This window comes from Sorex araneus, chromosome 3 (genome assembly GCF_027595985.1).
Source record: "Sorex araneus isolate mSorAra2 chromosome 3, mSorAra2.pri, whole genome shotgun sequence".
Lineage (NCBI taxonomy): Eukaryota > Metazoa > Chordata > Mammalia > Eulipotyphla > Soricidae > Sorex > Sorex araneus.
Window position 1 is genome coordinate 30006050 of NC_073304.1, and position 72089 is coordinate 30078138.

Consider the following 72089-nt stretch of genomic DNA (forward strand, 5'->3'; position numbering starts at 1 on the left):
TCTCTGCTCCCTGCTCTCTCACAGCCTTCATTCCTGGCCTTAGTGGCAGCAGCTAAAAAGAAGCAAATTCTGGGGGGAGTCAGGGGTGGGGTACACCAGGAGCTACAGGGAGCAGGAGGGCACCCATGTTGCACTTCTTTTGGTAGCTTTATCCCTGGGCATTTAATCCTTAACATTTTGAATTTTCTTAACTTTATCTTTGTATAGAATATTTTAAAAGTGATTTTCTACATTGGTTTTCTGGTTCAGAAAATTTTAATTACTGTTTTTCTGCTGTGCCGGGAATTGAACCCAGGTCTTTTCGCATGTGAGGGCTGATCTTTACCACCGAGCCACTTCCGCTGCTCCTTTTCAAAATTTGGCCACTAGAAAATTTCACATTACACATTGTGGACAATGACATAAAACTTTGCCTATGCATTATATAATATAATGTATTATCCATTATTCATTATATAGACTCTAAAACTATATCAAATTTCATCTACTATAGGTGGCTATCCAGTCTAAGCCCAGGTAATGAACAGAGGTGTTCTACAATGAAGAGACTGAGATTAGACAAACAAAGGGACATAAAACAGTGGAGCAGGTCTGGGGTCCAAGCCACAGGACAGCAGGTAGGACACTTGCTTGCCTTGCCTATGGCCCACAGGTTTGACCTCTGGCACCCTATATGGTCCCTGAGTCTGCCAGTAGTGACCCATAAGCACCATCAGATATGGTCCCCCAAAATAAAAACAAAACAGAAGAACAGTAGAGCAGGTCTGGGAGCGTCAGAACTTTTGCCTCTGGAGTACATTCCTGACACTCTATAGAATTTTCTCCAAGTATGAAAATGACAAGTCTCCAAGTTTTATTTTTTTCAATTGTGTTCAGAGAGAATATGTATAGCTCTTGTCCTTGCTCTTCAGAAGGAATTAAATCTCCTCTCCATGGCCTTCTGTGACCTCAGCCATTACCTAAAGGACAGTAAGAGTGACACTTGGGGCTGGGGATGTGACTTGGAGGTGGAGCGCATGCCAAACATGTGCATGTGTGAGGTACTGGGTTTAGTTCCCTCCGACATTCCCACCACACACCACCCACACACATGCACGTGCGCGCATGCACACACACACACACACACACACACACACACACACACACACTCTGAGTCAAAAAGCATGAAAGATCAGGAAAATGCTTAAAAAAAATAAAAGCTCAGGATGACCATCTCAAATCCGTTCATAGTAGACCCAGAAATATGAGTCATAGCTGTTACCCTCCATGCTGCCCAGACGTTGCCTCGTCTGTCATTTCTGACCCAGCTACCAATGGCTCCTCAGGGAACTTCCCTCATCTTCCAGGTTGGCTACAGATGCTCTTCTGTGTGTCCCTTCATGTGTGTGAAATATTTGCGACAGGTTTCACGTTGTCTGTTTCCCCTTCTTCCCTATCTATTGTATTTCTCAGCAGAGACAGTCGCTTGTCAATCCTGGGATCACTTATTATATACTGAATAACTGCAATGACAGAAATGAGTGTGGGGATGAGTGAATACTATGTTTCTTCTTTGTTCAGGGTAATTTGACAGCACTCCGGTGAAAAAGAGAAAAAGATGAAAGACAGCCCTCATCAGCATGTCTTGGTTCAGTGGAAGCTGATCTAAGTTTCATTTCTGGCCTTGTTGCTTCCTTGCTTGTGACCTTGAATAAGTCATTTGGCTTCTCTGGACTTAGATTCTCTGTCCATAAAATGAGAGATTATTCTACGGACCTTTTATAGGCTTCCAGTCCCAACCTTTCAGGAGATCTTGTTTGTAAGCAGGGAAAAATCTAGCTTTAAATTTTTTCCTATGATTTTTGAGACACCATGATTCCCAATCCTGTTAGTGAGACAGTTTCATGCATGCAATGTTCCAACCCCACATCCACCACCAGAGCAATCTAGTCTTTAAATGTAGACTTATTTCCAGACAAGAAATTCAGTGGAGGGCTGGAGTGATAGCACAGCAGGTAGGGCGTTCACCTTGCAAGCGGCCAACCCAGGTTTGATTCCCAGCATCCCATATGGTCCCCTGAGCACCGACAGGAGTAATTACTGAGTGCAGAGCCAGGAATAACCCCTGTGCATTGTCAGATGTTACCCAAAAAGCAAAACAAATAAAAAGGAAAAAGAAATTCAGTGGAACAGCTGAGATCCCCCAGCCTTTTTGACAGGGACCTCTCTGCCTTCTCCCTCTTCTTTATGTCTTAGCAAATATTAATAGCTGAGGGCCTTGCTGAGTGTGGTTTTTAATAGAATCCAATTTCAGTCCATTTAGAGTGGGATTTTTCGTGCTGACATGGTCATTTGAACTGACATGCCTGATGGACTGAACGCAGCTTTTTCTGTGTGCTGCCTCGCCTGGGATCAAGGGGACAGAGAGCAGCATTGGGAGCAGGGAGCGGGGGCTGCGGATGGGCTGCAGTGGCTGCAGGCGGGCTACTACATTGGTCTCTCCTGCCCTGAGGCAGGTGCTGAGAGTGCCCCAACATCAAGAGGAGATGGGGCAGTGACCGCTCCGCCCAATACAGGCACCTCCTGGTGCAGCAGAACTGGTCTGTGAGTAAATAGACAGAAGGAAACCCAGCTGCTCCTTGGATGGGACTAGACTATGTTTGGTTCCGAAACCCTCAATGAAGCCAGTTGGTTGCTGTCTGGGCTTGGCTGAGCATGGGGGAACAAGGCAAAGAGAGCGATGGATTCCTCTGTGTGTGTGTGTGTGTGTGTGTGTGTGTGTGTGTGTGTGTGTGTGTGTTGGTGGTGGTGGTGGGGGAGCACGCTTCCTTGCTCGGTGCAGAGTGGAAATACAGAAGGCGAACATGAAGGGATCAGAAGCTTTAGACTGGAGGGTGGGGGAAGAGCATGCTCTCTGCAGACTCTGTACCAAATGCTGGGCCAAGAGACACCTATTCTCTTGTTTGTTTGTTTGCTTGTTTGTTTTTTAATCCAGTGTTGGCATTCACACACTCAAGGCAAGGGCTCTACCACCAAGTTATCGCAAGTCTCTGCCACTACGATCCCAAGAGGACAAGTATCTCTTGGTTATAGGTTTTTGGTGGGGCTGAGTAGAGGGGGTGAGGCAGATCTGACTCAGTGCTGGGTGGGTCCCTTCTCAGTGCTTCTGGTCACTCTTGGTGGTGTTTGGGGGCTCGTGCAGGGCTAGAGATGGAACCATGACTTTCATTCACTGCAGCCCTTCGAGTCATTTCTCTGGCCTCAAGATATGTATCTCTGTATTCTCTCAAGATTGTTTTAAGAGTTTTGTCATTATTAAAGAAAATGAGAATTCAGGGCCAGAGAAACAGTGCAGGGGTTAAGATGCTTGCAGGTTCTTGCCTTGCTTGCAGGTGATCTGAGTTCAATCCTGACACCATGAGTGGGTCATTCCTGAGCACAGAGTTGGGGTTAGCCACTAAGCACCACTGGGTGTGGTCCAGACCCCAGGGGAAAGAAAATACAGATCCAGGACATCAAACAAGGGGAGATGGCATGTAGACCACCCAAAGGGCTCAAGTGTATGTACTTTGTATATGGAGGCTCCGTGTTTGGTCTTGGCACCCCTGGCCCCCTAAGCATTGCCAGGTAATAGTCCTGGTGGCCCTCAACACCACTGGGCCTGAGCAGTACAGAGGCTCATACCTTGTGCCTGAGTACTGCTTGTGAGACCCTTCTCCCAACATCCACGAAACCTCCCCAGGGTCATGTGAATACCTAAACCCATAAAACTTACCAAAGTCAGAGCTAGTATTCAACAACGTTCCAAAGCTTCATGAATCCACTCCAAAGGTCATGTGGCTTTGCATGGAGCAGTAACTGGTCTACCTCAGCAAATCTCCTTCACTAGGTGGTCATGAGAAATATGTCAGAACTGTATAAAAGCAACAAGTAGACTGCCCTAAGCATCATCCTTGTGATTCTGAGCCAATGGATTTAAGCCAAAACTGAAAATTATTTTTTTGTTGTTTTAAGGCCATACCTAGCAATGCTCAGGGATTACTCCTGGCTCTGCACTCAGGAATCACTCCTGACAGTGCTCTGGAGACTGTATAGAGTGCTGGGGAACCAAACCCAGGCTGGCTGTGTGCAAGGCAAGTGCCTTATTGGCTCTGTTATCACTCCAGCCCCCAATTTTTTTAGTCTGGAAGGCTTTGGGCCACACCCAACCTAGCTCAGAGGTTACTCCTGGCCTCCTGGCTCTCTCCTAAGGCATTTTTTCTGGCAATGACTATATGGGATGCCAGGGATTGAACTTGGGTTAGCCACATGCAAGGCGAAACCCTACCAACTGCACTATTTCTTCAGCTTTGCAAATTCTTTTTTTTTTTTTCTTTTTGGGTCACACCTAGAAATGCACAGGAGTTACCTCCTGGCTTTGAACTCAGGAATTACTCCTGGCAGTGCTTAGGGGACCATATGGGATGCTGGGAATCTAATTTGGGTTGGCCATGTGCAAGGCAAATGCCCTACCCACTGTGCTATTGCTCCAGTCCCTCCCTTTTTTAAAAAAGATTTTTTTATTTTTTGGGTCACACCTGGTGATGCACAGGGGTTACTCCTGGCTCTGCACTCAAAAATTACTCCTGGTGGTGCTCAGGGGACCATATGGGATGCTGGGAGTCAAATCCGGGTTGGCTGCGTGCAAGGCAAACACCCTACCCACTGTGCTATCACTCCAGCCCCCCTCACCCACCTTTTTTTAACTTCAAATGATTCTGGTATTTTTTGGAAAGCACTGCACTGGCATGTAGTTTCTCTTGTAAGTCATATCTTCTAGGATTTCTTCACTTCTAATGAGAACAGATTCAATCTTATTTTTTTAAATGTAGGAGTGCTGTTATCTGTTCAGCCATTGATTAAGCTGATTGAATTGGGCATGAACTCCACATTACATTCTTAATTTTTTTAAATTGAATATCTGTGAGATAGACCATAACAAAGCTGTTCATAATTGGGTTTCAGTCATACAATGATCCAGCACCCATCCCTCCACCAGTGTACATTTCCCACCACCAATGTCCCGTTTCCCTACCACCATCCCACAGCACCTCAACTCCCACTCCCAGCCTCCCTCTATGGGGGGCACTTTCTTTTTTGCTCTCTCTCTCTCTCCTTTTCCTTTTGTGCATTATGGTTTGCAACACAGGTGCTAAGAGGTCATGGTGTTTGTTCAGGGCATTCGGTATTTTTATCAGGACGGTAAGGCTAGAGTAGTTTTTTAATTGGGGGACAGCTTTGGTGGTGTGGATGTGACTGCTGAAACTTCCATAAGTACAGGGAGGTGGCGGGAGGTAGCCCACCCCGACCCCAAGAAAGCCTGGAGATTTCAGTCACAAACAAAAACCCACATGCCAGAATTTTCAGCAGATTATTTCTCAGTGAAATCTGTCCTGAGACGGTGGAGTCAGACCGGGGGTATGGTGGTGATTTTGGACTGTGGGAGCAAGCTGCTGCCAGGGGCTCTGCTTGGGCAGGCACCAGGCTGACCTGTCCCCCCACTCTGATTTACCCCGGTCTGTTCAGCTTTGTGCAGGTCCAATATTAACTGCGACTTCTGATCTCTTTCGAGATTTATGGGTCTCTGAAGCAAGGCTGGTAGTAGAGTTTACATGGTGGCGCTGGAGTTGGTTCGTGGTGGTGGCTGCCAGTGCTTCCAGGACTATTGGGAAGTGGGGACAGGTAGCCCATCCCAACTCTGAGAAAGCCTGGAGATTTCATACCCAAATTATCAGCAGATTACATCTTGGTGAGGTCTGTCCTGAGATGGTGGAGTCAGGCTGGAGGTATGGAAGTGATTTTGGACTGTGGAAGCAAGTAGCTGCCAGGGCCTCTGCTTGGGTGGGCTCCAGGCTGAGCCCCCTTACCCCCTGATTTACCCTGGTCTGTTCAGCCATGAGCGGGTCTGAGATTAATTGTGGCTTTTGACCTTTTGCAAGATTTATTTATGAGTCTCTGAAATAAGGCCAATAAATGAGCTTGTATAGCTGAGCTGGAGGTGGTTTGTGGGTGTGGCACCCATATACCTAACTTTTGGCTGTTTAATTTCTTGGCAAACTTGGTCCCAAGTTGTTTGGTCCGGCCAAAGGCACAATGGCAATTTTGGGGTATTAGGAAGCCTGAAGGCACCATCAGGCCACTGATGCACTTGCCCTGCAGATACAGGTTGACCTGCTGGTGGCATCATGCCCACCACAGATTCGGTCTTGTAACACATTCATTTCAAGTGAAACCATGACTCCATCATTTCAGGTTCATTGTTCAAGTTTCTGAGCACATATATCAAGTGCTAGTCATTTTGCTTGGCATTCTGGCTGCAAAAAAATAAGCAAACCAGAGTGCTTGCCTCAGAGTGCATCCAGGTTGTGGGACAAACACACACAAATAGGAATTTTAAGGCTTTAGAGGGAGCAGGAGTTAGCAAGACATAAAGCAGGCCAATGAGGCAGAGGGAACAGCAATAAAGCATATGAAGATGGAAAGACCCAGAGACTCAGAATGATGGACTCAAGGAATCATAAAAGTTGTGCAACAGTGAATGCTAAGAATCTTAGAAGAAGACCAAGAGGTCGACCTATTAAATCAGCGGGGTAAAGTCATATAAAGACCTTATGTGGATAGTTCAAATATCCACGTAATACTTATGTGGATATAAATATTTATGTGGATAGCTCCAGCACCTGCTTTGCAAGGGAGCCTTGGGTTTATTCCCTGTCACCTGAACACCACCAGGAGTGTCCCCGAAGCATTACTGGATGTGACCCAACAAGGAAAAGGAAAACCCCTCCTGTGTGTTATGCTACAAGCTTGGTCTTGAATGTGATGAGAAGCACTAGAGATGTTAGGCTATGACAAGACATCACTGGTTGTAGAAGAGAAGGGTCACCTGTTAGAAATGGGAGAGAGGATGGACGATGGACAAAGAAAGCTGGCAACAGAGGAACAAATTAATTGCAGAATTAAGAATTTATGTATGTCAAAAAGCACCATCAACAGAAGTTTTGAAAGAAGCAAAGCACTTGAAAGCGTATCTGCAATTTTCTTGACAAAAGGATATCCTTAATAAAATTACATATTGATAATAAAGTAAACATACTAATATCAAATAAGTACAAGTGATCAAAAAGTATATGAGCTGTTATTCACTAGTCAAAGAAGTGCAAGATCAAATAACAGTGACATGCTCTTATCTTCCTATCAAATTGGTAACGATTTGGTAAGTTACCATACCCCCGAGGAGTGTGAGTGCAGAGAATGGGGCACTCTTAGGGCTGCAAATAGGAGAGTGTTTTGGTACAAATATTCTGGAGGGCAGTTGGCAACATATGTCAAACTTCTTAAATCTAGCCAAGCAATTTTCTTGCTGGGTTTTATTCTAAAGAATTAGTGATAGGTGTGTGCAAAATTTAGCCATAGGAATGTCTGTTGCAACATTATTTACAATAAAAATTTGGGAAAATGAAACCACCACTAGGAGATGAGTTATATGAAGATGGGTCTATCTGTGTAACAAAGATGCTGTTCAATATGGGAAAATTTAGGACACGTCAAAAATTATATTCAGGATAGAGGAAGTATAGTCACATGAGATGGAAATCTCATGTCCCATGGGCTACCATTTGTGGGTGACAAAAGAATATACATTCCCATAGATTGGAAAATGCTCAAATGACTTTGAAAAGATATCCTGGTAATTGGAGGGAAATGAGATGCCGGCAGACAACGTGGAGAGGAAAGTGACTTCTTACTGCAGAGCTTTATGAATTTTGCATCCGTGCATCTATTACATATTCTAAAATACCCACATCCTGAAAAGTAACTTATTAGAGTATATACATCTTATCCAGTTTTAGTTTAAAAAAATTGTGCACGTGCATGGGTACATTTATACCAAGAAAAACCAAAAGATATATCCCAAAGGGTAGCAGTGTTTATCCTGGGTGGTAGGGTTTTTAATTGGAGTTTGTCTTCTTTGCCCCCTAAAATTATACACAAGAAGCTTTCATGAGAATGAAAAACTAATATTGACCCCAATAAGTCTACTAACAAAAGTCTCAGGGGGAGATGACAAAAGAAGTCAGAGGCAGGGCCCCTCAGGAACGTGTGCAATGAAACCAAAGTCCCCATTTTGGGGTGGGGGAGGGCTGCGGAGAGGGAGTTGAAGGTGTTCCAGGTGAACAGACCTGATTTTCCTTCACAACTCTCCAAAGTCTCTGTTGAACAAACAAACAAATGCACAGAATATTCTCTCCCAACACCCCAAACATAAACCATTTCTCCCAGACCCTGCTTTTCTTTGGACTACTTGAACTTCTGGGTCGCAGTGAGGGGAGTTCTGGTAAGCGCAGTATCTATGTCACTGTTTGTTCCTTCTCTTGGGGAGGGCAATAGTCTTCCCCCATTTATCCAGCCCTGCTCCCCCTTACCCGCTGAGGCAAGACTTCTCTCTTTTGCTCTGTGTCAGGGAGTGGTACTCGGAGTCCTTTCTCTTGGCATGGAGACCAAAGGAAGATCCTGCCCATTTGAATTGTGCTTTGCAGGCCACCTCTGACCTTATCTCCAACCTTCAGAGCCAAACAAGCAGTTTGCCAACTCCCACATTTTCTGGGCTTGGGGCATGACCTTTTGTACATTCACCTTTGCTACAGGATGGTCTTGAGCTGGGCCTTGGAAAGCAATTTTGCAATAACACGCCAAGAGAAGGCTCTGATGGGGGCAGCTAGAGTATGAGGCAGCTCTACCAGTATTTTCCTTTTCCTCTTTTCTGGATAGTGAGCAACTCTAGGTCTCTGGGTATTTCTACCTTGTAGCCCATTGTAAGCCTCTGAGGAGTTTTGTGAGTCTAGTGCTGTGATTGGGTTCGTTGCAGCGGAGTATCTGATTAAACAAATAACCCATAATTAACTCTGTGCTTCCTTTCCAGCCCTGTCTATAATTGTGACTCTTCACTGACACTGGACATGGGGTGAGTAAGAGTAGGGAGGTTGTTTGGATACATGCGGGCCCCAACAGTAAAAAGACTGAGTAACTAGAAATAACTGCTGGATTTCAGTGGTCTTTTTCTGGTTGTCACTGCTCTGACCATCAGTGTATCCAGTATTAAGAATGTGCTTTGGGCAAAATCCAAGAGGCATCCCATGTGCCACCACTGAAGGAGTCAAGACTATCAACTCAACACACACTGGCCTCCTCTGGAATGGGTGTGACTCCTCGTTATACTAAGCTGAAGAGTCGCAACGACCCCTAGAGTGGCCAGTCCAGTGGACTCTGAAAGTCCGAGAGACCTGGTTCAAATCCTAGCTCTTCCACTGAAGATCATGCAACTTTGGGAGAGTTGGTTGTTCTGCTTTTCCGTGTTCTTACCCTTCAGAAGGACCTCCGAGGGGAACTGTATGTAAGAAATGCGCTTATACATGTAACGATCAGAGTATAGTGCATTTAATAAATGCTAACTATGAACATTATTGCATCCGTATATAATTTGTACAATATCGTCTCTTTCACTAATCACACACAAAAATACATAAAAGTGCCTTGAAAAGTTTAAAGCATCGTATAAATTAAAGGTGTCATTGGTAATAACCTCATACGAGTCTTCCTCGACCCTTCCGTCGCCTCAGAGACCAGGACTACCTCCGTGTCCCACACACCGTCTATTGCACAAGACAAGGCAAAAACATGAGCCCTCGGCAAATGGTTCTTATTTGACAGAAACAATGTGGCATAGCATAAAGAGCGTAGTTATCAGGAGACTAGGCTGGGATAAAATTAGTTTAAGGCAGGAGAGCCAGTCTGCAGTCATAATTTATTCATTTAACAAATACGTGGGGAACACATTCCATCGGTACAAGTTCCCACAACACCAAGTCCCTGGGCAGTCTCCACAATCCCAGCCTACTCTACAAGCACAAAGACAGCAGCCAACATTGTATTTCACTGGACAAATGGCCACTGCTTTTGGGGGTGGGGGGAGCCCACCCTGCCTGGCTGTAAGTGGCTCTGAGTGAGGGTGGAGGGCGGTAGTGAAAGTGAGTGGGTGGGCTGCTGCTTCCAACAGAAACGAGTGGAGTTGCTGCCTGTCGATCTTATTTACACTGCGTGAAGTCCACAGTTCAACCTGCCCATCTACACAATGACCCCTAAATATCCCCTCTCCCTGTCCTTCTATGGTCACAGCTGCCTGCTGGACGGGAGGAGGGATGGGCGGTATGTGTGGTAACCAGAGGGCACTGAGAATGTGCTTCAGTGACATGTGAGTCCTGGCGGGGTCTCAGAACCCTGCCGGGGAGAGAAGAAAGCATAAGCCAACGAGTGAGAGGAGGCCAGGGTCGAGGCTACTGGGGCTGGGGGGAATCCAGTATACCGAGTCATGCTCCACCAACGCTTCTGGTGTCAGCTGTATCCCTGGGTTGCCTTTGCACGGCTGCCTCTAGGTGCTCTGCTCTGTCGGGATGCGGGGGTCCATCCTGTGGGCTCTGGGGCCTGCTGCCTTTCTGTGGGTTCCCTACCCGGCTCTGCCTTGGTTGGGAGCATGGGCCAAGGTCGAAGCCTGGACCATGTTCCGAGCCTGGGAGGGTCCTGCCCAGCTGTCCCTGCAGGAGTGGGGTCCCTCTGGAGGCTGACCTACAGAGGATCTCCCGTGGTTGGGAACACCCAGCAGATTCTAAGGGTGCCTTCTCTCCTTTTCACACGGGCAGTAGACAAAGAGTCGAGGGGCAATAGGACAGGAGGGAAGACGGGGGCAGGGGTCGTGGAAGGAACAGAGTCCAGAGAGCGACTCTCCACCAGGGGTGCACGGATGTCCCGGGGTGGGCGTGGGTGGCGCTTGAGAGAAGTGTTGGTGTTACATGGCTTCTTTTTCTCTCTGGGAGCATCTGCTGAGCTTCATCTCTGTCAGCTGGATATACCGAATCACGTTGGTATCTGTGAGGAGAGAGACACACCTTAGACACACCTAGGGGAGGAGAATGAACTCGGGAATGCTGTGCCCACAGATCATGGATAGATTTTCTTGGCCAAGTATGTTCTGCCCATCTGCGGCGGGTGGACGGGCAAACAGGGTCTCAGCCTGCTACTTCCCTCCCTCCTCTGGGCACCAATGGGATGCTCGTGGTGACTGTGTGGACCACTCAGGCTCCCACGCATGCAGATCATGTGCCCCCAGCCCCTAAACCATCTTCCCTGGGCCTCTGCTCTATTTTCTTCCTGGCACTTACCATGACGCAGCAGTAAGTTACTATCTGCTCATTTGTTTACTGTCTCCCTTGCTCTGTCACATCATAAACTCCTCGAAGCTAGCACTTTCTTTTGTTCGCCACTTCTTACCCAGTACCTGGAAGAATACCTGGTCAATGTACCCACATAAATATCTGTGGAATGCACGAAGGGCTGAGCTAGTGGATAGGAACTTAAGTGGATGGTCCAGATGATACATGCTCTAAGGAATGGGATCCGATTAGAGAAGTCAGAACAGGCGTCCGGCAAGATGCTGGGCTGAGCACCTGAGTTCGCCACCTGTCTGCATCTCCCTCACCAGTGTGACAAGGAGAGAGACCTATCTTCTCATATATGTCCCTCGAGTCCAGCACAAAGCTGAGCACATGGGAAAAAAAAATCAACATATACACAAATCAAGTAAGTGAAGAGAGCTGGGTTCTGGGTAGGAAAACACAAAGATTCTACATTTGAATCTTTGAAGAGAATTTGCCTCTGCCTCGGCACCCCAGAACCCAGACCTCAGGCAAAGGCAGGAACTGAGTGGTCTCCGCACGCATTCTAGGTCAAGAGCACACCTGTCTGACACTCCCCCCCTGCCCAGCCCTGCCAGCCCTTCAAGGCGCCCACCACGATGAGAAGGTGCTGCCAGAGGGAGCTGCTGGAGAGAAAACGCGGTTTCTGCCTTACCTGTGGGCTGTCGGGTCCTGGCTTCTTTCAGGTAATAGAGTGCTTTGTCATAGTCCCCAAGGTGGTAGAAGGCCACACCAGACCGGTACAGGGCCTTGAAGTTTTCCCCTTCCTTCTTCAGGACTTTGAGGCAATACTCTTTGACTCGCTCATAGTTGACGAGCTCAGCTTGGAGCAGGCAGGCTTTGGGAGAGAGAAGGGAAAATGCTATCAAATAGGCTCGGAACATCTCTCATCAGTTCTTTCTCCCAGTCCAGTGGTGGTTTCTGAGCACTGGGGCTTTCCACGTGGCATAACGTGGAGTTGGCGAGCAAATAATCCTGGACTAGAGGCCCCAAGGTCACCACCAATAAGTTGTATGACTTTGAGCAAGTATTTAAACCTTATATTATAGGTCAAACTGAATCTCTACACAAAGATTGTCCAAGTTTTAACCACTGGGCCTCCGGACCATGAGTATATTGAAAAACATGGTCTTTGGGAGGTACTCTAGTCTAAAAGGGGTCATTTGAGGGGGTGGGGAGACAGCTCAAATGGCTGGAGCACAAGCTTTGCATGTGGGAGCCCTGGTTCAAACCCGAGCACGTGTGGTTCGCCTGAAGCACCACGTTGGGAGCAATTCCCGACAGCACTGAATTGGGAGTGATCCCTGCCCAGCACCAAGCTGACAGATCCCACCTGAGCACTGAGCTAGGAGCAGCATGCCAAATGTGGCCCAAAAACAAAAAAGGGGATTCATTAACCCAACATCACTGGTATTTTTATAAGCAGGCTCCTACAAAATGACTGTCTCTGTCCCTACACATTTATATGCTATAACCTAATCCCCAGTGACAGTGTTTGGAGGTGGGCCTTTTAGAGGGGATTACATTGTGGGATTTGTGAAACCCTTGGTGGCATCTGAACCCCTTCCTCCAGGCAAGGACGAGACCCAGGAAGGGGTGTGCCCTTACCAGATACCAACGTGAGAAATTAGTGGTGGCTGTGGGAGGCACCTAGATAGTCACTGTCAGACCAAGTCAAAGGGGAAGGTTGGCCAAGGTAAGGGACTGCAGAGAGAGGAAAGCCGACCTGCAGAGAGACAGGCAGAAGACACCGGAAACCGACAGAGGCATGAACACATTCTCAGAGCTCTCAGGAAAAAGCCTTTGGAGTAGTGCTGAGATCTCAGGATCAAGCAGTCCATACTGTCTATGCCACCAGTCGTGAGAGCACCAATAAGCCACAGGAGGCAATAACAATACTAGCCACCATTACTGTCTACCCAGAGGCCACTATGGTTTGAAAACCCGCCTCCGCTGAGTTGCACAGATGACCTGATATCAACCTCAGGGTACTCTGATGTAGGCCCTATTATTCTTATTTTACTAATAAGGAAACCAAGACCCAGAGAGACTAAGCAATTTCCCAAGGTCACCCCCATATCAAAAAGTCAACTTGAGATCAAAGTTGGCGGGTTAAAGTGCTGAGCACAGGACTGGCCATGGGTAATGGTGTTTGGAGGCCATTCCTGGTGTGATGCTCAGAGGACCCCGCAAGGCTGGGGATGGAACATCCTGCCTGCAAAGCATATGCTCCAGGCCTTCGACCCATCTTCCCAGCCCCTACCCGGGATAGTTCACTCTCGGGCTGGTCCCTCTGCCCTGGCAATTGCCTCTGACTCTTCTGTTTCTCTTTCATTATACACTCATCTCGGCAGTCCTGGGGGCTGGACCACTGGGAACCCCCGTGGGTAGGTGAGGCCTGAGTGTACCAGGCAAGAGGAAGTGAAAATGGGCAGCCACCTCTGGTGGGAGTCCTTCCTATGGCAGAATTGGCAAACTCCAAGCCAATTTCTCTTCTGGAAGGTTCTCCCACCAGCTCTCAGATAAGACCAAAGAGAAGTAGCTGGTACAGCACTGAAGCGTGAGCAATTCGGTGCTGGGGTGCCTCATATGCCTCCACTCAATCCTGGCCCCATGGAACTGCCTCCATGCCAGCCCTCCACTATTCAGCAGCCATGGATTCTGACAAAGAGCAAGAAGGTGGTTTACATCCATGGGAGGGATCGCAAAGTTCAAAACTTGGAAGAAAGACTCCTGTTTTTACTTCTTCTCCGCCAATGAAAACAGAAACTTTGGAGGCAAACAGATGCTTCCCGCCAAGACCTGGCAGGGATGAGGAGAATGCTGGATGCCGCCTCACCCTCTACCCTCCCGGGGGCCTTTCCCACTTAGGAAGAACTGTCCGAGGGACAGAGGTAAATCTCTGAGTTTAACTTCAGGCCTCTAACTCCAGCTGTTTCGAACCCATAAGTAACCTCCCATGGATCAGAATAGCTCGTTAGTCATGTTCTGATATTCACTTAATCATTTTCTAATCTTTAAAAAACTTCTTTCTGGGCTGGAGTGATAGCACAGCGGGTAGGGTGTTTGCCTTGCATGCGGCCGACCCGGGTTCGAATCCCAGCATCCCATATGGTCCCCTGAGCACCGCCAGGGGTGATTCCTGAGTGCATGAGCCAGGAGTGACCCCTGTGTATCGCTGGGTGTGACCCAAAAAGAAAAAAAAAACTTCTTTCTAGCTCTCTGAGTAGAAAAGAAGAGCATTTACTGACAAGAAAACCACCAAGTTGGGAAGTGAGTCTGCTCAGCCTGATTAGCCCACGTTACTGAGGTGACACTGGTTCCTAATATTCCATATGTCGGTGCCGCCACTCACTGCCCCAGCCCAGCACTGCGCGTGCTCCACCCTCAGTCCACCCAGAGTCCACCTGCTTCCTAGCACCGCACAATCGGCTACTGGTCTCACCCGCACCACAATCCCCGCCCCCTCCAGAATCACCAGTCTGTTCTCCAAGAGCTTGTTTTGTACTGTTGATTCACTTCACTTTGCTTCTCCACATCGCCTATACTGAGTGACATCAAATGGCATTGTTTACTTATTTTTTCTTCTCTGAGCTTATTTCATTTACCATAATGCCCTCTAAGTCCAATGGCAAGTTTGCATGTGGTTTATAAATTTACTAACTTAGTGGTTTTCCCCCCTTGGGAGAAGCTCGTGTTCACTCTTAAACACATCTTTACCTCTTTCTCCCCGTTTCTCTATCTTTATTCCATTGTGTGTATGCACACACACGTATGGGTCCCCATCTTTATTTATTCTCTCATCCGTGATGACTTAAGTTGTTTCCACAAGCTTGGCAATTAAGCTGCTCTTTTAGAGAGCAGACCTTGCACTGGGCACTGGTGACAAAAGAACCAACATCCGTTTTGCAGTCTGAGGAGCAGGTTAGCCACACAGTCAGCCTCTCAAACTGAAGGGATAGGAACCAGGAAAACCATCAGCTCTGATCTAGAAACTGGCCCATCAGGTCTCACTGGCTGCAGGGCAGAAAGCCAACCACAGGACACAAGCAACCTGCTGTTCACCCCATGGGTGTGGGGAGCTGTGGTTCACCCACTGAACTAATGCTACGAGCTCCCCTCCTCCGACTTCCTTCTGCTCCTATCCATTACCCACCCCCCATGCTGCTGGAGTCTGGCCTGGTGCTATCACACCAGGTGCTATAACTCTACAGGCCAGAGGGGTTCTGGTCAAGAGACATCTGTGTGTGAACTTCCATGGCTGCTCCCTGTGTGGGACTCAACTCCAACATCTGGTCCCAGGGCAAAAGGACTTCCTGTCCATGGTTCCCACGGTGCCCCCTTTATGTCCTCTCCCTCGGGGCTGGACAGCCCTCTGTTCCCATCTTACCCTCCACCTTCAAACAGAAACTTTGGATGGCTAATCAGAGTAGTCTAAGAAACGGACTCTTACTGAACACAATGGCCACTCAACACCTTTATTGCAAACCACAACACCTAATCAGAGAGAGAGAACAAAAGGGAATACCCTGCCATAGTGGCAGGGTGGGGTGGGGGGAGATGGGACTGGGGAGGGTGGGAGGGATGTTGGGTTTACGGGTGGTGGAGAATGGGCACTGGTGAAGTGATGGGTTATCGAACTTTGTATGGGGGAAACATGAGCACAAAAATGTATAAATCTGTAACTGTACCCTCACGTTGACTCACTAATTAAAAATAAACTATTAATAAAAAAATGTAAGGAAGAAAATGCTAGAAGAATCAAAAAAAAAAAAAGAAACGGACTCTTGTTCCTTTGAGAAACTGTTTCTGGCTATCGAAAAATCCTATGTCAGAGTGGTCGGTTGTGGAGCAGAGAAACCTGGAAGCGGAAAAGTCCCCACACCAATAACAATCTACGAGCGGGACTTGTTTGGAGAAAATGTTTTGAATTCCTGTGCAGATGAGTGGGAAGTGGGATGTGTGGCTGCAGACCAGCAGGACTCAGAGGTGGGCACGAGAGGCCAGGCAGGTGGCAGGCAGGGTGCCGGGCTCATAAGCATTCAGAACAGGCCGCCCCACCATGTGCTGCTCCTGAGGGGTCAGGTTAGTTCAAGCTGAAACCAACTGCAGGCTCATGAAAAAAATTTTACTACTCCTTAAACTGCTTAGCAGAGTGTAAATGGGGGGGGGGGGGCGGGGTCCTCACCCAGAATTAAAGAGTTATTACCAGGAAGGTTGTTTCTATCTGAATGACCTATCTTAATGGCAGGGCAAACATCTAATTACAGGGCATCTGCTCTGCATCATTTGACCCGCCCTCCGAGTTTCATGGGAGTCTCCCCTCCTGTCTTCTGGGAGCCTCAGGGCCCTCCCCCCCAATCCCGAGCTCAGATTCTACACCTCATTTTACCTTTCCCTCCTCAGACAAACTGGGCATCTGGAAATGGAAGGACAAGGAATAAAATGCTTAGAGACACATTTTAGAGTTGAGGAGGCTAAGGAGAGGTTGGTCAGAATCTGTTGATGGTCGTTCCATATCCAGACACCTCATGCCTCTGTGGGTTCCCATAGCATGAAATGAAATAGTTGGGTTTTTTGGTTTTTTCCCCCCCTACTTATCTGCCTCATCTTAATCTGTTTTTTTTCTAGTAGCTTGTGAAGAAGCCAGAGGAGTAGGGGAAGTCTTTCCACCCCCCCCCCCACCCAAACACCCAAAGCTCCTGCTGGCACCCAAGAGAGAGCCCCAGGAGAGGGAGACATGTAGAGTCGGAGCAGGTGCAAATGGTCCATCACCCCCAGAGGCTGGTGAGGCCAGGTATGAAGTCAGGGATCCAAGGAGGAGTCTGTGGGGTAGGTTAGAGATCACCAGGCCGCCCTCATCCTACCCGTAGGTTATTGTTAGGAGACTCTGGAGTTTGGGTTGGAGTTAGATTATTATATTGGAAGCACATCTAGAAAGTCCATGGGATAGATAAAATGCTTATAGATGCATTTTATAGTTGAGGAGGCTAAGGAGAGGTTGGTCAGTAGTCTATTGATGGTCCTTCCATGTCCATATGCCCACTGCCCCTGGATACAAGGGTTAGAGTGACCTTCAGAATAGGCTGTGACAACCCAGTGGCTTTTTTTTCTTTCCAGAATTAAGCTCTTATCCCAGGTCAGAGAAAAGACTCCGTTTCTTACAATACACTACGCATTTTCATCTTGACAGCACCTCTGGAAAACAAGTTCTATTTTAGAACTACCATATGATCCAGCAATACCATATTCTGGCATCTCTCCCCCAAGCAGAAAGACATTAATTTGAAAGGATATATGCACACCTATGTTCATTGCTGCACTTAGACTAGAGCTAAAATGTAGAAACAGCTCAAATGCCCAACTACAGATGAATGCATGAAGGCTGTGGCATATATACATAATGGGATAGTATGCAGCTCTAAGAAAGAACAAACATGCAATTTGTGGCAATATGGATGGAACTAAAGGATAGCATGTTGAATGAAGTCAAAAGGAAAGGGAAGTCACATGTACAACTTAAAGATATACAGCAAGGTAACAACAAAGGTCCAAATGCAACATAATCGGAGAACTAACCACACAATTGAGTATGGGTTGGGCACTTGGAAGGGAGGGGTTCTTGAGATCCTTGGGAGAGGAAGGGAGTACACTAGTGATGGGTATGGTGTTGGAATTATGTGCATGAGAAACTATTATTAATAGCACTTTAAACCACAGTATCCCAACTTAAGAAAAGCATGTTCTATTTTTAGGTTTAATAGATGATGAAATCCAGTCCCAGAGAAATTAAGGAACCTGCTCAAGGTCACTAAGTATAAGACAGTAGAATCATGCTATTTACCCACTTTTACTAAACTCTGGACTATGAGTGCCTATGTGGCTGCATTAAAGTTTTGAGAGTCCCACATAATCCCTGGTAAAATATGGGTCACTTGTAAACCACCTCCCTCTGCAGTCCAGGGTTGATGAGCCAAAAAGCAATACCTGACTGTACTGGGTACATGGCAGGCACTGAGACCAGGTGATGGACCCAATACAGCCCTGCATTCTGGGCAGATGTTGCATCATCTCAAATACCCCCATGGACCAAGGGCTCTGAAGTATAAGGGAAGAGGGAGGAGGTGCCTTCAACTAACATCACTAGAGGGCTTATTGGAAGAAGTAATATTTAAGCCAGGATACAAAGACTGTACATTTCTCAACCTCAGTGATAGATTTTAGTCTGAATAATTTTTTATTTTTAATTCTGGGGCTGGGCTGGAGCGATAGCACAGCGGTAGGGTGTTCGCCTTTCACACAGCCGACCCGTGTTCGATTCCTCAGCCCCTCTCAGAGAGCCTGGCAAGCTACCGAGAGTATCGGGCCCGCACGGCAGAGCCTGGCAAGCTACCCGTTGCGTATTGGATATGCCAAAAACAGTAACTGTAAGTCTCTTAATGAGAGATGTTACTGGTGCCCGCTCGAACAAATTGATGAGCAACGGGATGACAGTGACAGTGACAATTCTGGGGCTGCCCGGAGTTGTAGGATGTTTAGCAACAATGACTTCTATCTACTAGGTGTTCATCGTAACAGCCCCAGAAACCTGTTTCATAATGTCCCCTGCTGCAGGGGAAAAAATCACCCCTTTTTGAGAACCATTGACATAGGTGAGAGACAAGCCCTTTGAGAAAAACATACCTGGCTGGAGCAGGTGATGCGGCTGGGAAAGCAGATAGAACCAGATCACAGACCCTCTTGGTCCATGTGCAGATCTGGGTCTTTAGTCTTAGGGCAAGAATGAATATAGATGATGAAATAACAGTGACCAGGTGGACTCAGATGGTGGCAAATAAGACAGAGAAAGGAATTAAGAGGCACTTGGGAAAGAGAATGGACCCCTGAACTACCTTCCTTTTGCTATTAGACTCGTGGTCCAAGCCCTTCACCTGAGCAACCACAGACTGGCATTCTGGACTCAATGTTGGGCCCACTCATGGTTCAGGAGCATTTTCTTTTCAGAAGCATGAAACCTGGTCTCTAGCTGAAATAGAGTGTGTAATACAACCGTCTCTGGGCTCTATGACACAGCACTGATCCGTTCTGGAAAGCACACTATGCTGCGAATCAGGAGAGTTGGATTCTAGGCCCACTTCTGCCACCAGCTAGCATTGTACAACTCCCTTTCCCATTCTGGGTCACGGAACATGCTCGGTCATCCATGTTGACCCAACGGCCTACTTAATAAAGGACTCAATAGTTTCTGATTGCTCTCCCAGACGAAGGCCCTGCCCTCTGCTAGTGACGGCAAGGTACCCGTGTTGGAAATGACAATCAGAACAGGCCAGGCAGTGATCATGGGCTTCTGGAAGGGCAGCCTCTGCTCTGTGGAGGGACAGAGATTACATTACACTCTGCGGTGGTCATCGTGAGGCAGCGCTCTGGAGCAGCTGGTCACTGAAGGCAGTAAAAACCTTTACTGTCAGTCTCAGCAGTAAAAAACCTTTACTGTCAGTGCTGCCCCGGGGGGGAATGAAAAGGGTCCCAGGCAGAATGAGAAGGAAGCCTGCTCCTGTCTGTGGTCTCTACTCCAAGTTGATATTTGCATTCAAAGATGCAGCTCTTCAGTGGCAGGAGGGCCACAGGGTATAGACTCGGTGACAATGGACATGGAAGATGAGTCTGGTCTCCCAGACAATCATATAAGAAGCCCCTCCCTTTTGTGAGTGGTGTTTGGGCCATACTCAGCAGGGCCACTCAGGACCTGCTCTGGCTCATGATGCTTGAGGGTCACTCCCCAATTTGTTTGGAGGACTGTGCCACTTCCCCAATGTGCTTGGGGACCCAAGGGGGTGCTGAGGACAGAACTCGAGTTCCCTTCATGCAAAGCCTGTGCTCCAACCAGTTCAGTTCTCTCGTGGGTCCAAGAGGCCCTTTTAAGAAAAATGTATTCTGAACCTTTTAGTGGCTGGGTCTTCTCTGGAGGCTGAATAAATGTTGCAGCCGGTCGTCAGTCAGGATGTGAGAAGGAAGACAAGGTCCTATCAGTGCTTGAGAAGAAGTAATAGGAGAGAAACAGCCTCCCCTGAGCTGAAATTAATCTGACTGGGATTGCAGTGAGGACCAGGGCAATATAAAGAGAAAGGATGGTCAAGGAGACAAAAATCGGGGCCGCAAATCCATTTAATCTGTGTAGATTCCACATCCCACCCCACCTCCTCTGGTGGCTGGAATCTGATTTGACGAACAGGTCTGGCAGTCTTTCTCGGTCCACAAAGGGGTCTGTAGTAGGAAAGGCATTGAGAACCAGCTGTTTAGAGAAGCACCCCACGGTATGCTCCCGAAGTGTGACTTTCCTAAAGTAAGCACCCTGAGACCTCAGGCAAAAACACGCCAGGTTCTTCTGGCACTGGCGCTTGTTTTGTTTTTCCTAGGGCAGGCAGGGCACGGTGACTGTCTGGGCAAGATGCCAGCACTGGCCGGAGATGAAAGGAAGCTGGAGGAGTGGAGGAAGAACAAGTTCATGGAGCCTTTTGTTTCCTTCTTAGTGCGCACATGGGAAAGATGTACTGGACCAGAAGGAAGGGAAGACCTGGCTGGGGCCTAAAGAAGGAAGGAAACCACCCTATGAGGCTGCCCAATCATAGGGAGTGACCGCCCCCCCAACCCCCCGGTCAGGAAAAAGATGAGTTCGAGTTCTACTCCCTAGTTCCTCAGCATCTGGTCCTTTTCAGAGAGGGTCTGAAAAGGGAGTGGGATTTATAGCAAAAAAACAGGTCGAGAAGATGGTCCCGAATTCAACAGGACTGTGGTCTGATGGAAAGGAGACATTTCCACACAGACACACACAGAGGATGAGGTATGAAGAGACGAGGAAGAAAGCCGGGAATGGATTCTCCCTCAGAGCTCTCAGAGGAAACCTTGTGTGCACAGTGACCACACCTGGCACCACCTAGCCTCTCGAAAATAACACATTCCTATTGTCAGGGGTCACCCAGTTCAGGGGTCTTGCATTCAGCAGTCTTAGGAAGTAAACCATGCCGGGTCATTCCTTGGGGACATGGGCCCAAGAACCAGCTATTACACTACTGGGGAAAATTGTTCCCCAAAGTTCACTGAATTACTGGGCTGATTTTCAAATGTATTATCAAGGGGCAATTCCTGGGGATGTAGTGAAGAAAAGGGAGCTTGAATGTGGACAGCGGCGACATTCAGAAGAGTTAACAGTGTGTAAACAGGTCACCATCCACCCGCTGAGGTACTGGGGACTGTGCCAGTTTTGGGGGTGCTGGCTGAACAGCAAGGCTGGGTCTAAAGAGCCAGCCCTGAGCTGGAGCCCAAACTCTGCCCCTTACGAGACAGGCCCGGGGCGCACTCCTGGGTACCCGTTCCACCTGCATCTCTGGTGGCAAATGAAGGTAATAATAATTATTTCAATTTTGTGGGAGCCCGTGTGACACTAAAACAAGACCATGACGGTAAGCTCTCTGCCTCACTCATGTTGGGCATCAAAACGGATTCTCCTAAGTGCTAGTTTTTTAGGAAGCCATCTGTCAGATAGGGCTTGCCCAGTGACATGCACAATCGTTGGAGCGCATCCATGCCGCATCCTGAGCACAAGGATGATATACATGCAGAGTGACCCGTTAAGGCAACTTTTCAGGAAGTGGCCAGTTTACTTTGGAGGATCTAGAAGATCTCTCAATAACAAAGCAACAAGAATATAGCATGTGGAGTGAAATGACGCTGAATTTTATGAGGTCCATACCCAAGTCTGCAATTACCCTTTCTAATATCGCCTTTCCATAAGAATAGTGATTTTTTTTCCTTCTGCAAACAGGAATGCTTGCCTCCAGAGTTCTGAAAACAATGCTTTTCTTTGTTTCCTCCTTTTTCTCTCACGGTCTAATATATATACATAAATACTTTCCTTCGTTGGGCATTGTTGGAACACTGTATGACTGAAACCTAATCATAAAATTTGTAAAGGAGTATCTCACAGTAATTCAATTTAAAAAAATTTTTTTAAAACACTCCATCTTCCTGTTGGCTCCAAGGCTTCGAAGCTGGCCTCACATGCTGAAGGAAGGAAGGGGCAGCTCAGATAGAGAACAGAACACCAGGTAAAGTGTGGTTTGAGGACCCGCACGGGATAAAAGATGTGCGCTCAAAATAGACTATAGACCAAACACGAGGGCCACTCAGTGCCTCTATTGCAAACCACAACACCCAAAAGGAGAGAGAGAACAAAAGGGAATGCCCTGCCACAGAGGTGGGGTGGGAGGGTGCAAGGGATACTGGGAACAATGGTGGAGAAGAATGGGCACTGGCGGAGGGATGTAAACAAAATGCAAACATAAGTTTGTAACTGTACCTCAAGGTGATTCACTAATAAAAATTTAAAAAATTAATACTCCCTCTTCTCTCTAAGGGTTGGAGTGATAGCACAGTGAGTAGGGCATTTATCTTGCATGCAGCCAACGCGGGTTTGATTCCTCCGTCTCTCTTGGAGAGCACGGCAAGCTACCGAGAGTCTCTTGCCCGCACAGCAGAGCCTGGCAAGCTCCCTGTGGCGTATTTGATATGCCAAAAACACTAACAACAAGTCTCACAATGGAGACATTACTGGTGCCCGCTCGAGCAAATCGATGAGCAATGGGATAACAGTGATACAGTGATACTTCTCTGTATGCTCTCATACACTCACAGCGCTTGCTCCAAACGCTTCCCAAACCTAGGGTCCACGCTTGCTTTTCCTTGCCAGCGTTTCCTATACCATGTGTGGCTCGGTCTCCTGCAGACAGTGTACCAAAGCAGCTCTGCGGCCTGAAGCGCAGGGCGAGGTTCTCTACGTGTTAAATAGTCTTTGAGTCCACTGCGGATTCTACCTACACCCCTCTGGACCTCCACCCGGCCCCCCACCCCCAAACTGCTCATGCCCCCTCCCTCACCATGACTGGATTCCACAGTTGGGATCCAGCTGTCAGCTTTATGGATGGGGGTGAGGGATAAACCAAAGGTCACAGCTGGGCTCCTCTGGAATTCAGCAGAGCCAGGAGTTCTAGCCGCAGTGGTGGCAGGAAAATGAGTCAGCTGGGTGCCTGATTCTATAGGGCATGTGAGAGTATATGAGAGAAGAGGGAAGTATTTTTAGCAGAGAAGTTTCTGGCCCGTTTTAGTGCCTCTGAGTTGGTTGATTCGAGACAATGCTCCCAGTACTGGTACTCTCTCATGTATCCTTGGGTTAAAACACCACCTCTTGAGATCTCAAGTACTGAAGTGGGTAAAGAGGAAGGTAATTTTGGTTGCTCTCTGCCTTTACTTGAAGGCTTGTGAGATTTTTTTTTTTTAAATCTGTGTTTCCCAACTGCCAGGGTTTGACATTTTATTAGAAACCCCCACACAAGATTTTTTCTGGAGAAAGCATCTGTGGGAGCTAATTTAACATGAAGATTCTGGACCCCATGCCCAGCCAGTGGACAGGTGGAACCCCCTAACCACCACTGTTAGGTTCCACGGGCCTTCCCACCTCCCTAGATGGTGCTTCACACTCTGGTATTTGGGCTTGTTCTCAAAGACCCTACAGTTGGTTCAACAAGCATAGACAGGACCACCTAGGGCTGGGGAGGGAGGAAAGCGGTGCTCCAGGACCACCTGAAGAGTAAAGAGGTCCCGGAGGGCCATGCCTCAGAGCTGAGGAGACTGAACTTGGGGGAACAAACAGTCCTTCTCAGATTTTCTCTTCTTGGTGTCAGACGCTGCCTCTCAGGGCGCACTGTGTGTCAGGGTTAGGAGCAGCGGCGGGGCAGAAGGCTGAGCTGCTGCAGGCTGCGAGCGATGGTTCTAGATCAGTACAGCTAGCAGCACTCACCCTTCCTTCCATTAGGGGCTGCAGGGGGTGGGGGAGTCGGGGGAGCATAGGCCACTTTTATCAAACTTGCTGGGCCAGGCACTGTTCTTGGCATGAGACCCTCTAACCAAGACAGCGATCTCTGTGGTGCCAGCCCCATGCTCTGCTTCCAGCTGAGGAAACCGAGGACCAAAGATATTCGGTTACTGGCCCAAGTTCATAGAACGATTAAGTTCCAGAAACGAGATCTGAAGGTCAGCCACGGACCTCTGAAATGGTTTTTCCTTTGGGGGAGAGGACAGCAAACCCAGTGATACTTGAAGTGTTCCTCCTCTGGTGCCCAGGGCTCCACGGAGTGCCAGGGATGGAATCTTTGCTCCCACGTGCAAAGCATGTGCTCCAGTCTTGCAAGCTATCTCTGAGATTCCCGGGACTGCTCTCGAGTGTTGCTGGATCTTCAGGTTTTGGGTCACACCACGCAGTGCTAGGGGGTTGCTCCCAGTGAAGTACAAGGGACCATGTGGAGTCGGGAGTAGAACCTGGGACTCCTACATGTAGAGCATGTATGCTCGCCCATCAGGCGCTGTCTCCGTCCCTCAGACTGCTCTTAACCATGACACTCATCTCTCTCCAGTGAGGTCCACTGGCCTATAACAAGCCAGTTTAATTCCTTGTCCTGCACCCCTTCCCTTCATTGCTGTTGGTGCTGTTGCAGTTGTGATGGCTAGAGGCTGCCTGGTTGTGATGCACTCACATTCTTAGCTATGGTGTCCGCAGAGGGTCACACTTCAGGTGCTCGCACACCCAACTACAGTGTTCCCCGGGGTTTACGCTTCTCTAGCCACAGTGCTGGCATCTGCACTCAAGGGGCTCCCACTATGTAGAGTCACAAAGGCTATGGCTGTGGTGTTCACCAGAGGATACTGCAGCACTCAGACACATGCCCACCAGGGACTGTAATTCTTTGCCACGGTGGTGCTCATGTATTATTTTGGTTGCGGTGCTCACTGGGGCTTTCTGTGTTTCCCAGCATCACAAGTCATTTCTAGCTGTGCTGCAGTCACGTGTGTGTAAGCACCACACCAAAGCGGTGTGACACCCCTGCCCAAGAGGTGCCGGGACTGTGCTCTGTGTGGGGGGTGATAGGGATTTGAACCTGTGACCGTATGTTTGTAACACAGGTGACCTAAGTCACTGTGCTTTTCCCTCCAGACCCTGCACAGAAGGTTAACAGAGAGCCTCCACGGAGTTGAGGGATGAGGCTCGCTTCTTGTTAGGCCTAATTGTGAGACATGGGTGGGGCCTCACTGTGCCCACACTAAATGCCTACTTGTGTTCATCTGGAAACTTCCTACCTAACCCTCCAGAGCTCTTAACTCTTCCTGTTCCTCAGCACACAGACAGAAAGACAAAACAGAGCAGACGTTCCACTGCAGCTTTTTCAAAAGTTTGCCGCCAGCAGCAGCACCTGGGTTTCCTTGAGAGGATGCTGCCATCCTAGCAGAGCGGGCACATCTCAGACTCCCTCCGAGAATAACGCCTACCTTTGTTGGCGCGTGCAAAACTAAATAACATGTTATTTTATTTCCATTTATTGTTTTGGTTTTTGGGTCACACCAGGTGGTGCTCAGGGCTTAGTCCTGGCTCTCTCCTGGTTGGGCTTGGAGGGCCATGAGGTGCTGGACATCAAACCTGGGTCAGCTCTGTGTAAAGCAAGTGCCCTACCACTTGCTTTGGTTCTGGTTCTGATAAAATACTATTTTTAATGGAATATTTTGATCTCTTGTATCTTTTATCCAAGATCTTCCCCAAGGTAACATATAAAACTATAATGTAAAATATGTATGTGTGTGTGTGTGTGTGTGTGTGTGTCTGTTGTTTTGGGACCACTTCTAGCTCAGGAGACTATCTGGTGCCAGAGATCCAACTCAAGGTCTCCACATGTAAAGCATGCACTATAGTCCTTTAAGCCCTATCCCCGGCTCCCATAATGCAATACATATTTGGGGGTGGACCATACCTTGCAGTGCTTGGGGATACAACTAGCCCTATGCTCAGAGTTGTTAAATCTGGTGGTCCATATGTAGTGGTGGGGGACTGAACAGGGGTCAGCAACATGCAAGACAAGTACCTTACCCCTATACTATCTCTGACTCAGTAATGCAATATATTGACTATAATATTGACAATTATACAATATGCAGCTTATCGCTAATCATTGTGTGGGGGTGGGGAGCATACCCAGTTGTGCTCAGGGCTAACTCCTGGCTCTGTGCTCAGAGATTACTCCTGGAGGGCTTGGAGGACCATATGGGGCACAAGTGGTTTGAACTTGGGTAGGCCACAGGCAAGGCAAGCACATTACCTTCTTTACTCTCTCTAGCCCTGACCCTAGCATTTAGTATTCATTTGTGAATATACAGATGTGTGTGTTTTGCTAAATATTTCATTGTATATGTGGGTTCCTTATTTATGCCACGAATCAGTTACATAACAGCTCCATCACAAAGCCAACTTTTAACAAAAGGAAAAGCTTTTGAAAAACTACACCCATCTCTCTCCTGTATCCACACCTCCTTCTAAACCCCTGACAACTGCTTATCTACCCTCCATTTCTAAAATGTTTTCTTCTAAGTGTACAGAAATGGAATCACAGGAAGTCTCTTGGAATTGGCTCCCCCACCCCATCATAATCCTCCTGAGATGCATTCAAGTCGTTGCATGTATCAATAGTTTAGTCATTTTTATTGCTGAATTGTAACCTCTGGTATGCATGTACCATAATTTGTTTGACTATCATCTGTTGAAGGACATATGGGTTGTTTCCAGTTTTTGAATTCTATGAATAAAGCTGCAATGAACCATTATGTATAACTTTCATTTCCCTGGGATAAGAGTGTCACTCCTGGATTGTGAGGTAAAGCGTTCAGTCTTGTGTCATTAAGTATGAGATTAGCTTTAGTGTTTTGTTGATGCTCCTCACAAGATAATTTCCCTCCAACATGCTGAGAAATAATGATTTTTCCAATACTTGTGGATTATAGCATTCCACCCGCCTAATGCTAATGCCTTCATAGTATATAGTAGGCAGCCTTTTCCAACTAAGTTTGTATCTATGAGTGCAATCATCAAATAGACCCTTTAGGGCTGGGGAGAAGGTACAGAGTTCAAGCCTTTGCACCACATGGCCTCCTGAGCACTGTCTGGTACAGTCCTGGAGGTGCCTTGAGCACCATTGGGGTGGTCCAGGAAAACCCCAGCACTGAGGGGGCCTCAGCAGCACTGCGTCATTGGGTTCCACATGAAACCAAAGGTATTCCCAGCATGGTCCCTGAAGCCCCTAAGCACCCCTTAGCAGGTCCCCCAAACAAGCAAATAAAAATAACCCCAACGGACCCTTTAATTTAGTTAAAAAAAACTGTTTTTCACAGCTACCTACTCAGATCATGCCAATCACTGTCACTCTGGATCAAGTATCTTGAATGCCCTCGCAGAAAGCATCTGGAGAGCATCTCTAAATCCCCACCCTCCACCACAGACTACAAAAGTTTGTTCACTACTGCATGCTATTCATACAGCCTAACGCTGTTTACAGAGTTCTACAGGAAATGTGACCACAGGGACGCATGGGAGTAGACAGTACTAGCCCCATGCTCCCAGAGGCTGAGGGTTGGTACAGGCCAGTCAACGTGAGGGATACAGCCGGGATGCCCACTGCCTGAGGGCCATGCTGGTTCCACTTCTTTCCCTTCAGCCCCTGAAGGGTCTCTGCAAAGTTTAAGACACAGAGAAGCTACGCTCGAGGGAGAGGGCTAAGGAGTGAGTCCCACAAGTGGCGGTGAGCTCTGTTCACGGGGCATCTGACTCGAGGTGCCCACAGGGAATCTGCCTATACTGCTGCCTGTGCCCTCACCCCCCACAATGGCCTGCAGTTACTTGGCTTTATCTGGTGGCCGCAACTTCTCCGCTTCCACTCACATTGATGTCAGGTTCTCTATGTTTCCAATCTGGCCTGTACCTACACTGGATTCAAACCAATCTTGCCAAGTGTGTGTTCTGTATTCCTCGTTGGAGCACTCCTATCTTGGGAGAGCCCTTCTTTTCACCCGTAGCAAGCTGCTCTTTCTTTTCCCACCCCTGGAAATCTCCGCACAGGTGCAGCTTGAATAAGATAGCTGCGCCCGTCTCACCTCATTGCTTAATCCCAGGCAGGTGTTCTTAGGAAACCTGCTCAACGTGGGCTTACCCAACAGGCCTGTGTCTGGGCCTTGGTAAGAAAAAAAAAAAAAAGGAAAACATTCCAAACATACCAAGGTCCAGAGAGGTTAAACTGGGGCTTTAGTTTTGGCCTTGCATGTAGCCGACCCTGGTTCGATCCTCAGAACCACATATATTTCCCCCGAACATGACTAAGAGTGATTCCTGAGCACAGAGCCGGGAGTCGCCCCTGAATAGTGCTGGGTATTCCTCAAAAACCAAAAGGGAAAAAAATGAAACAATGAAAAGCAAGGCTTAGAGAGACTGTAGCAGGGTTAGGGTGCTTGCCTTGCATATGGTAGATCCCTAGCACCACATTGCTCCCCTGAGCACTACCAGGAGTGCTCCCTAAGTACAGAGCCAGGAGCAAGCCCTGAGCAATGCCACCTTTGCCTTCCCACTCCCACCCTCCCCCCAGAAAAATAGGAAAAAAGACAATGATAACTTCAAGGAGTTTCTATCTTCTCATTCATCGTCTGCTCATAAAGCACACGCACCTGTCAAAAGTGGCAGGTAAAGGAGCTAATATGGAAAGTCAGTTAAAATTCTTCTAAACGGAAGGCCTTTGTCGACAGTCCTTTCAGAGACACAGGAATCTGCTCTCAGGAGTCATAACAACAATCCCAGCCTGTGACCCATGTCACTGTTCATGAGGACAGGCACGGGCCTGAGGGCCTCAGACCTACAAACCGTCCTAGCCGCAGCCAGTCCTAACCTCCCTACGGAAAGCCACAGCGTGACGGGCGGGAGAGTGGGCAGGGAGGGCTTCCCCACCCTCCTCTGGGTGGGTAGTGGCACTTGGAGCCAGCTGGGACCTCTGGAATGTAAGAGTGAGTATCGGAAAAACCTATGCCCGCTATTTTCGGTATCTTGTTGATTCTGGCAAAGGACGCCTATCGTTGACCATGGGCAGGAAATCTGAGCCAGAATGAAGGGAAATCTCTAAAGCCAATGTCCCTCCTGTTCTCAATCTGGGCTTAAAAAAATGCTGCCCCTGGTCTGCGTACCTTACACCAGTGCAAGCATCACGTCCCCAAAGGTGTGGGGGAGGAGTGAGTGACCGGGCACACAGGAATGGCATGGCGAGCACCCGGGAGCCTCTCAGGGTAGCCGCATGTTAGAAATGACCAACCGGCAGTTAAATGGCGGGGACAATGAAACACGACACAGACACTCGAATCACAGTGTAGGAAAACCCTGAGCAACACTCAAAAGTTTGCAATGGAGAATATTGGTGGGGAAAAGTGATGACTATAAAAGTTTGTGAATCAATAGGTTCGGGAATTTCTTAGGGGAAACAATTATGTATATGCGTATATGTATATGCACATATTTTCCAGAACATCCTCATCAACCACTTCAGAGAAGAAGAGGAAGCTCAGAGATCAGTAGGAGGCAAATTATAGAGGTGAAAAGAGGGCCAAACTACTCTGTACCAGAAATGACAGGGATTTGACAGCGGGAGAAACTAAGAAGAGGGAGAACTGGGGAGATCTTAGAGTGACTCAGGCATTTGCCTTGCACAAGCTGAGCCCGTTTCAATCCCTGGCACCTCATATGACCACCTGGGCCCGGCCAGGAGTGGTCCCGTAAGTGCAGGGCCAGGAGTTAAGCTCTGAGCATAGCCAGGTGTGGCCCTAAAGAAATTCCTGTGAGTTTTAGGAAAGAGTTTCTAATATTCTGGGGGCCAGCAGGCAGGCTCGAGGGGCTGGAGCACATGCCTTGCACATGGGCGCCCGGGCTCAATCCTCAGTACTGCATGGTCCCCCACCCCCCAGCCCTAAAAATTTCGAAAATTCATTTTTAAATATACACACCTCCTGTATCCTGTAACATTCCATCAAATCTGGTCTGGCTATAATTATAGCCCATTGTGTGAGCCCCAAGGGACGGGAAATGGAAGAAGCTGAGGGTGGGGGGCTGGGGTTGCAATGGTGGGGAGCAGAGAAGCCCAGGAGTGATGCTGGGCAGAGTGAGCTAAGGGGGCAGGAGGGAAGAGAGGAAGCCAGGGGTTCCCGAGACTAGCCCAGCACAAAGGAGACAACCGCTCTCTTCCCTGAGCCAAGTGGAGACAGGCTGACCTTGGTGTGTCTGGAGGGGATTTGTTCTCAGAAGGAGTGTGATCCCCCTCCCCCATCCAGGAGGTCTGGCCCAGGGTACACTTAAGCTCCTTGGCCCTTCTGGCACATGTGCAAGGTGACTAAGGGCTCTACGGTGGGAGATACTGAAGCCAGCCTGGCCAGGAATAACCCTAAGCAGGAAACAGTGAGCATCTGGGGGCCTTGCAGGCACGTGATTTCCACCCATCTTGGCAATTTCCTTTATTTTTCATATCTCTCATAATCATGACACTTTGTAATTCAAAAACTGTTGAAAAATTGCCTTTGTTCATTACCTTGTCAAAGATAGCAGGAAGGGGGCAGCCTGGTCACGTGGCTCAGCCTCGACATGAGGCTGTGAGCCTGATCCCAGCCCTGTGCCACATGTGTAACCTTCGCTCATCACAACACAAAGAGGGAAGGAAGCTCAAAGGGCCGCAGCGCATGCTTTGCATGCAGAGAGCCTGGGTTCCATCCCGAGCACTTCAAGGATCCCCTAAGCACTGCTGGAGTGACACCTGAGCACTGAGCCAGGAGTAGTAGCTCTCAAGTTCTGTCAGGTGTGGCCCACACAAAAATACAATCATAATAATACATAAAAACTAAAAAGCTTCGGGTGCCAGAGCAATAGGACAGCAGGAACGGCATTTGCCTTGCATGTGGTGAACCCAGGTTCGATCCCCGACCTCCCATATGGTCCCTGCGAGCATCACCAGGAGTAATTTCTGAGTGCAGAATAATCCCTGAGTTTTGCCAGGTTGACTCAAAAATGCCAAAATAAACTAAAAAGCTTTATTGTATACGAAAAGACAACCCAATTCAGCTACACTTGAGGCCCTGAGAAAGAGCAAGAATGAGTGAAAGTGTGAGAGAGCGCACGAGAGAGAGAGAGAGAGAGAGAGAGAGAGAGAGAGAGAGAGAGAGAGAGAGAGAGAGAGAGAGAGAGAGAGAGAGAGAAGGTACAAGGTGCAGAAAAGCTTCCCAGGAGCTTCTGGAGCAGAGAGCACTGCCCGCCTTTGGGGGACCCCAAGCTAGGAGAAGACAAAGTACTTGGTGAGGAGCACCTGCAGGAGGAAGCTCAAGGGACACACCTGTGAGAGCTCTCAGTCTCCATCCAGGCAGTCCCTGGTCAGGGACTCTCCTCACCCAACACCGGGTCGGCAGCTCAGTCAACTCGCTGTAGCCTGACGCACGTGCAAGGCTGAGAGCCCACAGAGGCCAGGCCGCCAGCTCCGGGCCTCCCCTCGGCCTGGGCCCACACACGAGCGGGCCTGGCCTTCCTCTGGTTTTCCTCGCCCTGGGAGCTCCCCGGGAACCTGGTTGATCACAGCAGGGATCTTCTCCTCCTGGCAAATCCTCCTCCTCTGCTCCCGGAGTCGGAACCGAACCGCTCTGACCTGTGAGCACCTCCAGGTTCCTTCCTGCCAGTTCAGTTCAAAGGCAGGGTCAGGAGAGGCCCAGGGCAGTGTGTGGCCAAAGCCAGGAAGGCAGCAAGGAAGAAGCACCAAGTAGGCTGGTTCAGCCCTCACTCCTCGCCTCTTTCTCCTCCGCCCCCAAGCCCGCCCCTGCCCTGCAGTTCCTTAGTGTTTGTGTGTGCTCGCTCTAGCTCTCGCTCTTGCTCTCTCTCCTTCCCTCTCTCCCTCCCTCTGTTTCTTCCCAGAGTCCTCCACAACCCCCTCAGCCTCTTTGGCTGGATCCCTTTCCCCGGCCCTTTAGCCTGAGTTCCTGACCCAGCACTTGGCAGAGTGGGAGTCAGACTGGCACGGGACTGTCTCTTACTGAGTACCTGTTCCGTGCCCGGCTGTGTGCACAGCACGGTACTGACATCACTTAATGTCAGTCGCCATCCCTGTCTTGTGGGGTGCCCCTGATTCCCTCACAACTGTAATGGAAACAGAGGCTCACAGAGGTTGGGACCCATCCAAGATTAATGGACGAGTCAACAGGGAAATCAAGATCCTTCGAAGCGAACGTTCTTTTCCATGAGGCTAAAAATGAGAGTTGCTCTTTAGGTTTTTGGGATCTGGCTGCTGACTACTCCTGTTCTCCCTCTCTTCCTGCCCACCTCACAGGTACACACGGGGAAACAGTTCTACCCATAGAGTAATCGGGGAAAGTCCACGCCAGCTCCCAGTGATCTCTGTAACAGGCTGCAGATAATTTTTTTTTGCTTTTTTTGGGTCACATCAGCGATGCTCAGGGGTTACTCCTGGCGGTGCTTGCGGGACTATCTGGGATGCCAGGGATCAAACCCGGGTCGGCCACATGCAAGGCAAACACCTACCCACTCTACTACGGCTCTGGCCCCAGGGTACAGCTCTTTTTGAGGCAGGTACTCGATTCTGAGCGTGGACACCAAGATCAGAATCTCAGCTCTGAATGCTCGTATCTGGCTCTGACTTCCCCAGACTCCACCTTGTGCCCAGGCAGCAACTCTCCCAGATGTTCTCTGAGCCAGCAATTGTTCCTAAAATTCTCAGTGCTGTGTTTCTTTAACAGAGATTTTTTTTTTCTCTGTTGCCAGGACTTCTTGGCCTAAAATAGCTGGTATGGTAGCAGTATTGTTTATGGCAGGGAGTAGCCGCCTGCTCCAAACAGAATTTTGGAAAAATCTTGGAAGACTGAGCAGCAATAGGTAATATTTGGTGCCATCAATTTAGATTCCAGGACCAAGACAGTTCCCCTAGCCTCCCTCATTTCTCCTGGAGACTCCCTATCTATATCCTTGGGAGGCGACAGGTTCCCATATTTCAATTTAGCCCCAAGTTTGCAAGAGCTGCTTGTCTGTTCCTACAGAGAAGGGAAGCAGGGTGCAAGGGGGCTAGGGAGTCTTCAAACATGAGGCAGTTCAAGACTTCCGACTGTCGGAATTGTTAGACCTCTGACTCATAGTGGGGAAGCTGAGGCTCCAAGTGCCGTGACTTGTCCTATATCACAAAGCTAATAAAGCAGAATTTGGGCCAGGACCCAGGTTCCCACTATGCAGGCCACATGTTTAGGAGAACAGAAAGGAATTCATGTCCAGTAAGATTAAAAGAAGGGGACCTGGGGCTGGAGCGATAGCACAGCGGGTAGGATGTTTGCCTTGCACGCGGCCAACCCGGGTTTGAATCCCAGCATCCCATATGGTCCCCTGAGCACCACCAGGAGTAATTCCTGAGTGTAGAACCAGGAGTAACCCCTGTGCATCGCCGGGTGTGACCCAAAAAGCAAAAAAAAAGAATAACAATAAAAATTATCTAAGCTGCCTTTAAAAAAAAAAAAAAAAAGAAGAAGGGGACCTGAAAAATAGAAAAGAAAAAAAAAAAAGACAGTTGACTAGCATGCAGCTATGGTCCGGTTCAAATTCCCCACACAGCATTTGGTGCCCTGAGCACTGCCAGGTGTGGCCCTCCAACAAAACAAAACAAAACAAAACAAAAAGATATTTCCTTCTAGGTGTCCAGGTTCCAAGCCTGAGCTGTCAGTGGCAGGATTTCCAAGACTCGGGGGCCAACAGGAATAATGAGTACCCAGAAAGCCCCTTCCTTCCTCTATGGCAGGGGCTATCGCTGACATTCATGTATTTCAGGCTCTGACCCAACTCTCTTCCCAGCCGCACCAGCTGATGCAAACTGCCCTTCATGTGCTAATACAGAGGTCTCCCTTCTGTTTGGCACCACAGTGCCGGGATCGAGGCCTGAGCACACACTGGGATGATGGGCGATGCAGCAAGTGGGAGCACCACGAAGGAGAGTACAAGAATGTCCAGGGAGTGAATGTTACTGGACATCTTTGACTAAAGGTATCTGAGAAGGACAGAAAAGACAGAGGTAATATCCAGGTTGGCATTAAAAATAATGTTTATAAGGTGGTGAGAGTTACCATTTTTTAAAAAAAAAAGTAAAAATTTTTTTTTAATTTAAAAAGTAATTTTTAAAAAAAAATTTTAAATTAAAAAAAATTAAAAAGAAAACATTATGTTTTCTGGGACTCAAAGGGCTAGAACACATACTTTGCACGTGGAAGGCCCACATTCAACCCTTGGCACTGCATAGCCCCCGGGACACCAGGGAGAGTGACCCCAGCACTATATATAATCCCTGAGCACTGCCAGGTGTGGCCAAAAAGAAAAATCATTTTTTCCCCCATGAAAATATAAAAAAGAAAAACCTTATTTTCCTCTCTCCTTTTTCCCTTTGTCTCTTTCTTTGTTCACATCCAGCAGTGCTAAGGCCTTACTCACGGCTCTGCACCCTGGAATCACTCCTAGGGTGGATCAGGAGACAGTATGCAGTGCCAAGGATCAAACCCAGGTCAACTGCGTGCAAGGCAAGTGCCCTACTGGCTATACTACTCCAGTTCTACCACCCTAAAATTTAAAGAAAGTGTAAATACTTTCTTTACACTGCTTCTAACACAATGAAAGATTTTAAAAGAAAAAGAGAGGAGAGAGAGAGAGAGAGAGAGAGACAAGAGAGAGAGAGACAAAAAAGAGAGAGAGAGGAGAGAGAGAGAGAGAGAGGAGAGAGACACACAAGGGAATCTTAAAAGCATTTTACTGGGTAAAAGAAGCCAATCTGAAAAAGCTATATCTGTACGATTCCAAGTACATGACATACTGGAAAAAGTGAAACTATAGTCCTAGTAAAAAGAGAAACGGTTGCCAGGTTTGGAAGTGAAGGAAAAGAAATGAATAGGGAGAGCAGAGAGGACTTTTAGGGGACTTTTGTGCATGGCACCATAATTAGACAGCAGCCTAAGCCCACAGAACGTTCACACAAGGGTGGACTCTAATGTAAACTGAATTCGTGGGTGGTCATGATGAGTCACTGTCAGTCATCAGGTGCCACAAATGTCCCACTCTAGAAGGGGAGGGAGGTTGTTCCTGGGTTGGAGGCGGGGTAGAGGTGAACAGAATTCTCTGTATGTGTCCTTCCATTCTGCTGTGGAAAATGGCTCTAACATACTAAGCATTACAAATATCTGGATGGGGGGGCTGGAGCAATAGCACAGCGGATAGGGCATTTGCCTTGCATGTGGCCAACCCGGGTTCGAGTCTCAGCATCCCATATGGTCCCCTGAGCACCACCAGGAGTAATTCCTGAGTGCAAAGTCAGGAGTAACCCCTGTGCATCGCCAGGTGTGACCCAAAAAGCAAAAAAACAAAAAACAAAAACCAAATATCTGGATGGGGGAGAGTGGAAAGATAGCACAGTGGGTACAGAGCTTGCCTTGCACAAGGCCCATCTGGGCCCAGTTCCCAAGCCCTGCCAGAAGTGATCCCTTATTGCAGAGCCAGAAGTAAGCCCTGAGCACTCAGGTGTGACCCCAAAACCACTTTCTAAAAAAGTTTCAAAAAGCAAAATAGTAATAGTCATGATATTAATAGTTCAAATATCTTCCTACTCCTGTCTTTTTCAAGTTTAACAACTTGATTTGTCTTCAGATAATCAGATCCAAGTGTAGTACTAGTATATGTATTTATGCTATAGTTTGTCTTAGTTCTAAGGGAATCAATAAACTCTCCTACATTCTCCCTTTTCATGTAAAACAGATTCTGGACACAGGTCTTTATCAGACACACAGAACTACCCACTCAGTATAATGTCACACGTGTCAGAAAGGAAGACAAAGAATTAGGAAAGGACCTTAGAGATCTAGGAAACCAACTCTGGGTTTTTATAAATTAGAAAACTGTTGTCCAAGAGGTAAAATTCTTGGCACAAGGTACCTGGCAAGTTAGAAACAGGACTTGCCATCCAAGTACCTTTCACCAAGTCCTGCTTCAGCTGTGTTCTCAAACATGGAGATGCCTAAGTTGAGTGGGGAAATTTTAGCCTTTGAAGAACATCCGTTGCATTATCCTCACCAGATGCATTTAAAATATATATAGCTATAGCTATATATATATATACATATACATACATATGTGTGCATATATATGTATATACATATGTAAATATATATAAAACATTTGGTCAGTAGACCCATGAAAAAATATATTTATCATCATTAATTTGAGGAGAAATACAAATGAACAATCAGCTATTTCCTACCAGTGAGAAAGGCATGTATCAAAAAGACAAGGCAACCAGTGTGGGTAGGGACATGATGAAAAAGGAACCCTCATTCACTGTTGGTGGGAACATCTACTGGTTCGGCCTCTATGGAAAACAGCATGGAGATTTCTCAACAAACCAGTTGTAGAGATTTCTCAATGAGGAATAAATTCCAGGGATTCTATTTTTTTGTTATCTACCCCAACACACAAACAGCAATCGAAAAGATCTATACAAGCCTATGTTCATTTCAGTGCTTAGTAAAATAGAATATGGAAACAATCTAAATACTAGTGATGGATAGTTAAAAAAAAACTTGTGGAGTTTATACACAATGGAATACTACTCAGTATAAGAAAAGAAATTTTGCAGTTTGCTGCAACATGAATGGAACTGGAGAGTATTAAGTGAACTGAGAGGGAGAAGGACAAATATAAGATGACTTCACTCATCTATGGCATATAGGGAAATAAAATAGGGAATAGATGGTATCAAACTGATGACAAACACTTGGCCTTATATTATGAAACTCAGATAATCAAGCAGGGATGGAGTGCTAGAGAGGAAAGGGAGATTGACTACTGGTGACATAACAACAGTAGTGGAAGGTCTTGGGTATTTTGGAGGTGGTATAGCACAGTACATCAATACCACAAATATTAGCACTATTGTAACCAAGCTACCTAAATTATATTAAAACATTAAAAATAAATTAATGAAATGTGAAAATATATTTTGTTTATATACATTTAAATGTATTAAAGGCAGGGATCTTATCCTGAATGTTTATTACTATAGACCCAGCCTCGAAGTCCAGGATATAGCATATATTAATAGCATTTTTCAGTAATGGGATAACAGAATTTATAAATTCTTATCATGAGACAGATGCGTGTTGAAAACAAGCATTTTTCAACAATCTTTAAAGGGTTTTGATTGTTTGCTTTGTTCTTTTGGGTTTGGGGACTCAATCAGTGATGCTCAGGGCTTACTCCTAGCTCTGCACCCAGGAATCATTCCTGACAGGACTTAGGGGACCGTATGGTGTGCCAGGGATCAAACCTGGGATAGCTGCATGCAAAATAAGAACCCTACCTGCTGTACTATAGCTCCAGACCCATTTTCAAGAATTTTTAACATATTCACAAAACATTTATATGATACTAGGAACAGGGTTTATTATGGTACAATAATATTGTTGTTGCTGACTTGGGGGGATTGTTGTTCAATGGGTCACTCAACACAGTAGAAAATATCCTTATTATTGAACATGTCTAAATTTATGCTAAATGAAAATGTTGACAAGAAGATTCATGTGGAAGGTTTAGGTCACCAACAACACTGAAATCATAGTTTTGATTTTTGTAGACCTCTCAGGCTAGTGATTATCATTTCTGTTCCTTATACTAGAAATACTATGGAAACATAGAAATACGGTGGAAGAAAAACATTTGCCAGATAAGCTTCTTCTGTGTAAGCCTTATCCATAATTTGCTCTTTTGAAGTCTTTCTGGCAGAAAGAGAAAAGGTCCATTTGGATACATTCCAACCTGAGATTCTTCTAATTCAAGTCAAACTTCTTGGCATGACACATCCTACTTCCTTTAAAAATTATATTTGGGAATTGATGATTTTGAACCTAAAGGAACCATTTCATTGCTGACATGAAAAATGTTTATGCATGCATAAAAGAAAGGCAATGAGCTTCATGTTGCTCATGAAAATTTTCTAGGCTCTAAGAATACTTCCAGGAAAATTTCCTTCTTTAATTTTCTGTTATGTTCTCTCTGACTCTTTTACATCTGGTAACATTGTCTGCATTACAACTTGTGGTTGCTGTTATGTGTTTGGGATTGGACCCCAATCATCACCCAGTAAAAACTGAAAAACAATGTCCAATGAGAATATCTGTCTTCTCAAAGCCAATCACCTGGGATTTAGGAAATTGATCGGAATATGGAGTTCATCTAGCTGTCAGGTGTAGGGATGGAGTAAAATAAAAGGGAGAATCATGCTGTTTAGAGATCACTCATAGCCTTCTAGGCCCTGAAGGTTGCTCCACATCTTGGTTGTGCTATACATACTGAGAAGAGTTCTGTTGCTTTGGACGGGGACACTTCCACGTATATTATCCTATTTATGTTTGTTGGGGGCTCACACCAGTAGTACTCAGGACATACTCCTAGTTCTGCATTCAGGGATCACTCCTGGTGGGGATTGGAGAACATTATGGGATGCCAGGGATTGAACCCAGGTCACATGTGTGCAAGGCAAGCACCCAACCCACCATACTATTGCTCCAGCCCCACTTCCATATATTTTGGCTATACAGATGTTGACTTCAACATGCTTGAAAGAGTTTCTGACTCATCCACACTGAATGATTTCCCTTGGAAGTCAACTAAGAATCCACTTTAGAAACAGCTCAACAACTACCTTCAAAATGCGCCTTCCTCAAAAGCATTCCACAACTTTCAATTCTCACATCCTTTCATACAAGATGGTCTTAGAGCCATACTTACAGGCTTAAGATTTATTGGCTATGATGCTGCCTTAGGAATAAAATCAGATCAGCAATGACTTGGCCTGTCAAGATCTTCCATCCAGATGCAGGTCCTTGGCAGGGCATCTTTTAAAAAATTTAAGTATATTTTTTATTGAAGTAACATTGACTTAGAATAAATATTATCTGAGCTTCAGGTGCCCATCCTCATAATTCAATATATGCATATAGACTATACCATGACCCCACATTGTAATTCCCCCCATTTTATATTTTTGTAACTATGTTTTATATACACTGAAATCATTATTGTAGTTTTAATTTTTACTACCTTTGTCTTTTGCTCTTATTGTTTGCTATAAAAGTTATTGATCTACTACTTTTAATATTCTTCTATCAAGATTTTTTTCTTTCGCATCTTTTCTTGTTGCTATATCATTTCTTTTACAATTAGAGAAGTCCTTTTACTATTTCTCGCAAAGCTGATTTAGTGGTGATGAATACCTTTAGCTTTTGCTTATCTGAGATACTCTCAATCTCATATGCAATTCAGAATGACAACCTTGCCAGGGATAGAATTATTGGTTGGGAGAATTCCCCTTTCAGCACTTAAAGCATATCGTACTTCTCTCCTTGAGCCTTTATCCTATGTGTGGAAAACATCTACCAATGGCCTAATGGGTTTTCCTTGTATATAATAAGCTTTTATGCTCCTACAGCTTTTTATGATCCTCCCTGATATCTTAAATTTTGCCATTTTAATTATAACTAGTGTCTTAGTTATAATTAAATTACATTCAGGAGGATCATTGAATTTCTCTAAAGAGTTCCTGAACCTGGATACTAATTACCATCTTCAGATTAAGGCTTTTTTTTTTCTTTTTGGGTCACACCTGGCGATGTCACTCAGGAATTACCCCTGGCGGTGCTCAGGGGACCATATGGGATGCTGGGAATCGAACCCGGATCGGTCGCGTGCAAGGCAAATGCTCTACCCGCTGTGCTATTGCTCCAGCCCCAGATTAAAGCTTTTTTGAAGGGGAATGGGGCCACTCCTGGCAGGGTAGGGAGGTCACTCCTGAAACCATTCAGGGGACCCATGCAGTGCCAGGAACTGAATATGGGCTTTCAGCTTGGAAAGTGTCCTTTGACTTATCTCCCAGACCTAGAATAGGAAAGTTTTAAAACATTATTTCCTCATAATTTTTTTTTTGGTCCTTTCTTCTTCTGGGACCCCTACACTGTGAATATTAATCTTGATGTAGTCCAAGGATCTTTTTACTCACACCCTCCCCTCACTGTTGTTGATGTTGCTACAGTGACCAGGGTTTACACACAGGCCTAGCTGTGGTTCTCCCTGGGGGTTGCTCATCCAGTTGTGGTGCTCCTACACAATCTGGGTGGTCACCAAAGCTGTGATGCTTACAGGTGTCCTGTGTAAAAGGGCTGAAAGTTTCAGCTGTAGTGCTCACACACACATGCTGTGGTACTGATAAATAAGCCCTCCCAGGGTTGCACTTTTTGCCTATGGTACTCACACATCTTTTCAGTTGCAGTGCATGCAGGAGTGAGTCCTTTCTTGTGGTAATTACACACTCCTGACTGTATGTGAAGCTAAAAATTACTCGCAGCACTACAGGGACCACAAAATTGTACTTGGTGCGTGTGGAGGATGCACTGGGGATTAAGCTCAAAACCACATACTTGCAAGGCAGGTATTCTAAGCCACCAGGCTATTCCTCCAGTAACTGAGACCTTAAGGTATCTTCACAGCAGATGTTTGTTTCACTTGCTCTGTTCACATAAGTTCTGTTGCTTTGTCTTCTAGTTTTCTTATCTACTCCTCTGCTTCAGTCTGTTGTTTAATCTACTTGTCATTATATTCTTCAGCTTTATAGCTTTCGTTGGATTGTCCTTAAATGTTTAGTTTCTTCATTGAAACTCTCACCATTCTCTTGAGTTCTGTAATCATAATTACTTTGAACTCTTCATCATGTAAGTTACCTATTTCTTTAAGGAATTACCCCCTGGGATTTCTGTCTTGCTCTTTCTTATTTAGGGCATTTTCCTCTATCTCCCTATTTTGCCCAATTCTGTGTATTTGCTTATATGCATTAGGCAAACCTCCTAACTCTTCTAGTCTTTAAGAACTGGTCTTGTGTAGGTGATGTACAGTGGGGTCCAAGAGTGCTGTTCCCAGTGGCCAGAAGAGCTACACACCAAGATACATCACCTGTGTAGGTTAATGCATAATTACCTGCTATGAAATGGTGGGCAAGGCTATCATTGCATATCTGGTCCAGGTGTAGTGTACAAACATAATGTAGGAGCAGTCTGTAGTATGTGGGTGGGGGTGTCAGCATAACCTGTCTGCTGACATATGTGGGTGGGGCTGTTGGCCCAGTCCTGCCACTGTACAGTGAGGGGGTTAGTGGAGTTGTTGGTCCTGCCAGGTCACACACGTGGCACACAGGGTTATGCTGCAGGCGTGGAGCATCAGCAGGACTTTCCTACTGGCACCAGTAGGCTGGTGAAGGATTCCAAAACATTTTCACCATCGACAGTAGTTCTCACATTTGTAGTTAATCTACCTACTTATTATTTCCTCTGGTTCAACACCAATTTATACTGACTACTCTTTGTCTTAGAATCTGCCTCAGATTCTACATTAATAATTTCAATTACATCCATGTAGTCATCTTCAGGTGCCCCAATAAGGGCTGGCTTTACACTTGGGTCCATGCTCAGAAAGGACCTAGGTGAGGTTTAATGTTCTGCTATTGCTTCCTAAAACTCTTAATAATCTTATCTTCATTTATGTTTTGAGTAAGTGAAGTTCATTAGAACAATGGAGCCTGAACATGATCAGAGGAGACAGCACACCCAATTCTTTCTTTCATTTTCCCCTTGGTTTTGGGGGTCACAATTGGCAGCACCCAGGGCTTACTCTTAGCTCTGTGCACAGGGATTACTCCTGGCACTGTTCAGGAGACCAGAGGGGATACTGGAGATGGGCTCTGAGTGGGACATGTGCAAGGCAAGTGCCTTACCCACATGCTATCTGACCAGCACATCCATTCTTTATATCCCACTTGCATATAGCATCCCGGAGCACAGAATTCCAGAGAATCCACAATGTATGAGAATTCAGCAAGAACCAACTCAAACCAAGGTAAGAGAATTAGTTCTATAATTAAGATAGCATATCTGCTAATGACACCAAGAAGCAGTGCTTTCTATTCAACCCAGAAATTGCTTCAAGTGCAGGAAGAAAAACTGTTTAAAAAACACACACAGAAATGTCCTAAAGGTACACCATTTCCTTTTTCACTCAACTATCCTTGACTAGTTCACCACTTATACATAAAATGGTGGCATGGGGGGGGGGAAATGAGAGTAATTTTGAGTTCCTTTTCCTTTCCTTGTGATCATAATGCCTTCTACATTTATAAAATATAAATTTTAAAGATGTCAAATAAAAACAGGTTTTACATGTAAATGCTCCAATTTTCATTTAAAATCGGCATATCACAATAAAGATGAATTCATGCCAATAATCTAAAATTTTAACTTTCTTGCAAAAATGCCATAAAATAGCAAACAATGCCAGGTCAAATCAAAGAGAGATCATGAAAGAAAAGAAACTATTTCTTAAGGTCTTTAATGACATTTTCCTCTGCTTTTTAAACAAGTCCACACTGGTATTGGAACATAGTATGCCTGAAACAACTCTACTACGAACAACTTTGTAGATCATGGTATTTTAATAATTTTAAAATTAAAAAAAAATGTCCCTATATATGTATATATATATATATTACTGGGCCCCCTAGCTCTGGTGCCAGAGCTCCAAGATATATCCAGAAGAACTGATAAAGGAGGTTCCCATCGTAGGTCTGTTCCCAATGTGACTTTTCTTGGCACTGTCAGGCCCCTGTCCCGGGAATCCCACAGGGACCAATGGATATTATCTCCCCTGTTGGTAAACTAAACAAAACTATCTCCCAGATGTAGCCCTAACTGGATAGGGGAATGAAGGCAAATTAAAGTTGTAGAGACTTACTCAAAGTTACAGGCAACGAAGTCAGTCATAGAGGCAATAAGCTGCCTCTCCTAGAGTCTTCAGATCCAGTGCCATGCCTAGCTTGCTGGAACCCATCTCTACTGCTGACATTTGAATCTTGAACATTGTTTGAAAATACCAAGGAAGTCATTATGTATTGTAACCTTTTGATCACACCCCAGCTGGAGCCTCCACAGTCCTCCGGGAACAGATGTAGAGCAGAAGGCTCTAACCTTCAAGAGGTTCCAAACAGAATATTCCCAGGCTCTAGGAGAGATTTTCTCTTGCTCAAGGTCAACAGTAGTTGACAAATAGCCCAATACTTGTTTCCTTTGCAGCCTTGGAGAATCCAATGTCTACCTGTCCTCGAGTAAATCAGATTATCTTTCTGAATCATATCACAGTCATTTGAAATTGTGGAGGGACAGGATGTTTCCCATCATTTCCCTTCAATTTCATCAGAGAAAAAGACATGAAAAATAAAGTCCATGGATCTTGTGCCACTGGCCAGATCCCTACTACTGGGGAAGAACCCCAAGCTATAACAGACGGCCCGCAGAGACACCATAAATTGCCCTCTTCCTTTCTGAGACGCCGCCCCCTCAAGTCATCAAGTGGAGAGACTCACATCCCCTCGCTGAGTCTCACTGCTCCCCTGGCTATTCTCTTAAAATCTTTCTAACAGAGGATTAAGAGGATCCAGTGAACACAGGTTTCCTCCAGCTTCTGCCTGATGCTGAGATGCCCTTAGCAACACACCCTAGTAACTCTGCAGCCAATCCAAGTGCGTTCCACACCCCGGTGGAGGAGGAGGACCCATCCCAGAGAGAACATCTTCACACTGCTCCAGCCTGAAGCCAACCTTCAAATAGTTCTGTGAGCATAGCAGGGAGATGGAGAGGTCAGTTAGTTAAGTTGCCCCTTTGCCAGAAAGAATCTGCAGTCCTTGTCTCCCTCTTCTAGTGGACCCAAGGAAAAGAATTTCTTACGGGTCATTTCTCTGGAACTTGGGAGCTTTTTCCCTCTGAAAAACTGATGATCATCAACCAGCCACTTAAACAACATTAAAAAAAAAATTACATGTGAAGCGCTTTTTTCTCATAGCTGAAGTTTCCCAAAATGTGTGTGGAGTCAAGAGGGGTGGAAACGGAGGAGCTGTCCAGATCTTTGCCCAGCCCTGACTGGGCTGGACCAAGGACACATCTTTGGTTTCATCTTAGAAGTGTAACCACTGTGGGGATGGGAGATAGACAGGGCTAGCCTCAGGCCAGCAGCCAAAAGCATGGGGTGAGGGGCAAGCCTGGAAAGCCCATGGCTAACACTAAATAGAAGCCTCCATTAGCACAGTGAAAAACATTGCATTAGTGACCCAGAGGGCCTCTCCCTCCACCAATGGCCTCTCTGCCCTTTAACTATTCATCAGGCAGCAGAGAGAGTGCCAGGGACTTACAGGAAATACAGGGGAATCAAGCTGTATCTTGTGATGGATTGAAACGTTCCATCTTTGCTCTACCACCACCACCACCTTGCCAACTGCCACAGTCACTAGTACTGCTGCAGTTCTACATTCCTATGGAGGCTCCTACTATTACTATTGATCCTTGGAAGTTTGCAAACTACTTCACAATTTGCAAAGTGCCTCCCAAGCCTGGGGGTAATGATATCATTAAATATGATCCTGGACAAGGCATGCTGGGAAGGCAGAGATAGGCTGGCACCAGAAGCCTGAAAGGGAATGGTGCAAAGCTTCACTTAGGAAGGGACAGAGTTGCAGGTTTCTTTTCCCCTACATCTGCACCCCTGCCTCCCAAATGCCTGGGTCCCAGATATACACCCCCCCCCCCCCAGCCACTCCTAGTCCACAGATCTCCCAATCCTCCTCTGCGTCTTCCACTGTCAATCACCAGTTTCAAGAGCCTCAAGGCTAGGGACCAGGAGTAGTGGCCTTTCAATTTGATCAGAGGAGCTGGACCATACCCAAATGCCACGGAACGGGATGGGGAGGGAGAAGAGGAAGGAGCTAAATAAAAGGCCTCTGCCAACACCTTCCACCTTCTCCCAGGAAGGCCCCTGGAAAGAGCCAGGCTTTCCCTTTTCACAGAATTTTTAAAGTTTCCTGTACCAAAGGAATTTTTTAAACAGACTCCGACTTTGACCTTAATGCCCAAAGTGAGCGCTAGAACAGCAGTGGGTCTCCTGGCGCCAACAGACCCCTCAGCCTAGCAGCCCAGGGGAGGGAGAGCCAGGGCCGAGCTGGCGAGAGGGCGGAGAGCGGGGCGGGAAGGCTGCAGCCCCAGTGCCAGAAGCTTCCCTCGCCGACCGCTGCTCCCTTCACCTGGCAACGGGCGCCCCAGAGAGAAGCTCGGAGGAGCTCCTCGAGAGGGAAGAAAAGTGGCGTTTCGGAATCCATTTTGCTCGAGATGCTCAAGGCAATGTGGTACCTGGCCCCTTGGCCTCTGAAGCCACAGGACCTTGGGAAAGGTCCTCACCCACAGGGCTGGGGTCAGCCGCGGCGGCGGGGTCGGGCGGTTAGGGCCGGCCGATGCCCCGCGGGGTGGCCCTCGGACAGAGCCCCCACGGGGTATGCGGCGGCGCGGGGGTGGCGAGGGCCCGGGCGCCGCTGGCCGCATTTGGACGCGGCTCCGCTCGGGAGCCGGAGTAGTAACAGTCGCCGCGGGGCCAACTCCGTCCAGTTAGGGGGGCGGGGGTATTGACGAGGGACGCGGGCGGCGCGGGGGCGGGGAGGGACGCAGGATGACACGGACTTTGGAAGGTTTCATCCTAAAAGTCACTTTTCCCAGCGCGGCCCGCTCCCCGGCGGGGCCGGGGGCCCGGGGAGGCGGGGTGGGGCGCGGGAGTGCGCGGGGCGGGCGCGCCGCAGTGGCCGCCGGCGACCCGGGGGGCCCGGGCGGGGGTCGGCGGCGCGCGGGGCCGCGCCGGAGGCGGGAGGCCGGGCCAGGAGGAGCGGCCGGCGCGCGGCGCGGCTCACCTGCCAGGCTGTTGTAGCAGTCGATCTCGATGGCTTCCACCGTCTTGCTCTGCTCCTCCGAGAGCCGACTGCCGGGCTTGGGGGCCCCGGCCGAGGAGGCCGAGCGCGAGTCCTGCTCCCGTTCCGTCCCGGGCGCCAGCAGCAGCCCCTTGAGCTCCAGCAACGCCCGGTGGTATTTCCCGATGGCTTCGCGGAATTTCTTGTCCTTGTAGCACTGCGCCCCTTGGCTCTTGAACTCGTGCGCGCGCCGGATGAACTCGGCGGGCTCGGCCGCCGCCCCAGCCTGGCCCCGCGCCGGGGCCCCCGCGCCGCTGCCCGGGGCGCACAGCGGAGGCGGCGGCCGCTGCGCCTCGCCGCCCGCCGGCGGGCTCGGGTTCCCCTTGGCCGCGGCCGCCGAGCCCTTCCTCTCCATTCGGCCGCCGCCCGGCGCCCCGCGCGCGCCGCGATCCGCCGCCGCCGCCGCCGCCGCCGCGCCCTCGCGGGTTTAAAAGCGGCGGGCGCCGGGCGCGCGCCTGGCAAGCTGCGCCGCCGCGCTGACACCCCGCGGCGGTCTGTCGCCCCGCACTCCCATTCTCCCCGCCAGCTGCGGGAGACTGCTCGCTTCCCCTCCTCCCCCTCCTCCTCCTCCTCTCCTCCTCCTCCTCCTCCTCCCCCCGGCCGGCCCCTCCGCGCGCCCTCCCCCGCTCCGCGCCGCCCGCCCTGCGGCTCGCGCACGCACGCACCCTGCGGGCCGTCGCCGGCCCCCGGCCCCAGAGCGGCGCGTCCAGGCGCCAGCCGCGATTTGGGGGAGGTGGGCTACGGTGGGGGTGGACCGCGGACCCGATCCGGGTGGCGGTGACCGTCGCTGACCCGGAAGAAGCTGGCTCGCCCGAAGGAGGGAAAGATTAATGACAAAGACGGCCTGGTTCTTCTTCCCCTCCCTCCCCATTCAATCGAGACCTGGGAGACGCGCCACGATTGAAAGAAGAAGGGGGCCATGGGAGGGGGGTGGGTGGGTATGAGTGTGCATGCGTGTGTGTGCGTGTGAGTGTGTATGTGTGTGTCGGGAGGAGGACGCACGCAGACTCGCCCTCGACAGTTTTTAAAAACAACGGAAAGAAAAGGTGCATTGGGCGGAGAGTGAGGGGTGCTGGCCAGCCTCGCCTGGAGGCGTTCGCCTAGGTAAGGTGGCAGGGCCGCCCGTTCCGTGGTTCGTGGCTGGGGAAGGGTCCCCTGGGGTGACCGCAGGGGCGCCCAGAACACCGCGTGCGCCTGAGAGCCCCGGTGCCGCCGCCGCCGCCGCCGCGCGCCGACGCCCGGGCGTGTGGGCAGCTGTGCGCCATGAATCACGGAGAGGGCCTGGGAAACACCTGTTACTGCTGCTCCCCGGGCCGCGCGTGCATGCCTTCCAGCTCCCACTTACAGGCCCTCGCCCTGCCCCGGGAGGTGCCATTCCTTCTTGGAGACTTGCAGTGAGGGCGGAGTGTCAGCTGTCGGTCCGGAATTTGCGAAAGCCGAGCGAGGGGTGCAGACCCGGAGAGCAAGACTGAGCTGCTCTCTCGCTACTGCCCAGCCGGCCCTGCCCTGCCCGGCCTGGCCCGGCCCGGGGGAGGCGCACCACCCACCCGAGACGCCGGGGAGCTCGCTACCTGGGAAGGGGTTGGTTGGAAAGTGTCACTGGTGAGGAACGGATCGCGCTCGAGAGAGCCTGGTGGAAGTGGGGAAGGGCTGGCTTTCCAAGGAGCGGGGGAATCCTAAAGCTTAATGGGGTAAAAAAAAAAAATGGCATTTGAGGGTCTTGAGACAGGTAGGGTTTGAGCTTAAGGCAATGGGAGGAAGTGACGTTTCAAGCAGCGTGAGGAAATAGAGCAGAAGTCACGACGTTCAGATTCTCTGGAGGGTTGAGTGTTTTGTTTCTGTGTCCTAAATGGAAGTGGTGGGAAATGAGTGGGTAAGATTATGGCGGCATTTGGAGCCTGAGAGATAGGCCAGGAGGTCAGGCGCTGGTCTAACTGCGGCTGCTTGGAAAGAACCTTGGTTTGATCCGCGCCCCGCAGATGCAGATAGTCTTCCTCCCCCATCCCCCACCCCGCCCGCCCCCAAGTACCCGCAGGGGTCGGTCCTGAGCACTGAGTCAAGAATAGCTGCTGAGCTCTACTGGGTATGACCCAACCCGCCTATCCCACCCCACCCCCTCCCCCAACAAAGAAATTAGGAAACATTTCGGTGGAGAGTTTGGCCTTTATTTTTGTAAGCCAATTTATTTTTCTTTCTTCTTTGATACGATAAAAAAATATATATTTTCAAGAGTAGGGGAGGTGACTCCGAGGGCTGAAGCACTTTGCATGCAGGAGCCCCTGGTTTGGTCCTGCAGAGCAATCAGAAGCACTGCCAGGTGTGAACCCAAAACAAAACATTTTTTTCCCTCTAAGCCAGTGGGTTTCAAAGTGATTATTTCAGTCCTGCAGCATCACAGTGACACCTGGGAAACTTAGCAATGCAAATTCCAGGGTCTTGCTCCAGATTTAGCTAAAAGTAGAAGCAGTCTGCACTGTAACAAACCCTCCCTTGGTTCAGATGCGCACTCAAGATTGAGAACGCCCGCTCCAAGCCTTGTGATCCAAAGTGAGGGTCTTGGCACAGTGGCATCAGCATCATCCCAGAGGATGTACAGATGCACAATCTCTTAGATTCCCAGACCTACTGACCCAGAGTCTGCATAGTAACAGGACCACTAGGTGATTCACATGCCTTAGTCGAGTGTAAGGAGTGCTGCTCTAGGGTTTTCAAGTACAAAGACATATTAGAAAGAACCTCCAACCCTGCATTAATGCCTACACATAGTCTCTAATATTTCAATGAACTCCTTTTTAAACTTTTTGCTTTGGGGCCACACCTGGCAGTGCTCAGGGTTTACTCCTGGCTCTGTGCTCAGGATCACTCCTGGCAAGGTTAGGGGGACCATATGGTGTGCCCAGGATCAAATCCAGGTGGGCTGTGTGCGAGGCAGACTCCCTACCTGCTGTACTATAGCTGCAGTCTACCTCAAAAACATTTTAAATACATAGTTTTTGGTTTCTTTTCGGGGGGAGAGTCAAGTGGGGATTGAATTTAGGATTTGGATATTCTTGCATGCCTTGGAGCTATCTCCTTAGCCCTGGCTATAGTTCTTGTGCAAAGGCCTCCTTCAACAGTGATATTCATTAATATGTAGTTTGTTTATTGCTCTTTTTAGTGTACATTATGAATCTAATCTTTTAGTAAAAGAAAATTTTCTTTATTTTTTTAGAAAAGAAAGATAAAAATAAAACAAAACAGTCTCTTAGTGCCTCATTTTTAATAGCTGCATAATATTGTGTGTCTATCATAGTGTATCTGTATTTTCTGTGGTCAGATTGATTCCAGTTGTTTAACCAAACAACTACAAACACCAAAATAATTAAAATAACAAGTTGTCACAGCAGTTGTTACCCCTACTTAGGACTCTGAGTCATTGAGACTTGCTCAAGGTCACTCTGCTAATAAAAATGGAGTTGGGGAGCAGGATAGAGCATACAGGAGGTATGGTGCTTGCCTTGCATGTGGCCAACCCTGATAGGTCCCGAAGACAGAGAGCCAGGAATAGCTCCTGAGAACTACTGAACACTGCCAAGTGGCACCAAATCCCACAACTCCCCCAAAACAGTGGAGCGGAGATTAAAAGCCAAGCAATCTGACTCCAGGACTTATCCTGTTAACTAAATTTGTACGGACATTTTGTCACAACTAATTTTTTCTTATAAAAAATTGTGTCCAAAACTGACAATTGTCACTTTGCTTTTCAGGAAGCCAGTACCAGCTTGGACTTCCAAACACCATGTATTATTTTCATCTCATCTTTGCCAATATTGAAGGTTAACTTTAAAAATATATATTTCCTAAGTTGAGTTTAAAAGAAAAAAAAACCTGTTGATTTGATCCAGAGAGAAAGCTCAAAGCATTGTTGTTAAAGCTTTGTATGCAGAAGGCTCAGATTTGACCCATAACAGACATATCTCGGTCTCCATAGAAAAGCCAGAACACTGAGCTGACCCCTGAGCACCACCAGTGTGTCCAAAGCCAAAATTTAAAATTACACCCCCAAACCTTTATATTAATGAGTCATGGACAAGCTTAATGACCAGGGTGAATGCATAGTTGCCATTTAGATTGTACTGAGGGTTTTTATTTGGACTCAATTCTAAGTAATACTAAATTATACCTTATATGTGAGAGCACCTTACTTTTCTAAATGAGTTGCCATCTTTCTTCTCAATTATTATATTAGCTGGAGAAGGAAATTTTTTTTACTTTCATGCTGAATTTGCAATGGTTTCTGACAGGTGTGCATCTTAGGTAAATTATTCAATTTCTGAAAACTTCAAGTTTCTTCAGTCATGAATTTGAGGCTGCTACTTCTTTCACAGGGATTGTAACATACACTAGAAAGTTTTGTGTCATGGACAGCAAAGAGATGAAATGAGAGGGGTGTGTGTGTGTGTGTGTGTGTGTGTGTGTGTGTGTGTGTGTGTGTGTGTGTGTGTAGTTAACTGCCTACTTGCATCTGAAGGAAATAGTGGGTATATCCAGCCAATGGTTTTGCACTGCTCTAAAAAATAAGATGAGAACTGGGTGGTGATAGACACAAGTAAAGGTGAGAAGTGTTGGTGTGCCAAATTTTTGTTTTCCTACTGTGTCCTGGATTTATGGTATGGTATTTGATTTTTAGGTTTGAAATTTTGAGGAAAGAGCTGAAAGAAACAGATACTCTACCTGGTATTCTTCTGTGTATGAAACAGAGCTCCATGCAAGAGCTTAATTCTAGTTCGGAGGAAAGAGAACATGAGTGAAGAAGGGAAGGAACATTACGGGCGTGGGGATGGAGTGAGAAGAGACTTACTATGCCCATCTGTCCTACTCCGCAGAGCTCTGCATGTGTAGATAGCTAGAAATGTTTTATTTGCTGGTTTTTAATATGCTTCTGTCTCTGTCTAAGCCACTTGTGGATAAATGTGTACTGATTTCTCAGAAATGTTCTCCTCCATCCAAATAAAATTAAGTAGGTGCCAAAGAGAATTTCCCAAACATCCTTTCATTAACTCTTGACCATATGCAGTGCGTTATTTTAGGAAGTGAGCAAAGACACTCATGACAGACAACTTGGGCATGGATTTGGGATTCAAGAACTCAGGGCTTCTCAAACTTGAACCTTGCATCCCCTGAGGAGCTTATTAAAATGCAGTTTCCCCGAGTCTGTCTAGGGTCAGCTTAAGAGTGTACATCTCCGACTAGCTGCCAGGCAATGCTGATGTCTCTGCTCTGATCCACTTTTGGAGGAGCAGTGCTTGCTCAGGAAAAGAAAAAAGAAAAGAAAAGAAATCTCTCCCCACTTCTTTGTGAACTTTGCCTTCTCCTAGAGCTATTTTCTTTCAACTGGAGGAACCTAAGAAATGAACTGGACCATATTTTAACAAGGCTAAATATTCATCTCCAACTCATGCAATTTCTCTTTTGTGTGTGTGGAGAGAGAGGGTGAGTGAGGAAGAGGAGGGGTTTGGAGTCACACCTAGCCAGGTTACTCCTGGCTCTGCACTCAGAAATTACTCCTGATGGTGCTCCAGTGACTACATGGGATGCCAGGGATCAAACCTGAGTGGAGAACGTGCAAGTACCATACCCACTGTACTATCTCTGGCCCACACTTTCTCTTCTTTCTGTAGAAGGACTAGGTGCGTCAGACCCGAAGCCCTGCTTGCAATCTAACCACCTTGTCTTCTGCAAATGAATAGCCACAAATAGCATTTAACTGCATACCATCACAGGCTTTTATGTTACATTTGCTTGCCAAAAAGTGGGGTGCAACTTATTTATTTGTTGTTTTAGCCTTTAGAGTATGGATTTACTTTTAAAAATTGAACATTCAAGTAATCCACTTAATACTTGGCACACTGGGATGGCATTCCCTATACCCCTTCTTTCAACTTAACATAGATTGCCTAATATTTAAAATTGGGGTGGGGTGGGGTGGGGGATAAGATGGGCAAGGAGGTATGAGAACTTGCCAGGACTCCATGGCAGCCTTTTAAATCACTCATTTCCATAGCCATGGCAGTCAGCAGCAGTCTTAAAGACTCTCTCTACATTTTCTACTTAAAGAAGTAGAAAGGGCTTAGCCTGCACTGTTCAGCATGTCTTGTCTTATGGTTTCTGGGTGCTAGTTTCTTCAGGGTTGTCCTCAGGGGAGAGCTGGTCTAATGTCTCCATCACGGGCACTAGATTGCTCTTTCCTTCTCTCCCCAGCGGCTCCAAGTGCCTCGTCTGCAATGCCTTCATGAAGTTGGTCCAGCGGGTCTTCCTCAGCTTTCTTTGTCACTTGCTGGGCCCAGGTGCAGCCTTGAGTTGCTGTCTCAGGGCGTTTCCTACAGACCTGCAGACTGAGCACCTGCAGATGCACTCCTGCACAGTGAGTGGGCTTTAGGAAGCTCTGGCGTGAACCATGCTGGTATTACTGAGGGGGGGAAATCAAAAGAGATAGAATCACACACAAAACCCCTAGGATGTGACATTAACATAGTGGCCGTGGTTATGCAGTAAATATGGTACTTTTTACTGTTTCTGTTCCTGCTACCCAGTATGGTAGGGCAGAAGATGAGAAGATCTGGGTGTGTGGTGGGGAGGGGTAAAGTTTGTTTGGGTCTAAATTGTAGGTTGTTGCACCCACCTTATTTTTTTTGTACTTTTTAAATATAATTTATTTATTTTTAATTAGTGAATCACCGTGAGGGTACAGTTACAGATTTATACATTTTTGTGCTCATGTTTCCCTCATACAAAGTTCAAGAACCCATCCCTTCACCAGTGCCCATTCTCCACCACAAATAAACCCAGCATCTCTCCCACCCTCCCAATCCCATCTCCCCTCCACCCCACCCTGCCTCTGTGGCAGGGTATTCCCTTTTGTTCTCTCTCTCTGATTAGGTGTTGTGGTTTGCAATAAAGGTGTTGAGTGGCCATTGTGATCAGTCTCTAGTCTACATTTGGCACGCATCACCCTTCCCCCACATGGCCTCCAACCACATTTTACTTGGAGTTCCCTTCTCTATCTGAGTTGCCCTCTCCCCAGACTGTGAGGCTAGCCTCCAAGCCATGGAATCAACCTCCTGGTACTTATTTCTACTATTCTTGGGTGTTAGTCTCCTACTCTGTTATTCTATATTCCACAGATGAGTGCAATCTTTCTATGTCTGTCTCTTTCTGACTCATTTCACTTAGCATGATACTTTCCATGCTGATCCATTTATATGCAAAATTCATGACCTCATTTTTTTCCTAACGGCTGCATAGTATTCCATTGTATAGATGTACCAAAGTTTCTTCAACCAGTCATCTATTCTAGGGCACTCGGGTTTTTTCCAGATTCTGGCTATTGTAAACAGTGCTGCGATGAACATATAAGTGCAGATGTCATTTCGACTATACTTTTTTGCTTCTCTGGGATATATTCCCAGCAGTGGTATTGCTGGGTCAAATGGGAGCTCAATTTCTAATTTTTTGTTTTCCGTATTGTTTTCCAAAAGGGCTGAACCAGTCGGTATTCCCACCAGCAGTGTAGAAGGGTCCCTTTCTCCCCACATCCTCTCCAACAGTGGTTGCTTTTGTTCTTTTGGATGTGTGCTAGTCTCTGTGGTGTGAGGTGTGCACCAACCTTATTTTGAGGAGGGTGCTGCACTGAAAAAATATTGGACATTTAAAATAAAGGATTTTCTGGGAAGTTGGGGTGGGGAAGACTCTCGGGAGCTTCCCCGACGAGTCTCAGCCATCAGAGCTGCCCAGTCACTGCAAGGGCCTGAAGATGTGCTGTTTCTCAGGCTCTGCAGTCCTGGGGATACCTGGCCTACCCGGGTGTGCTGGGGGGCCCCAGGGCTGCCCCTGGCATTGCTCGGGGGACCAAGTAGTGCTAGAAATTAAAGCCCAGTTAGCTTGGCTGGCATGTGCTCCAACCTCTGTACTCTCTCCTGGTCCCTAAATAGAATATTTGGTTTGTTTTTTGTCTTTTTAATGATTTCCTATATGTCAGCGATCCTTCAAGATGTTGCTTTTTTTTTTTTTTATGAACCCAAGTGGGGAGAGAGAAAATAATGCTTGAAGCATAGGAGTTTTCTAGGGCTTATGCACTATTAGGCCAGTGTTGCCTCAACCACTCCCTGCTTTACGGACAGGCACCGGGCACCAGCCCATGAATCCTGTGGATGACCTTATGGCTAACGGAAGCACTCGTTTCTGCTGAGATAGGAGGGAAGCTTTCTGGGAGAAGATGTATGTGGAACTATTTGGATAGGAAGAACTTGGCATGAGGCACAGCAGGAAGTTCCATGCTCCTGCTGTTCCGGTAGACCGTGTGCTCTGCTCTGGGCCTCACTTGGCTTCCACTTCTCTGGCTCTGCCCGCTGGCCTGAGAAGCCTGACGCCCCCTCTTCCTGCCGACTCACTGGACGTTGCTTCCCTCCTAAACAGGTAGCATGGGCCACTTTTTCTCTTCCTTTAGCTCAGTTTCTTAAGCACAGGGGAAAGACACATGTTTGAAAATTTTTTGGACCTAATCACCTAAGCGATCCAGGGTTCGGCCTTACGCCAGCTAAGCCAAAGCTACTCCAGGGACTTTGTTCCTAGTTGCATTCAACTTCCCAATGTCCCTGAGAAAATGACATCTTTTATTACCCTTTTTATGTGTATTCGATCTTTAATCACTCCTCTGTGGAAAAATATTTCATACCCACATGCGGCAATAGTCACACAAATGTCATAGGAGCTTCACTCCATCATCTGTGGCCCCATGGCAGCTTTTTCTGATTCTGGAGCCCAGTTCAGTGTGAACTTATAGAGAAAGGCTGATCTCCACCAACCATGAATTTCTCCTACTACTCAAGCCATTACATGGCCCCAGCCTTCTCATCTCGAAGAGCCTTCCCTGCAGACCAGGCTGTGTTCTTTTTAGCTCTCCTGCCTTCAGGGCATCTTCCTTACCCCTCCCGCACCGGGTTCTGGCAGAACTGTCAATCATTGTGTCTGATGACAGTCTCCCTTTCCCACTCATCCTTCTCAGCACCTACTCCAGGCTTGATCCATTATTCAGTTACAGTATGCCATCTTCTACCCTAGAGTGATAGTTCAGGTTGGGGCACTTGACCCAAATAGAGACAACCTGTGTTTCCATGAGATTTTCATACAAGGGCCAAAGACATAGTAGAGTGTTTTCCTTGCATGTGTCCAACCTGGGTTTGATTCCTGGCAGCTGACATGGTCCCCTAAACCCACCAGAAGTGATCCCTAAACACAGCTGGCTGTAGCCCAAACCTCATCCCCCCAAAAAAAATTGTTTTTCATATAGCTGGGAGAGAAACATTCTTTAGGCTGGGAAGATTTGGGTGGTGCTGCTCTATGTTCGCCTTGCTCACCACCTGGAGAAAGCTGATCTGAAGAGGCAAAAATGAATATGAAAGGAGATAGCTCTGCTGGAATTAAGCTCTTCAATCCAGCAGTTTTTAAATGCCAGATGCATCCTTGGATTTCATAGTAACTAAATCAATTCCCTTTTTCTACTTAAAATAGTTTGAGTTACCATCTAGAACTGGAAAACTATTGCCATATGTTCCTTCCGCATCCACCTACTGCTCCCCAGTTTGACCAGCTGTGACGTGTAGCTGCTGACTCCAATGGTGTCTTCTCTCTGTGAAAAGGAACAGCTTCCTCTTTCCTTCTCTGTTGTTTCTGTTGTTGAGATGAGGGAGGTCGTTCCTGCTGGGTCTTGTCGCTGGCTGTGGGTGGCACGGCTGCAAACAGTGTCTGCACACATACTCGCCAACACTCACACAATTTCAGTGAGTGCTCTCGCACCTTCTGGTCAAAGCGTTGGAGGTGGAGGGGGGAGGGTTTGCCCATGGTGCTCACACACATGCTCTCCAGAGATTGTACTCCTGGGCACAGTGCTCACACAACTTTAGCTGCCATGCTGGCTAGAGGATGAACACCTGGCTCTGTACCAGAGGTTGCTATGCCAGGGTCCGAAACCACAGAGTTCCTGGGACATGACCTTACAATCAAACCACTTTCAACCACTGAGTCATCTCCTGGGTGTTAAGAAGAATTCTTGAAAGTTCCAATTTGAGAGGTTGAAGCAATAGTACAGCGGGTGTGGTATTTGCCTTGCACGAGGCTGGCCCGGATTTACTTTCTGGCATCCTATGGAAACCCTGTGTGTCACCAGGAGTAATTCCTGAATACAGAGCCAGGAGTAAACTCAGCATTGCCAGATGTGGCCCCCAAAGAAAATGTTTTATTTATATCCATTAAAAATAGTATACTTAATCATTCACCTATCTTTTATTAGGGAAATATTTGTTCTCTGCGTTTTGTTTTCAGGCCACACCTGGCAGTGCTTGGGGGGTACTCCTATCTCTGCTTGGAAACCACTTCCTGGGGGTCTTGGAGGAGCTATGCAGTGCCTGGGCTGGAACCCAGGTCTGCTCCTTGCAAAGCATGCACTCAGCCCACTGAGATTTCTTCCAGGCCCTGTTAAGGAAACTTCTAAACATACACAAAAAAATAATTAGAAAATCCATCCTCAAGGAACTAACGCTCAGTAGAAGCAATGAGCAACAACCAATTTTTATTGCCCTGTGTTTGGTTTTCGCCGTGTAACACTGTCTTCTGTAGTTCTATGGTTTGGCAAAGCAAGTTCTCAACTACTGAGCTAGAGCTCTCTTTCCTAATCCCATGCTTTTGAACTCAGTTCCCTGGGTATAATGGTTGTGAAATAACCTCAGCTTCTGTATTACAAACCATAATGCCCAAAAGTGGTGGCGGGGAGAGAGTGCCTGCCATAGAGACTGGCTGGGAGGTGGGAGGTAGGAGGGAAACTAAGGACATTGGTGGTGTGAAATATACACTGATCGGAAGACCTGTTGGAACATTGGAACATTGTATGACTGGAACCCAATCATGAACAAGTTTGTAACTGTGTATCTCCTGGTGATCCAAAAAAAAAAAAAACCTTAAAAATAAATGTTCTTATTTTGCTCATTTATCATTTTCTCTATTTTACTTGTTTATTTTTCTGTTTGTTTTTGGATCACACCCAGCAGTAGTCAGGGGCTACACTTGGCTTGGTATCACTTGTATCACTTGTCATCCCGTTGATCTTCAATTTGCTCGAGAGGACGTCAGTAATGTCTTCATTCGTCCTTGTTGCATGCATAATGGTATCTGCTCGCTCCAGGAATAAGAAGAGCCTCAAACGGTTCGTTCAGGGTTTTGACGAAGACGTCTGATCATCTCGTTGGGGGCGGCCACGCGGTCCCATGGAATCCAGTCGGTAACAGCTCTAGTCCAGCGGTTTTCCCTAAATCACATTACATGTCCGGCAATCTGATTTTCAACACCTTGGCAAAGGAGACAGCGAGAGAGAGTTCTTCTCTCACTTGAGTGAAATGTGACATTCCAAGCATAGTTCTTTCGATTCCTCTTTGGGATACCCAAATAGGGTTCTCATCCTGTTTTCATAGGGCCAAGGTTTCGGAGGCGTATGTTAGTGTAGGAAGAACAGTGGAGTCGAAAAGATGTATCCAGAGCCGGAGGTTCTTCGTACTCTTAACAACTTCTTCGACGCTCTTGATGGCATTCCATGCTGCTCTCTTTCTCCTGTGCAGTTCTGGCTCCAAGTCGTTCCTCATGTTGAGTTCTCGACTCAGGTATACATAGCTGTTGCACTTGGAGATGTTCATTCCGATGAGAGCAAATGGAACATCAGGGACTAGTTCATTTTTCATGAACATTATCTTGGTGAGATTCAGCTGCAGTCGGACCTTTCTACACTCACAGTCGAAGTCAGCCAGCATTTGTGCTGCTTGGCTAATGTTTGGTGTTATTAGAAAGATGTCATCAGTGAAGTGGAGGTGGTATAGTTGCCAACCATCTATCTTCACTCCCATTCCTTCCCATTCCAGTCGTCACATGACATTCTCGAGGGTGGCACTGAAGTGTTTCAGTGAAATGGTATCACCCTGCCAAACCCTTCTCTTTACGTCGATGATCACTTCCTTGTAGAATGGCAATATCTTGGTGGTGAATCCATAATACAGCTCACGGAGGATCCTGATGTATTGAGTTTGAATGCCCTGTTTGGCTAGGGCTTTGATGACTGCTTCAGTTTTAACAGAATCCAAGGCCTTCTTTAAATCAATGAATGTTAAACAGCGGCATCTTGAACTCTCTCAAAACTTCAATGAGCTTGGTCACCATGTGGATATGGTTGATCATGCTGAATCCTTTTTGGAACCCAGCTTGCTCGCATGGTTGTCCTTTCATCTAGTATTCTGGATGACTCAAGAGAAAAACTTGTAAACGACAGACAACAGGCAGATTGGGCAATAATTGCTGAAGTCATGGATGTCTCCCTTCTTATACAACAGAACGGTCCTGCTTGTTTTCCACTGGGACAGAACCTTGCATTTAGACAGGTAGCGTGTGAGGAGCCGAGCCAGTGTATTGATGAGTATTGGCAGCAGATTCTTCAGGTGTTCAGGTCTGACTTTGTCTGGACCGGGTGCTGTACGAGTCTTTACTGATGCAAAATGGCATGTTGGATTTCGGAAGGGAGGACATTGGGAATGACATATCCATCCTGTGGAATTTGGTATATGGGCAGTTGGACATGGCTATTGAAGAGATCCGAGTAAAAGTCATGAATAATCCTCTCCATTGCCCTTCTGGAAGATATGATAGATCCATCAGGACGTCGCTGGGCAGTCATCTTGGTCTTGTAGTTGGCGAAGGACAGGCGAGCATTGTGAATACTTTTCCCGACTTCTGCCACATCAGCCAACACTGCTGTTCTTCTCTCTTTGAGGTTTTCCTTTATCGCCCCTCTGCACAGCTTTGTGAGCTTGGACATTAGCTTGTGATTGCCTGAGGCTCGTGCCAAACCACGTTAACGAATGAGCTCAAGGGTTTCCGAAGACAGGCATCTGTTTGTGGCTTCCTCACTCTCAGCATTCTTCGCACAGTCATAGAGGTGCTGAACCAGTCAATCATATTCCTAGTCGATGTTGTCAATTACAGCATCTTCCCATGTTGCCGCAATAGTGCCAAAGAGCTCCCAGTTGGTGGTCATTCTGGGAGTTCTCTTCTTAAACTTTGCAGTCCTTTCTCCCCACTCTGTGAAGTAGAATTTTGCATGAAGGAGATGGTGGTCTGATCCCATTTGAAATTTTGGGACAGCAGTAACATCGGTCAGGCAAAACTGCAGATTGAATATGATGTGGTCAGTTTCATTGTGGAACTGTTCATTGGGGACTACCATGTCCAACGTTTAGATTCAGCCTTCTGAAACTGTGAGTTACCATGGATGGTCTTGGTCAACATGATGAACTCAGTCTCTCACCTTATTCTTTCCATTCTAGGCCATGGGTCATGATGTGGAGTTCTTCGGGTGGCCTTCTCGGTCCTATCTTGGCATTAAAATCACCGACAGTGATCTTGTGGAAGGTGTAGTCTTCTTTATAGAACTTCTCCAGCTCCATGTATAACTTCTCAATTTCTTCTTCATTGTAGTTGGATGTTGGTGCGTAGATGACGAAGATAGAAACTACCAGCAGTGAGCCACATCTATTCAAGTGTAATCATCTAATTTGGGTTGTTGGGCATTCGAATGAATCAATGCTCATGGCCAAGTTTGTGTTAACAAGGACACCGACACCACCAATGCCTCTATTGTCACATGTTCGAGGAACAGCTTTTCTCCCATGTTGAAAATGGCATGATGTGATCAGTGCCTTCTCGTCTCGGGCAGACCAATGATGTTATACTTGATCTTCCATGCTTGCACCATCAGGTCCTTGATGGATGCTTCCGATGCCAGCGTATATGCTTTGAAAGTACAGTCATTTTAGTCCTTCTTTGTTTTGGCAGTCTAGTTTGTCCCTGAGATTTTATCAGCCGCTCTTTGTTCATCCTTTTTAACGCTGCTGTATTGGGGGCTCTTTCAATGTCAGGGGAATGAGACCCATCGTTGTTACTGTTTTTTGGCATATTGAATATGCCATGGGTAGTTTGTTAGACTCTGCCGTATGGGCAGGATACTCTTAGTAGCTTGCCAGGCTCTCCAAGAAGGATGGAGGCTTTTAAGGCGGCCACTAATTGCCCTTACAGGTGTTCCCATGGTTCACACCATATTTGAACTCCATCAAATATGGTGCGGTAATTATGGAAAATGGGTATTAAGTATCTTATGATGTGTCGCATGGTCTGGAAAGCAGCCTAGAGCATGGCGGAGCTGGGTAGTGGTAGTAGTGGAGGTCGACTGATGAGGTATTTATCTGGCACAGGTAGGGTGGGTCATCTGGGTGTGATCACCGGGGCACCAGAGATTGGGGGAAGCAGGCAGAGGATCTCTGTTTCCTCTGTCCCATTGAACCTGGACACCAAGGTCACATAGTTCTGCTTTGCCTGCTTCTGTGGGGCTTCACTGATGCGTGAGGCTTGGCCCAAGTTTCCAGAAAGCGGCCTGGAGCGTGGCAGTGGCTGGCTAGTGGAGGTAGGGGAGGTCGGCCAATGAGGTATTTATCTGGTGCAAGTAGGGTGGGTCGTTTTGGTTCTAGGTGCTTCCGTAGCACCAAGCACCTGGCTTGGCACTAGGGGTTATTCCTGGTGGCACAGTGGGGTGGGAGGGGAGGGGGCGCAGGAGGCTATGCTGAGGATTGACTTAGATCTGCATGCAAAGCAAGGGCTTAGTTATCTGTGTTCTCTTTTAGCTCACTGACTATCTTTATGACAGTTATTTTTAATTCTTCCCCAGACAGCTGTTTCTTTAGAGCTGTTTTTCTTTAGAGCTGTTTAGTCATTGTTTAAAGTTCTATTTTGGTTCACGTTTCCACGATTCTTTGTTTACCTTGTAATCTATTGCTGGGACTTGCATTTTCGAAAAACAACCAACCCCTTCTCCCAATGTTTGTGTGCTAGCGTTGGTGCAGGGACATCTTTACCTTAGTGCTGCTGGCGGGAAGAGCATTGCAAACATTTTCTGATCTCTGGCTCCCTCTGGTGTTTCTCTGTGATTCTGCAGCTCTAATGTGCAGCTAGCCGCTATTTTCAGCTTTCAAGTGATGGCGCTTGTCCCCTCCGTGATCAGAGTAAGGTGAAAAGAGGAAAAACAGTCCCTTAGGTATTTCTCAGACAACCTAGAATATTGGGCAGAGGACTGACTCTTCCATTTTAATCCTGAGAGGGAAACCTCGCACGAGGATTTCTTTCCAGTTGCTTAGCGCTGTGGGTGTGCCAAATGGTGTAGATTTTCACACTCTTCATTGAACCCCTTCTTGGCTTCACAAGGGCCTGGGAGTTTAGCTTCTTGGCTGGTCTCCATGGTTCTCACAGACATAGTCTCACCCGTAGAACGTTTGTGTGAATCTCTGCGGAGAAGATAGGTCTCTTGCTTCTTGGTATACCACCTGATGTCACTCTCTTCCTCAAAGCCTTCTAACCAATTTGATTTCTTCTCAAACCAGCTGAATGTGAGTAACTGAGTGTTCCAACAGGGTTTTCCCAGTGTTGTGTCATTGGTAGACATTCTGACGAGCTTCCTGCGAGTTCCTGAGTGGGGTACTTCTCATGCATATCAAATGACACTCCTGACAGTCACAAATGTCTGGGGCCATACTTCTTTTCTTTTACTTCATGGAGAGGTTAGGCCCATAATCTTGGAGATGCTTAGTGTTTTACAGTGAATTCATGGTCTGGGTCTGAAAGGCAGATGTTTGGAAATGAGAGAGGTCAGGCAGAGAAAGGATTAGAGTGAAGGTAAAACTTCATTTACAGGGGCCCGAAATGATAGGATAGTGGGGAGGGCATTTGCCTTGCACGTGGCTAACCTGGGTTCGATTCCCAGCATCTCATATGGTCCCCTGAGCACCACCAGGAGTAATTCCTGAGTGCAGAGCCAGAAGTAACCCCTGAGCATGGCTGGGTGTAACCCAAAAAAACAAAACACAAACAAAAAAACTTCATTTACTCTTGATTTTCTCCTTTTTTTTGGATTTGGGGCCACACCTGTGCTCTGTGCTCTGGGGTCATGGTGATGCTTGGCGAACCGTATGTGGTGCCAGGTATCCAACCAAGGTCAACCACATGCAAGGCAGCTCCTTAACGATTCCGTTATCTTACCAGGCCCCCCACCCTAATTTTCTTAAGGGTACCAAATAATTTCATAATGGGGCATAATGTTAGGTCTATCAAGACCAAAGACCCAGAACTTCCTGAACTTTCCCAGCAAATCAAAGTTCAAACTCACTGAGAGGAATTAAGGAGCCTGTCTAAGAAGCTTATTAATAATTCCTCTCCCTGTGGGGCTAGAGGATATCATGCTGAGTAGAGTCAGTCAGAAGGAAAGAGATAGATACAGAATGATTTCTCTCAGATGTGGGACAAGGTAACAACAGAGGGCCAAAGGCAACATACTGGGGAGAACCAATTCTACACAATTGATTTAGTGTGCTGGGGGCAGTTTGAAACGGAGCAGTGTGACGTTTAGGGGGAGGTGTGGTGAGTTTAATTGTGATTTAATGGTGATGGGTGTGGTGTTGAAATTATGTGCATGAGAAACCATTATTAATAGTATTATATACCGTGCTGGAGCAATCGTACAGCAGGTAGAGCCTTGCATGTGGCCAACCCGGGTTCAATCCCCGCCATCTCATATGGTCCCCTGAGCACTGGCAGGAGTAATTCTTGAGTGCAAAGCTAGGAGTAACCCCTGAGCATCACCAGGTGTGACCCAAAAGGCAAAATAATAATAATAATAATAATAATAATAATAATAATAATAATATTGTAAACCACAGAATATCAATTAACAATTCCCCTTCATGAGCAAGGGATGTGGCTCAGTGGTAGAGTGCATGCCTCCAACATGATTTCTGGCACCATACACATAGACACATGCGCACACACACAGAAACACACACACACGTTCTCTCATTTATTTCTTTTTGTTTTTTTCGGAGCCACACCTGACAGTGCTCTGGGTTTATTCCTGGCTCTGAATTTAGGGATCATTCCTGGTGGGTGGGGCTCTGGCAACCATATAGAGTGTTTGGGGTGTGGCTCCCATATACCTAAATTTTGGCTGTTTAATTTCTTGGTAAACTTAGCCTCAAGTTGTTGGGGCCCAGCCAAAAGCACAGCGGCAATTTGGGGGTATCACGAAGCCTGAAGACACCATCAGTCTGCTGATGCACTTGCCCGGCAGATACAGGTTGACCTGCTTGTGGCACCACACCCCCTATGTCTTGCATTTTAAAACAACAACAACAACAACAACAAAGAGATGGAAATAAATGACAGCATAAAACATCATTTAAAAACATTTTTGTTTGCTTTTTTGGGGTCACACTCAGCAGTGCTCAGGGCTTACTCCTGGCTCTGTGCTCAGGGTTCACTCCTAGAGGGGCTCAGAGGACTGAATGTGGTACTCGGGATCGAACCTGGCTCAGCCACATGCAACTCAAGCTCCAGCCCATCACTTGAATCTCTTTTTTTTTTTTTGCTTTTTTTTGGGGGGGAGGGGTCACACCTGGCAATACACAGGGGTTATTCCTGGCTCTCACTCAGGAATCACCCCTGGCGGTGCTCAGGGGACCATATGGGATGCTGGGAATCAAATCCGGGTTGGCTGCGTGCAAGGCAAATGCCCTACCCGCTGTGCTATCACTCCAGCCCTGAATCTCTTAAATATTATTTTTCCTTCCCCCTTTTTCTTCCTGCTATTGATGTTGTTGCTGATTAGGGGCCACACACGTGCTTGGTTGTGGTGCTCTCGTATTTACTTACCCACCAAGGATCTCACTCAAGCTGTGGTACTCAAGCATGTTCTGGTAGTGCTCACTGATGGTCTCTATGAGGCTCTCACACACTCTTCCCAGGCAGTTACCCTCCTGGCCACAGTGCTCATTCATATGTTCTTATGTGGGACTTGGTGGTGTATACCCTTAGTTTCAGTACTTGCACACTGACTACAGTGTAACCAGAAATTGCTTGTAGCAGTGCCAGGGATCAGAGACCAGAGTCTCAGGCACAGAGAAAGTTGCTGGCAGGATAAGGGTTAGTCCATGTGGTGGGCAGGATCTAACGCATGGCCTCATTCTTGTCAGGTAAATGCTTTAGCCAGGCTCCGGCTCGCGCTCCACCGGGATTCGAACCGGGTGGCCATGCATTTGCACGGCCACTCTGCTACTGAACGCCCAACATCCGGAGCCAGCTAGATAACTTCTGAACCCAGCAAGTGCTCACAACCATGTCCCCAGACCGTGAACTAAGCTTTTGCTCCACGTCGGCTAAGGGGGGAATATCCTTCCTCCTTGGTTTTCTTCCCTCTAGGGGAAGCGGCGCGGTGTACGCCATCTTATAGACGTTTAAACAGGTATGAACTTGGTGGCTCAGGGGAAAAAAATGTGTTTTGAACTTGAAACAGCGGGACGCTTGGGAAGTCTCGGGCTGGGGCTGGTACCGGCTCCGGCTCGCGCTCCGCCGGGATTCTAACTGGGTGGCCATGCGTTTGCACGGCCGCTCTGCTGCTGAATGACCAACATCCAGAGCCAGCTAGATGACTTCTGAACCCAGCAAGTGCTCGCAACCATGTCCCCAGACCGTGAACGAAGCTTTTGCTTATGCTGCCCCAGTAAGGGAAATGACGAAATTTCCCACTTAAATCTCCATGTACTTAATTACTAAAACACAGAAATCCTAAACCTTTTACCTCCTTATTCTCATTTGTGGAGAACTAATTATCAAATGTTTCCTTGTCAATAGGGCCGTATTTTGGGGGGATAAACTCTAAGAAGAATAGTGAGTTCAGTGTTGAAAACCCAACAACAATAGTGAGTTTTGGGTTGAAATATGGAATGTAATCAAGGTAAAGAGAAAATGAAATGAATTTTATCAGTTATGCAGGAGGGGGTGGGAGGTGGGGGGGGTAGGATGTGTACTGTTTTTTTCTTTTTTTTTTTTGGTGGTGGAATATGAGCACTGGTGAAGGGATGGGTGTTTGAGCATTGTATAACTGAGACATAAGCCTGAGAACTTTGTAACTTTCCACATGGTGATTCAATAAAATAATTTTTTTAAAAAAATCAGGTTATTGGGGCTGGAGCGATAGCACAGCGGGTAGGGCGTTTGCCTTGCACGCGGCCGACCCGGGTTCGAATCCCAGCATCCCATATGGTCCCCTGAGCACGGCCAGGGGTGATTCCTGAGTGCAGAGCCAGGAGTAACCCCTGTGCATCGCCAGGTGTGACCCAAAAAGCCAAAAAAAAAAAATCAGGTTATTCCGGCCAAAAGGCACATGAAAAAGTGCTCTGCATCACTAATCATCAGAGAGATGCAGATCAAAACAACCATGAGATACCACCTCACACCACAGAGACTAGCACACATCCAAAAGAACAAAAGCAACCGCTGTTGGAGAGGATGTGGGGAGAAAGGGACCCTTCTTCACTGCTGGTGGGAATGCCGACTGGTTCAGCCCTTCTGGAAAACAATTTGGACGACTCTCAAAAAATTAGATATTGAATTCCCATTTGACCCAGCAATACCACTGCTGGGAATATATCCCAGAGAGGCAAAAAAGTACAATCGAAACAACATCTGCACATGTATGTTCATCGCAGCACTGTTTACAATAGCCAGAATCTGGAAAAAACCCGAATGCCCCAGAACGGATGACTGGTTGAGGAAACTTTGGTACATCTATACAATGGAATACTATGCAGCTGTTAGAAAAAAGGAGGTCAAGAATTTTGTAGTTAAGTGGATGGGCATGAAAAGTTTCATGCTGAGTGAAATGAGTCAGAAAGAGAGAGACAGACATAGAAAGATTGCACTCATCTATGGTATATAGAATAACAGAGTGGGAGACTAACACCCAAGAACTGTAGAAATAAGTACCAGGAGGTTGACTCCATGGCTTCGAGGCTGGCCTCACGTTCCGGGGAAAGGTCAACTCAGAGAAGCGATCACCAACTACATTGTAGTCGAAGGCCATGTGGGGGAAGGGAGTTGCGGGCTGAATGAGGGCTAGAGACTGAGCACAGCGGCCACTCAACACCTTTATTGCAAACCACAACAGCTAATTAGAGAGAGAAAACAGAAGGGAATGCCTTGCCACAGTGGCAGGGTGGGGTGGGGGGGAGATGGGATTGGGGAGGGTGGGAGGGACACTGGGTTTACGGGTGGTGGAGAATGGGCACTGGTGAAGGGATGGGTTCCCGAACTTTGTATGAGGGAAGTATAAGCACAAAAGTGTATAAATCTGTAACTGTACCCTCACGGTGATTCTCTAATTAAAAATAAATAAATTTAAAAAAAAATCAGGTTATTCCTTTCTTGCTAGAAAAAAATAAATAAATAAAAAATAAATGCTTTAGCCAGGGAATCAACTCCTGATGCTCCCCCACACTCCCAAAATAAATATCTCTCTCTCTCTCTCTCTCTCTCTCTCTCTCTCTCTCACACACACACACACACACACACACACACACATTTACATTCACATTCACATTCACATTCACATTCCAGGGGCGGGGTGGGGTCATCACTGTATTGGCCATTAAAATATGTTTACAAAGGGAATTTGACCCTGAGCTGTTATTTGGAACCTCTGGATCAACTTTTCAAATTTAGGGCAGTTAAAAGAAGTCTGGTGCTCCTGTTGGGTGTCATTGTCATTAGGAGGCAAATTTGTGAGGGAAATGACTAATGAAAAGGTCTAGAGGTAGGGGGCTGAGGCCGCACCTCCACCCATGTTTCATCTTAATGCTGAAGGCAACTTGTTCTCAGAGGCTCTGTGGTCCATTCAGGGTCTCTGAGATATGACATTGTGGTCGGGTACCAGAGCCATAGGTAGTAGTTAGTAAATAGCAGTTATTTTCATGACATGATGGCCATAGGAGATTACTTGTTAGGAACTTTTCGGGGCCAAAGATCCCAGAGAATAATCTACATTTATGGGAGGTTAAGAAACACTCTTCGAAGATATACTTGGAGTGCAATATTTTTATAACATACAATACATACAGAACTGTCTTTAGTAAGTCTGCTCGCTTCTTACTGCCAAGAAACTCAAAGCAAGGACATATTTTCTATTGTAGAATTTCAAGTGGCTCCTAGGAGTTTTAGGCAGCAGAACTGACATTACTTTAGAAGCACCATTCTGGTGGAAATGTAAATCAAGGACTAGATATGGTAGAGACTGAGATAAACATGAGTCTATTTTAGTGATTCAAAAGAGATGGTTAACACAGCAGGGAGGATGCTTGCTTGCACGCAGCTGACTTGAGTTTGATCCCTGGCACCCCATATGCTCCTCCAGTCTTCCAGGAGTGATCCCTGAATGCAGAGCTTGGAGTAAGCCTTGAGCACCATGGGTGTGGCCCAAAAATCTAAAGCAAAACAAAAACAGAAGAGATGATGCGGCTATGAACAAAGAAATTGGGAGATAAATTAGTTTCTTTAGACAGTTGCATAAGACTGTTTACAGTTTTCCCTCGACCTCTAGGTCTTATTATAATGTCTTCTGGACATTATATATGCTCAATAGTTGTTCAATATGAATTTTTTTTTCTTTTTGGGTCACACCTGGCGATGCACAGGGGTTACCTCCTGGCTTTGCACTCAGAAGTTACTCCTGGAGGTGCTCAGGGGACCATATAGGATGCTGGGAATCGAACCCGGGTCGGCCTCGTGCAAGACAAACGCCCTACCCGCTGTGCTATTGCTCCAACCCCTCAATATGAATATGTTTTAAAAATCCCCATCTCATCCTTGAGTCCCTTTCTCAGTGAAAGTACTCACCCATTCACCTAAGCCAAGCATAACTGAGAGTCAACTGTACTTTCTCACCTTCCCATCCATTCAGTCCTGTAGGTTTCTACCTTCTTCACATCCGTTTCTTCTTATTGGTTCCATTGTTATCTCCCCAGTTCAGGTTCACCTTCTTTTTCATTCAAACCAGAGGCAGGTAGTATCTTCATTCCTTTATACCCTTCAACTGGTCTATGTAGGTGCCATATTGGGGTTCCTTAAAAAAAAAAATCAGACCTTCTTTCATCCTATGTCAAATTAGCCAATGGCAATTCGTTGATGGGTGTGAAGGACAGGTATTGTGCTGGTGTGAAAAGGTAGAAGAATGCTGCGGATATTCCCATTTCTTTGATAGCACCTGCCATTGTTTCATTCATCACCACCTTGTGCCTGAGTTGTTAGGAATAACTAGCATCGATTCAATTCATCCCCCACATGTGAATTCTCATGATTTAAATACTCTGTTGACTAGCCAATGCTCTTATGATAAAGTAAAAACAATTTTTAAAAGAAATGTTAAAAATTTCTTTTAACAGATAAGATCCATTAATATAGTAGGTATATTAATGCAGATAAGATCCATTAATATAGTAGGTAAGGATCTTTCTATACATGTGGCAGACACAGGTTTGATCCCTGACACTACATATGATCCCCTGAGTCTGCCAGGAGTAATCCCTGAGCATTGTCAGGGGTGACCCAAAACTGGAAAATAAAAAGATCCAAAATAAATGTGGCCTAAGAGATTCTCATTGGACATATTTACTATGGTTGTTTTCCTTATTTCCCTCTCCCTTTGCTGCAAAGGCTACTGTTGGGCTTCAGGGGGTGCTCACTTGGTTGTGCTTTCCACACACCGGGGATTGCTCTTAGTGATGTGGGCCATGCCTAGGATCAAACTTGAGGACCCTATGCTGCTGGTCCCCATACCTGCTCTTCTTTAAACAAAATCCTTCCCATTAGTGTGAAGGTTGGCTGGAGCTCCCTTCAGCAGGAGCAGCACACTCCCTTCTCCTCTCTAAAATCATACCTTTTGAAATGAGTTTCAATTTCAACTGCTGTGTGCCCCATGTTAAAAGCAAAAACAGTCGATAGATGAAGTATGGATTCTGGAAATGAGCCCTCCACTGTGGGTCACTGTAAACCTAACTCATCTATTTAACATTCCAAAGTTTCTATTTCCTCATATTTAAGTCCTTCCTTCTCACCAGCTTTGTTGGAATGTGGTTGAAAAATAAAATTTGTTTAGGTTGTATAATGTGACTTTTAAGGTATTCAGTGGAATGATTTAATACACTTAAACATTGTCAACTGGTTGCCACACGTAATACCAAACAGGCTAATTAACCTATTCCATCACCTTATTTGCTCTCATATACTTTTGTGAGGAGCATCTTTAAGATCTACTCTCAGCTAACTTAAGTATATAATAAATATGGTTTTGTTAACTATAGTTACCATGCTGACTTAAAAATCCCTAAGAAGTTATTCATCTTGTATCTCAAGTTTTATATTCTGACCATTATCCTCCGTTTTCATCACTTCCAGTCTTTGGCAATCAGCTTGACTGCTAGGGTTATGAGCTAGCAATTTAACAGTAACTACTGCATGAGATTATTGAGAGGATTACTAGAGATAGAAATCTTTTAAAACTGCTTGGCACTGTGCTTGGCATAGTAAATAATATGTAAATGTTATTTGTATTTTTGCTGACATTTTCTACAACTGAGTTGTATCTTCACATTATTATGTTTTAGTTGAACTAGCTTCAAAACCTGCAGTTAAATTAGCTTTGGGGAAATGAATAACTAACAGTTATCAACAATTATAGTTCATTTAATTTTATGTACATCTCATAGAGCACCATAGCTGTATCAGATGAACAAGTTATGCTTGTGGTTGAACAAGTTATCCTGAGCCAGTGGTAGTTGTGTAAGTCTATCAAGAATTAAGTCAGGATCAAGCTCATATATTTCGGAAACTCTGAGGTCAGTCATATATTTTTAGCTCTTTGCATTAATAAAAAACAACATTAACATAACCAAATAATTTAAAGACTCTACTCTTGCAAAAAATCTTTCCTCTTTTTCGGTTCTGGGGGTCAGTCAGCACAGCGGGTAGGGCATTTGCCTTGTACACAGCCGACCCGGGTTCGATTCCTAGTATCCCATATGGTCCCCTGAGCACCACCAGGAGTAATTCCTGAGTGCAGACCCAGGAGTAACCCCTGAGCATCGCCAGGTGTGACCCAAAAAGCAAAAAAAAAAAAATTTGTTTCTCTATCTCATGTATTTTAGATTTAGAAATAAGATGTAAACAGCAGAAAGACTCAGCAGGAGGTAATTATTGGAGACTTCAAAGACAATAATAGCATGGCAAGTTTGGTAACAGAGTTCCCTGGAAACTAGTCCCAAGAGAAGGTAGACTGGGAGAGTCATCTAGTCATCCAAAATACACATTAGGTGTCTGGAAAAAAATAGGAAATTATTTGTTCTCATTTCGTGGAGCCCTTAAGTGTGAAGAAAAGGGCATTACTTGCCGACACAGATTTCATTAATCGTCTTATGCCTTCTCCCTAGCCATCTATTTCCCTTCACCTAAAATCACATTTATCCTTAGCTATCAGTGTCTGGAGACTAAAGATTATTTTTTAAAGTACCTGTCCCAATTCTGATTTTGCTCATGCCTGAGTATGTTTTGTTTTGTTCTGGGGCCACACTTGGCAGTACTTCTGGCTCTGGCTCTGTGATCAGGCATCACTCCTGGTGGACTCAGGGGCCAATCATATACAGCGCGGAGATGGAACCCAGGTTGGCAACTTGCAAAGTTAGCACCTCACCCACTCTACTATTTCTCCAATCCCTTTAGTAGATTTTTTAAAAAATTTTATTGAATCACCGTAAATTACAAAATTATTCATGATTGAGTTTCAGGCATACATTGTCCCAATGCCAGTCCCTTCACCAGTGTCTACTTCCCTTTTCCAGTGTCCACAGTTTCCTTACCATACCTCACCCCCAATCTGCCTCTATGAGAAGCAGGCATTAGCTTCTTTATCTTTTATTCTCCCCTCCTCTTTGAAGCACTGTGGTTTACAATACGGATAGGGTATCATGCACATCACTTTACTTCCTTTCAGCCCCCATCCTCATCCCTCTGTCATTGTCATAGTGGTCCCTCCCCTGACCTACCCCCCTCTCTGCCCCCCAGTGGCAAACTTTCTAAGGACCAATTCTGTTCTTCATTTCTATTGCCTGTGGGCATTTGTTATTCCCTCTTCTATGTTTCTTTATATCCCAAATGTGAGAGAGGTCATCTGTGCCTCTCCTTCTCTGACTCATTTCACTCTGCATTTACTCAAGTAAATTTTTTTTTAAAAATGTATTCCTCTTCTTTCTTTTTAAAATTATCATTACAATAAGCAGAGACTGTATGCCTTTTGGTTGCTCCGTGCTTGAGGGTCAAACACTAGTTGAGGTATTTGCATAATTTTTGTTACTAGGCTTTGGACATTGCATACCTTATTGTGACACTGTAGCACTGTAGCACTGTGGTTCAGTTGTTCATCGATTTGCTGGAGCGGGCACCAGTAATGTCTCCATTGTGAGACTTGCTGTTACTGTTTTTGGCATATCGAATACGCCACGGGGAGCTTGCCAGGCTCTGCTGTGTGGGTGGGATACTCTTGGTAGCTTTCCGGGCTCTCTGAGAGGGATGGAGGAATTGTGACACTGGGGAGCTTAAATAATAGAGCTATGGGTATCATGCTGGGTGCATGGGAGTAGTGAATGTGCAAACAGGTGAGCACAAAGGTTCTCCTATGTTAAAGGTGTAAGAGAAGAAATGCGGAGAATAACATTCGAAGTTTTAAAGTAGACCATTCCAGTTGTTGCTGTGGCTCAATAAAGTGGGGAGAGAGGTAGACTTGAGAAGAGTGTTCCCACTTTCCTCAACCCTCCTGGGCCACCAGCACTCAGGGAAATGCCTGGCATGGGTCAGAACTGGTAAGTTGAATCATGAACACCTACATGGCAGACATCAAGCTGTGTCTGGAGTCCACTTGGCGTGGGAGATGACCACTGCCGCCTGATTTCTTGGGGAAACATGGTTCAGGCTGGGGTAAGGAATTGCTCTT

The 72089-nt window shown here is 46.8% G+C and overlaps 1 protein-coding gene across 1 annotated transcript; it reads right to left on the reverse strand.

Moving 5' to 3' along the window:
* Window positions 1-9440: 9440 nt before the first annotated feature.
* Window positions 9441-46658, reverse strand: TTC9 (tetratricopeptide repeat domain 9). The gene is made up of 3 exons (XM_055132798.1): window positions 46052-46658; window positions 11923-12105; window positions 9441-10941 (listed from the first exon to the last, which is right to left on the reverse strand). Exons 1-3 carry the CDS (start codon window positions 46461-46463, stop codon window positions 10862-10864), a joined length of 675 nt encoding a protein of 224 aa, XP_054988773.1. The 5' UTR covers window positions 46464-46658; the 3' UTR covers window positions 9441-10861.
* Window positions 46659-72089: the final 25431 nt, after the last annotated feature.

Bases quoted from the DNA above. Each gene is read 5' to 3' on its own strand.
- TTC9 (XM_055132798.1), bottom strand. From the start codon at position 46,463: ATGGAGAGGAAGGGCTCGGCGGCCGCGGCCAAGGGGAACCCGAGCCCG. The intron at 12,106-46,051 runs GTGAGCCGCGCC...TCTCTCCCAAAG, and splicing joins CTGCTACAACAGCCTGGCAG to CCTGCCTGCTCCAAGCTGAG. The intron at 10,942-11,922 runs GTAAGGCAGAAA...CTCTCCTCACAG, and splicing joins CAGGACCCGACAGCCCACAG to ATACCAACGTGATTCGGTAT.